General features: G+C 51.9%; 2 protein-coding genes across 21 annotated transcripts in view; both read left to right on the forward strand.

The window, feature by feature from the left end:
• Positions 1-14,255, forward strand: part of Tfrc (transferrin receptor) — a 33,468-nt gene extending 19,213 nt beyond the window's left edge. For both annotated transcript variants that reach the window (NM_001251822.1, XM_005006765.4), the window contains exons 10-19: positions 239-396; positions 1,203-1,322; positions 3,258-3,343; positions 3,932-3,995; positions 5,791-5,858; positions 6,720-6,778; positions 6,944-7,025; positions 8,648-8,869; positions 10,566-10,706; positions 11,378-14,255. In NM_001251822.1, the coding sequence (NP_001238751.1) occupies positions 239-396; positions 1,203-1,322; positions 3,258-3,343; positions 3,932-3,995; positions 5,791-5,858; positions 6,720-6,778; positions 6,944-7,025; positions 8,648-8,869; positions 10,566-10,706; positions 11,378-11,620 (1,243 nt within the window). In that variant the 3' untranslated portion in view covers positions 11,621-14,255. The remainder of the gene's footprint in view (positions 1-238; positions 397-1,202; positions 1,323-3,257; positions 3,344-3,931; positions 3,996-5,790; positions 5,859-6,719; positions 6,779-6,943; positions 7,026-8,647; positions 8,870-10,565; positions 10,707-11,377) is intronic.
• An 8,261-nt stretch (positions 14,256-22,516) lies between these two features.
• Positions 22,517-57,122, forward strand: Tnk2 (tyrosine kinase non receptor 2). 19 transcript variants are annotated; one of them, XM_005006902.4, is made up of 17 exons: positions 22,517-22,888; positions 30,709-30,828; positions 41,093-41,273; positions 42,218-42,288; positions 43,900-44,121; positions 44,877-45,029; positions 45,367-45,644; positions 46,944-47,070; positions 47,423-47,569; positions 47,669-47,763; positions 51,083-51,277; positions 52,365-52,456; positions 52,963-53,007; positions 53,586-54,910; positions 54,991-55,086; positions 55,210-55,337; positions 56,416-57,122. In XM_005006902.4, the coding sequence occupies exons 3-17, from the start codon at positions 41,111-41,113 to the stop codon at positions 56,420-56,422; spliced, it is 3,144 nt and encodes a 1,047-aa protein (XP_005006959.2). In that variant the 5' UTR covers positions 22,517-22,888; positions 30,709-30,828; positions 41,093-41,110; the 3' UTR covers positions 56,423-57,122. The 19 variants fall into 19 exon arrangements, 16 of the variants coding, with proteins under 16 accessions (XP_005006959.2, XP_005006957.2, XP_005006958.2 ...); XM_005006900.4 differs by having other exon boundaries at positions 22,518-22,888; positions 41,009-41,273; XM_005006901.4 differs by lacking the exon at positions 30,709-30,828 and having other exon boundaries at positions 22,518-22,888; positions 41,009-41,273.
• The last annotated feature ends 11,949 nt before the right edge of the window (positions 57,123-69,071 follow it).

The following is a 69,071-nucleotide window of genomic DNA, read 5'->3' on the forward strand; positions in this document are numbered from 1 at the left end:
TGTGGCTAAGTAGAGACTTTTTTGAAACCTTTTTGATTAAACTACAAAGTAATTTAAATTTTCAAATGACTGCCTACAGATTAGTGCAAGGTGCAAGTGGCCACCAGGGAGTGAATTTCCTTTGTTCTCTTTGTGTCCTTTTAACCTGATCCTCACTGGAGCCAGAGAATGGAACTGACTGTGTAACCCTGAGGGAAGTGACTAACTCAGAGCTCTGATGCCTGTTTCCTGCTTGCAGAAATATGGAAGGGGAGTGTCCCGTCAGCTGGAGAACAGACTCTTCATGCAGACTGCAGTCAAAACAGAACGGGAATGTGAAGCTCACTGTGAACAATGAGCTGAAAGAGATAAAAATTCTTAACATCTTTGGAGTAATTAAAGGTGTTGAAGAGCCAGGTAAAACCTTTGTTTTGTGTTTTTTTTTTTCTCCTTTAAAAAAAATTCTGGCTTAGTTCTGTCAAGTGCTAACTTTTGGCTGTTCTAAAATAAGCTATTTAGGTATCAGCTTTACTGGGACATAACAAGGTCCTAAGAAGTTGACTTGTTATGAATTACTAGAGAATCTATGTTTAGTTATTGACAAGATCAAAGATAAGAACATTTTTCTTAAGGGGCAGATGAACATTTTGTGGGGTGTACACATAACACAAAACTGGCATAACCACTGTGTAATGCATGAGCTCACATTCTAGTTTGCTGATGCCTGGAACTATTTAAATGCAATCAAATAGTGACCTCATTTAGAAAGGAGAGGCCTTGGCATTAATTAAAATTAACTAAAACAATTAGTGAGCCCATATACATAATCACTGAATAAATACAACTGGTAAAATAGAGAAAGTAGCAATATAATAAGGGGGAAAATAGTATTGTCATGTAAATTTTTAAAATCTCTGACATCCTAAGTCAGTCTGAAGTGAGCCTTTTTCATCTGTAATACCTACATGATACTTTTCTGTTTTTGGTGTTTTGAGTCAGAGTCTTGCTATGTAGTCCAGGCTGGCTTGGATTCACGATGTAGCCCACACTGGCCTCAAACTCATGGCTGTCCTTCTGCTTCAGCCTCTGGACTGTTAGGATTACAGGCGTGCGCTACCATACCCAATGATACTTTATATTGTCACGCTCATTTTATCTAGACCTCGATGTTATAAGATAGTTTAAAAGTTGATTCATAAAGTTTGTTTTGTTTTCTTTTTAAGATCGCTACGTTGTGGTGGGAGCCCAGAGGGATTCCTGGGGTCCTGGAGCTGCAAAGGCCAGTGTGGGAACTGCTCTGCTCTTGGAACTTGCCCGGACATTCTCAGATATGGTCTTAAATGGTAGAGTATAAACCTCCAAACCTTTGAGGATTATATGCTGCATACCAAAGTTGTAGATGCTATATACCATGCTGAAGTTGGCCTGATTTCTCAAGATTCTCTTATGTTAGACCTTCAGTTCTTTTTTTAAAGGCCACACTTTTCTTTTTTATTTATTTATTTTAAATATTAAATCTTGTTTATTAATACATGATTGCAGTATATAATGATAACCTTCATTATAGGGAGTTGGTACATGTACACATCTTAATTGTTTTTACTTTTCCCTTCCCTCCATCTCTTGGATTACACCCTTTTTTTGGTACCAGGATTGAACTCATGACCTTGTGCTTGTAAAGCAGGTGCTTATGCCACTGAACTAAATCCCTGGCCCACTGTTTGGTTTTTTTGAGAGAAGGTCTCACTGTGTAGTTCAGGCTAGCTTTGAATTCACTGTGTAGCCCAGGTTAACTTCAAACTCAAAGTGACCCTCCTGAGTGCTGCGATTATGGGGGCGCACCCATCCCTTGCTCACACTTTTTTTTTTAAATTAAGTTTATTGGTTTTAAGTATGCATAATGATTATATTCATCATAAGGTATGTCTTTCTTTTCTTTCTTCCCTTCTTCCCCTCCCTTCAACCTCTTCCCTTCTTTTTTTTGTCTTTGAGACAGGATCTCACCATGCACTTCAGGCAGGCACAGAGCTCACTTTGTAGCCCAAGCTAGTCTCGATTTGCAATGACCCTCCTGCCTCAGCCTCCCAAGTGCTGGGATTACAGGCATGGTCACCACATCTGCTTGCCTTATTTACAAAATTTTGTTTCCATTATTTTCTTTCATTTTGCATTTTCTCATTGCCTTTTGCCCTCTCTAGTTCCCCTTCCCATTTGAACATTTTCTTCCTATTTCACAATTATCTCTTACACATTTTTAGATCCTTAGTTCTTAAACACAAGGCAGATTGTGTTTTGGAACTGCCTTTTGACTTTGTGTGTGTGTGTGTGTGTGTGTGTGTGTGTATGTGTGTTTCTTGTTTTGTTTTTGTGCTGGGATGAAACTCATGACCACTGTACTACTTATCAGGCAGGCACTTATGCCACTGAGTTAAATTTCTGGCCCTGCTCTTTGACTTTGAAATGATTCTCTTTGAAGTATTTTCATGGCAATGGGAATCATGAGTTTTTCAGACACTTGGTAGTATTCTCTTGAGACCTGATTCTGAGTTTGGCACCTCAAGAAAGAAATGACAGATCTAATATGCATCTACCTGGCCATGTGCCTGTTCCATGTGACAAAACCTAACCACTGTTAGAATTTTGTTCTTTCAGCCCTTTCACTCAGGGGACTGGCAGCTCTTCCACACCCTCCTGCCACGTGCACATCTTTATCACATTCTTGATGGTTTGGGCAGTAGGGTAATCTGCAGTGTTTAACCTTTGTGGAAAATAAACTTAATACAGAAGAATACACACCCAGCCACAAGGTAGTGCCAACAGGTACTATTGCAAAAGTTACTGGAAGTGTCCTGTTACTTGTGTTACTTGAATTTGTGAATTTTTATTTTATTGGGTAAAAGTATTCTTACTTTCTAAGTGACTTGTTTCCCAGCCAAGTGTTCTCGAGTAAAACACACATTACACTCATACTGTAACTTCGAGGATCTCTTGGTCTGGAGGTTAAGGCTCCTAAAGAATAGAGTGTAGTAGAGAAGAGCATCTCCCAGTGAGCCAGTACTTTACATGCAGATGATCTCTGAGCCTCTTTGTAGATTACTTTAAAATTCGAATCCTCTTCCTTTAGTGTCCTTTTATCTGATGTCTCAAAAGGAAAAGATCTACTTTTGAAATCTATTCTCTTGAATCAAAAGCTTCTGGTTCAGTTTCCAGTCAGTTACCTGCCTGGAACCTTTCTGAGGGTAAAGCTGATTTTTTTTGTTTGTTTGTTTTCATTTCAGGTGGATTTAAACCCTGTAGAAGCATCATCTTTGTCAGCTGGAGTGCTGGAGACTTTGGAGCTGTTGGTGCCACTGAATGGCTAGAGGTATTTGTATTATCTATCCATGCTGAGGGGTCCCTGAAACTCTACTGGCTTACGCTGACCTCCAGAAACTGCTCTGTCAGAGCTCATTATATTACTGATTTCTGTGTAGGAAGTCTCAATAGAATCCAGATTTCAAAATGAATCCCTAATAGCAGCTGTCATATGTGATTAATACCTATGAATAAATGCATATTACCAGTATCTTATTCTTACATACAGTACTAGGGATTGAAGCCAGGGCTTTTGTAGTAAGATGCCTCTTCAGCCCTCCTGCTCACTTAAAAAAGGTTCATTTTGTTTTGTTTTTTGAGACAAAAGTCTCACTGTGTAGTCTAGGCTAGCCTTAAACTCACGTGGTACTCCTGTCTCAGCTTCTTGCGTGTTGGGTTTATAGATATGTGCCACCAGCCTGGCCTCTTTTTTACCTTTTGAGAAAGGGTCTTGCTAAGTTGTCCAGTCTTGCTTCAGATTTGTGATTTCCTACCTAGCATCCCATAGTGTTGGGATCACATTTGCCACCATGCCCAGCTTAGAGCATAGTGTTAATATGCATTATATTGATATGCAAATTAATGTCTTCTCTTCTAGGGATACATTACTTCTTTACATTTAAAGGTTGTCACTTACATTAATTTGGATAAAGCTGTTCTTGGTAAGTATGTCTTTCACTAGCTGTTTATGAATGCAGGTAAACTAGGGAGCAGCAGAAGAAAACTTACTAAAGAGAACCTTGTCATTTTGACAGTTCACAAAGTCTATAACTAGAGGTAAAAACCTTCTAGGTCCAAGGCAGGCACAGATTGTGTGTTGAGCAGTGGTCTCAATGTTTTCGGTTCAGTAGTGTCAGTGCCATTAGGAGCAAAAATCCAAGGTCTCAGCCTGCATTTTCTGAATCAGAAACTGGAGTATGGTCCCAACACACTGTTAAATGATAGAACCTGCACTCTGGAGGGAAGCGCAGAGCATGGTCCTCGGGGGACAACTCTTGCTGGTTCATGCCACACTGATGGAAATACTGAGTGACAAACTTTGAAATGAATTTGAATGGCATTTAAATCTGAAGATTAACTGAGAATAGTGAGATGTCAGCACTAGGAAGAAAGAGGAAGGAGTTACAGTTAAACTGAATCTTTCTGAGACCAGTCATATTCACTGTTTGATATTTGGAGAGGACTTTATTGGGTGTGGTAGGCTTCCTATACTAGAACATGAGTGAGGTTAAATGGTTAAAAAAAAGAGTTTTGGTAACAGGGCACATGTAGGAGAGGTAAATCACTGAACCTTTCAATTTTTCTTTTTTTTTTTTTTTGTCTTTTTGAAGCAAAGTTTTGCTATGCATTTCAGGCTGGCCTTGAACTCTTATATTGTAGCTCAGGCTGGCCTCGAAATCACAGCAATGCTCCTGCCTCAGCTTCCTGAATGACAGGATTACCAGAGTGTGCCACCACACCCAGCTTAATTTTGCTTTAAATCTAAAACTACTCCAAAAATAAATAAACTCTAAAAAAAATCATACCAAAATATTCAAATTTAAGAACTAAGAGCCTCTGCTGGGCATGGTGGCACACACTTGTAATCCCAACACTTGGAAGGTTGAGGTAAAAAGGTCACTGTAAGTTCTAGGCCAACCTAATTATGCAGTGAGACCCTGTCTCAAAAAACAAAATCCTCACCAAAAAATAAAAGGAGTAAGAGCCTGGAGTCAAGTTAGAATTCCATAGTTGATATCACTGGCAAATTAAAACAACACTGAGATCCACCTCACCCCAGAAAGAATGGCTACTGTAAAGAAATCAAGCAGTAACAAATGCTGGTGATGCTGTAGGGAAAAAGGAACCCTTTTCCCCTGTTACTGAGAATGCAGCAGACTGGTACAACCACTATGGAAATCAGTGTGGAGGTTCCTCAAAAAACTAGGACTAGATTCTAGGTTTCATTTGACCTGGCTAGTCCCCTTCTGGGTATCTTCCCAGAAGTATTAAAAACATCATACCACCGTGATACATGTGCACCCATGTTTATAGCAGCATAATTTGTAATAGCTAGATCTTGGTAACAACCTAAATGCCCATCAACTAAGGAATGGATACAAAAGATGTGGCATTTTATACAATGGAGCACTACTCAGTCAAAAAGAAGGATAAACTGGAGACTTTGTAGGTAAATGGATGCACCTTGCATCGTATTGTCTCATTAGTTTGAGAAGCTGAACCAACGTGTGTGTGTGTGTGTGTGTGTGTGTGTGTGTGTGTGTGTGTGTGTGAGAGAGAGAATGTAAAAAAACATAGTTAAGATAGTTACACTAATGATTTCTCTGAGTTCACTGAAGAGAAAGATTTGTGCCAGTGTTGTTTGGGCAGTTGTAAGCACATGTCTTGTGCTCTAAGTGAATGATTTGGGGATGACAGTGCACAGTGTATGTAACCATTGTTGCACCCTGATTGCAGGTACTACAAACTTTAAGGTTACTGGCAGCCCAATGTTGTTTAAACTTATTGAAAAAACGATGCAAGAGGTGAGTTGTATATACACCTAACTACAGAAATGTAACTTACTGCTCCTGGAAAATTTACATAGAACAAAAACCATTAAACTATGGCCTATTTAGAATAAATTTTGCAGCAGCATTGTTTAAATAATACTCTTGGGTTATTGATCCGTAGCCCGTGGAACTGTTGTCAGATGAGGGGTGGTAGATGCAAGGCCCAGTACCACAGGAGGTGCGTCCTTAGGAATAGTAACAATACGGGAGGTGCCCATGCGTGTCAGGAAGGGTTAAGTGGGCTTGAATAAGACAGATGAAATCATTGCATTGTGATAAACACATGAAGGACAAGGGGAAAATATGTGAAAAATAGTATTTGCCCCAACCAGGGGCTGTTAGAATGGAACAGAGGGCTGGGAATCTGATACAGCTCAGCCGACACAGTGCCTGCCTGGCCAGTGCACGGTGGTGAGTCCAACCCCCAGTACCAAAACACATGGAAGCAGAAACCAAAGGTCAGGTACTAGACTTGGGCCTGAATCTCCTGGCAATCTAGAGAGCCCTACTAGGCCCCAGCCAAGGTGTTGGGTAGATCGGCAGTGCCAGATACGTTCCATTGGAGAGATTAGAAAAAGAGAGGCTTACTGTGGAGGCTAGCGAGGGCTTTTAAGATTATGGTTCAACTTTAAAATGTCAGTAAACAAGAGTGATATTTTGTCTTAAGTGTTGACAGTACAAACCTAGTAGGAAAAACCTAAGAAATTTGAGATTGTTTTCACAGTTGTGAGTGCTTTAAAAAAAAAATAAGGTATAATGTAATATTTTATGAATATTTAGAGATGTTGGTGCCTAGCCTGAATAAGTTCAGAAAAGTTATTTTTTATTTTACAGGTGAAGCATCCACTTACTGGAATGTCTCTATATAAGGACAGCAACTGGGTCAACAAAGTGTAAGTTGAGGAAAGTGAGCAAGCTACTAGCAAAGCAGGATCGCCCACATCGAGCTGTCTCCTTGCAGTGAGCTCAGCTGAGGACCGCACTGGGGAAGGGAGGGTGTGTGGGAGCACAGTCTGCTGAGAAAGCAGGCTGAAGACATATTCTTGCTTTCCTTGCAGTGAGAAACTTTCTTTTGACAATGCTGCTTTCCCTTTCCTTGCATATTCTGGAATTCCGGCAGTGTCTTTCTGTTTTTGTGAGGTAAGTCTGAGGGACTCTGCAGTGTTACACATTCAATCTTCTTACTTTGAGACCAGGTTGCCTGCAGTGCTTCAGTGGCTTGAGGGCGTTACATACGCGTAATTGTTGGATGTTCCCTTATGATCAGTCTTAATGTGGCAGCCAGCATCTGGGAACAGTGCTGAAAGCCCTCTCAGAAAACCAGCCCTGCAGCAGAGCTCCTGAAGATGAGAGTTGGGTGTAGCTCACTGTGAAGGCCCTGGGCCCAGTCTTCAGTGCTTCCAACAGGAAAAAAGAACTGGGTATCTGGTCCTCTGTTGAAGGAATTTATGCTTGATTTCATCTTTACTTTTTGATTGTTTGTTTTATTTATTTTTGGTACTGGGAATAATCTCAGGACCTTGTACCCGGCAGGCAGGTGCTACACAGCTGCAGTAAATCCCTGGCTGCAAGGTTTTTTGTTGCTGTTTGTTTTTGGGTCCCAGGAATCAAACTTAGGATCTTGTGCTTGCCAGGGAGGCACTGGGTCACTGAGTTGTATCCTTGGCCCTCACATGTTTTTTTTTTTTTGTTTTGTTTTGTTTTTAAGAACATCAAATGTAATCTGAGATGTAAAAGCCTTCCAGCACTGGTTAAGAGGTGGAGTCATAGAAAATGTATGGTGTGAATCAGGTTGAACTAGAGGATTATTAGTGACATTGTCACCAAGGACAATATTCTGCGAAAGAATTAATGATTAAGAAGTAAATACTAACACGGCTAAGGTGCCATGTGTCATGGTGCACACCTGTAATCCAAGCACTTATAGGCAGGAAGAGTGCCACAAGTTTGAAGCCAGCCTGGGCTACATAGAGTTCTAGGCCAGTCTGAGCTTCAGAGTGAGACCCTGTCTCAAAAAGCAAAAAAAAAAAAAAAAAAAATTAAAAAATGCCTAAATCTGTACCTAATGAAGCACTGAATATTTTGTTACAAATGTAAAGTATACAAGGGGACTAAGTGCCACATGATTAGGAAGAAGGCAGTTTTTAGTCTGAAGAGTGATACTTGGGCTGGGTACAGTGGTGCATACCTTTAATTCCTGTGCTACAAAATGAGATTGTGTCTTTTTTTTTTTTTTTTTTCCCCCACCCCCGAGATTGTGTCTTAAAAAAAAGTCAATGACTTTGTTTTGTTTTTGAGATGAAGTCTTGCTGTGTAATTGAGGCCAGCCTTGAACTGACTATATAGCTCAGGCTGGCCTAGAATTCACAGCGATCTTCCTGCCTCAGCCTCCTGAGTGGTAGGACTACAAGTGTGTGGCACCACACCCAGCAAGATAATACCTTATATTGAAATTACTTTTCACATGTGTTCTTCTCTGTCTCCATTAATATGAGCCAGATAGCCTAGAGAGAAAAGAAGGGAGTTTGGCCAGAAATGTGTTCAGGGAATAAGGGATGCTAGAACATGGTTCCAGGACTAGATAAGATTCAGAGGCAGTAGCAAGGGTGGGACCTTAAAGCAACAACAGACAGGAGCTGCAAGTAGGTGAGAATACATCAGAAACAGGAGAGAAGTGCAGTAACTATTGATTTTGATGAAGCCAGAATGCGTGGTTCTTACTTTTCAGATACACCGACAACAGTAACTTCCTTTATTTCTAGGACACAGACTACCCTTATTTGAGTACCACTCTGGATACCTATGACACACTGATGAGGGAGATTCCTCAGCTGAACAAGCTGATGTATGGAGCCGCAGAGGTGGCTGGGCAGTTCCTGATTAAACTGACCCATGACTTTGAGCTGAACCTTGACTATGAGATGTACAACAACAAGATGCTTTCTTTTTTGAAAGAGCTGATGCAATACAAGGGAGACGTAAAGGTGAGCCCTAATTGCAATTAGATTTTTTAAAAATTAATTTAAAATTTTATGGGCGTGGCGGCACATTCCTGTAGTCCCAACACTTAGAAAACTGAACTACATGGTGAGACTTCTACTGAGGGGAAGGGGGGGAGGAAATATATATATATATAAAACTTTAAAGTTGCACAGATTTATGCATATGATGTTTTGATGCATGTGTATACTCTATAATTAAATCAGGGCAAACACACCTCAGCTATTTCCTTGTGAAAATATCAAAGTCTAGCTTTTAAAAAATTTTTTCTTCTGGCTTTTTGAAATATAGTGTGTCAGCCAGTTGTGGTGATGCATGCCTGTAATCCCAGCACTTGGGAGGCTGGGGCAGAGGATCACTGAGTTCAAGGCTAGCCTAGGCTACATAGTGATACCCTGTCTCAAAAAGAAAGAAAGAAATGTAGTGCATCATCTTTATAGTCAGTAGCAGACCAGGGCTTACACATTCTATCTGTGAGTGAGATCACACAGTACTTGTTTTCCTCTGCCAGGCCTATTTTATTTAACGTAATGACTTCTAATTCTGTCCACATTGTCATAATGACAGGATTTCATCCTTTTGTATTCCATTGTTACATATACCAACCACAGTGTTCTTCATCCTTCTGTCATCTGATTTGATGAATACCTAGCTTGTTTCTATTTTGAGATGCTGGGAGTAGTACTGCAATAAACACAGGAGTGTAGGTGTGGTATGCCGATTTTGTTTCATCTGGATATATACCCAGAGTGGGATTTATGGATCAAATAGTAATTTTATTTTTTAATTTTTTTGAGGAACCTCCACTCCATTCTCCATAATGGCTTTACTAATTCATATTGCCATGAAATTAGGTTCTTATTTCTGGTATATTGAGTGGTTTGAAGTATATTTCTGGGGAGGGATATGATTAGTAACAAACATACATTATAAAGTAAACCAGGTATAACTTTGCTTAGAATTCATAACTTGTAAAATAAGTCAAGAGTCTGTGATTCTGGGTCTAGGGCAGACTGCAGCAGGTTATTTCAGGATGGAGAGCTGTCTTGTCAACCTATATGTAAGTATGACCTGAGTGGTCCAAAGAGCTCCAGTGTAAGTTTACACTGTGTACCTATATAACTTTACTTGATAGTGTTTATCCATGTGTGTAGTATTCAAACACTGAGTCAAATGAAGTTTAGTGAGTTGTCTTTAGCTTATTTTATGACACTAGTGGTTGATTTAACAGGCTCTTAACTGAGGTAAATCACTAATAAACAGATCTTAACTATTATACCTTTCTTGAAACTCTTTAACTGTTGAAAAGGTGGAAACAGTTTGAAGATGACTGACCAGAATGTTCGTTTAAAGTTTTTCCCCATAGGGAAATTGAGCTGAAAACAATGTAGTATATAGGATGATACACTTCTCTTAAGTTATGTTGGATTTCTTAGTTAAAATGGTTTTCTAATGATGCTAAGAATGGATAATTGTACTGCCTGCTGGGTAAGGATAAAGATGTAATCATGGTTTATGGAACCTTTGTTCCACGTTTCTGAAACTTAGCTTTCTGAGTTTTATCTGTGAATCACTTTTATTGGAATCTTCTCAATTGCCACCTTTAAGGTAGGAAGATGGAGAAATAACACCGCTAGGAAGGTCCCCTGTCACACTGAACGCAATGTCTTTCTATTCTAGGAGATGGGGCTGAGCCTTCAGTGGCTGTATTCTGCTCGTGGAGACTTCTTCCGTGCTACTTCCAGGCTGATGACAGATTTCCACAATGCTGAGAGAACAAATAGATTCATCATGAAGGAGCTAAATGATCGTATTATGAAAGTAAGTAAAGTACTGGGCGGGGGCAGAGGGTGGCTGCAGTATGTACATTTTTAATTGGTTAATCTTGCATTTCTAAAAATGGTAAATAGAAGCCTAGATTCCCTTGTCACTATAGAATTGAGCACAGATTTTAATACTTGGCAAGATCTAAAGTGTATCTAGTCTGGAAGAGACATTTGATGGTATCTTTTGGGAGGGTTAAAAACAATTTTTAGGAGATATGTTTGCTTTTGGTACTGGGAATTAAAGTCATGACCTCACGCTTGCCAGGCAGGCACTGTGCCACTGAACTACATCCCTGGCCCTTGTTAGGGGATGTGGATGTAGCTCTGGTAGAATGAGCCCTTGGCACAGAGCTGTGGATTCAGTTCACAGCACAGAAAGAGGGAGGGAGGGAGGGAAAAAAAGAGAAGAAACAAGCATTTTGAGTGTGGGTAATAAAGCTTCTATATATCTTCTCAAGCCAAAAAAAGAAATCTCAGTATGATTAACATTCAGTTTGAGAAGGTATCAACAGGTTGCTTTCAGATCTTACCCTGAGAAAATTAGTAACTCAGTTCCCAACACTCTCAAATTCAGAAGTTTTAACATTTGAAGTAGGAGGGTTAGGGTCCCTTACTCACAAGAGCCAGAGCCCTGAGCATGCCGTCTTGTCCATCTTGTTTGTACAGATGGAGTACCACTTCCTGTCACCCTATGTGTCCCCGAAGGAGTTCCCTTTCCGGCACATCTTCTGGGGCTCCGGCCCTCACACTCTGCAAGCTTTATTGGAGAACTTGAAGCTGCGTAAGGAGAATAAGGCTGCTTTTAACGAAACACTATTTAGGAACCAGTTGGCTCTGGCTACTTGGACAATTCAAGGTGTTGCAAATGCTCTGTCTGGTGACATTTGGGATATTGACAATGAGTTTTAAATGCCATAAGCATAACTAATTTAAGAACAACAGGGTATTCTGATTTCTAGATTTGTACTGGTCATGCTAAATTTTCCATAAGACTATGAAACCTAATGTTATAGTTCTATCTTGTCATCTTGATAATACTAGATGTCTTTAGGCAGAGCTTTTAATACCAGGTAGGTCCCTGTACTTCCAGTTAAAGTGAATAACCACTTTAAAGATTTTCCTCGATTAGCTGTAGAATTTAAGTGCTTTTTAATGTAACTGCCTCTTTGCATCCTTTGCTGAAAATGTGAGAACCAGTTACACGAACTATTGCTGTAAATCCCAAGGACATAGGCTGATGTCTTTAGAGATGGGGGAGTAGGTGTTTTGTCCTGGAGGTCAGAGTGTTGCTCAGTGTGATCCTTCATCACATTTGATGTTGGCAGGAGCTTCCAGGTTGCAAACCTCGTTCTCTAGGTGAAACACCCCCACCCCCCACCCCCTCCTGTAAGGACTCAGCTGGTCTCCGCATCCCTGAGTGAAACAGTTAGGTTCAGAGAGATAGGTCTTATTTTCTTGCCAACAAGGCCTGAAATACAGAGGTCCTTCCACTGGGTCAAATGAGGTTCAATTGTTTATTGCAAGATAAAGGCCTTAAAGTGTGAACTTCGATATTATTAAAAGTGGAGACCAGACACCAAAGACTTTTAGTATATTTTCTTTTCCTCTTACCTTCTTCATAGCCTTTGTTTAGTTCTTTATTGTTTTTTCCCCTTCAAAGTTCTGAAAGAGAACCAGTCTTAGGCATTTAATTTTAGACTCAGTTTGTCAGATTTTAAAGAACATATTGCCAAATTTTGGCCAAAGTGTCAATCTTTTGGGAAAGCTTTCTATCATTTTGGCACTGAAATATTTATTGTTTATTTATCAGTGACAGAGTTCACTATAAATGTTTTTTTTATAGAAGATAATTATCGGAAGCAGTGCCTTCCATAATTATGACAGTTATACTGTCGTTTTTTTTTAAATAAAAGCAGCATCTGCTAATAAAACCCAACAGATACTGGAAGTTTTGCACTTATGGTCAAACTGGAGGGTCCTAGAAAACAGCCGCAAACCATACAAAATTGTAACAGTAAGTAATTGGAAAAAATAAATTTAATTAGGATTGCTAATTAAGATGAAATTCCATTTAGCTGGCCAGATAAAATTGATAGCTCTCCTAAATGCAACGAATTCTGACCATGTTATTGGTGAATGTCACTTAAAGGCTGTGGTAATACTCATATATACAGAATTTTACAGCTCAATTTGTCTATGGTATAACTTAAATTCCAATTTTGCAAAATTTCCAGTACCTTTGTCACAAACCTAACTGACATTATCAGGAGCAGTGTCTTCCATAATGTATAAAGAACAAGGTAGTTTTTGCCTACCACAGTGTCTATATCGGAGACAGTGCTCTCCATATGTTACACTAAGGGTGTACGTAATTATCGGGAACAGTGTTTCCCATAATTTTCTTCACGCAGTGACATCTTCAAAGCTGAAGATCGTTAGTATCTAACGTCGTTAGATACTAAGATCGTTAGTATCTATCCCCGACTCCCTGTAACTCCTTTTACTTTTAGTCGCAGAAACATTTTGTGGTCATTAAGCTCTTGGTGGGTAATTCAATTGCTATAAAACTGCTACTTCCTTCTATATACTTTTTTTTAAAAAAGCTTAATATGGGTGTTTTGTTACCTTTGTGGTTTCTCCATATCTTCTGTGTAGTGGAATAGTAGCATACATTGGTTATGTTTGCTGTTGGTAAATGAATTTAACTGTCTCCTCATTTGTATGTTACCTGTAAACTTAGTTCAGGTGTTTGAATCTAGGGTTGAACTTTTATCTTCAAGCAGGGGAAGTTGTATAGGTTTGGGAGGTAGGGGTGCAGGCTGGGGAGGTGAAGCTTGCAGGAGGATCTTTGATCATGCCTATCTCCCCGTTCTCGCAGGTAGCGATTTGGTAGATAAGCACAAGTATGAGGCTACATGAGTAAAGGCTTTATTTTCTACTCCTCCACCATGGTAAGCCTGATAATCAACTGTTTGTCTAGGGCAGTTGTAAATTACCACCGCACCGAAAAGTCAGTACATCCTTCAATTTGTGTCACTTACCTAAGTTACAGTAGACCTTGATTACTTTGCAGCCCCACTGAATTATGCCGATGTTTAGTGTTACTAAATGAAAAAAAGCTCCGTGACTTCCAAGGGACAATGTGAGTCAAGGGCATGCACTGTCCTGTAGTGGGTCTCTGGGAAGCCAGCCCTTCTCTATGTTAGGGCTTACTGCGAGTCAACAAGCTAGTCAATTGTAAGAGGCTTCATGTTCCTAAAGGGAATTTTGTCTGACTCGTGACAGCCTGCCAGTCTTCAGAGAATGTTTCCTGGCTAAGACACCTGTGGTTGGGAAGTGAGGGATGGATTGTGACCTGTGTTGTGACTCTGATTGACTGTGCGAGTGCTCGCGTGGCCTCGCTGTGTAAATGCTCTATAAATGCTGGACATTGTAGATTCACCACCCTCCTGTAAATGAGTGCTGTGCCCTGGTTAATGTCCACAACCTGTATGTGTGGCAACATGGAGGTTCCTCATCTGACAATAAAATGCTTGAATACTCAGTTGTTGTTACTCTTTTATTATTATTTTGTTTGGTGCTGGGGATTGAGCTCACAACCTCATGTTTGCCAGGCAGGGGCTTATGTCACTGAGCTGTTGTTGCTGTTTTAAAGAACAGTGCATCTGTCACGGTTATGACCCAAGTCCACTCAGCTGAACTGGTCTTAGATCTGTCATAATAACAAAACTCCAGTCTCCTTGCCAAGGAATTCTGGTTCCTTTGTCAGTCCTCACGCTGTTTGTATTCCCTTAATTTCCTGCCTCTGACTCCATCAGCTTCAGAACAGAGCAAAAGGGCAAAAGCCTTTGGGGGAACAGTACTGTGGATTGAATCCAGGGGTGTTCTACCTACTGTCCCAGCTTCCCTTTTTTATTTTATTTATTTATTTTGGTGCCAGGAATTGAATTTACGATCTTGCACTTGGCAGGCAGGTGCTATACCTGACCTATACCTTTGGCTCCTATTTTTTGTTTTGAGACATCTCAATGAGTTGCTCAGGCTGGCTTCAACATGGTGATCCACCTGCCTCATCCTCCCAAAGTAGCTGGAATTCAGGCATGTGCTGCTATGTCTGGCTGGCAAGAAGCTTTTTACTGGTACAGTTGTGGCTGTGTTGGGTCCCTCTACATGAGGTAGATATCCCCTTGCCAGTGGTCTTTCCTGGGGGCATGTGCACATTCCTCAGAGCTCCACCCGGTCGCCAGCTTCCAGCTGTACCTCCTTATCTGTCCTCAGTGTAGTTTTCTACCACCTCCTGCTTGTAGAGTTCTTTCACAAGGTGCCACCCGACAACACAAGACCCCCTTGGTAGAGTCCCCAAGGTCATTTTCTTGGCTTTCCATTCTCTGTTAGGTGTCCCTGCATCCCCAAACCTACACTTTCATGAGGGGATCAAGAAATGAGTCCTAAAACGGAAGTGTGTTTTAAGGAGTCAAATAGTACTTCTAGCACTTGGGAGGCTGAGGGCAGGAGGTTCACTGAGTTCGAGGCCTGCCTCAGCAACATAGTAGTTCAAGGTCAGCCTGAACTGCATAGTGAGATCTTGTATGGAGTAAAAAAATAAATAGAAAAACAGTTGGGGCTATAACTCAGAGCAGCTGGCCTGTGCCAAGCCTTAGGTTTGATTTCTACACTGTTAACAAGAAGCTACACACGCACAAACCCTAACCTTCCCTAGTCTTTATAGGGAAGAGGGTTTTTTTAGTAGTTTCTTTGGGATTTACTCCTTTATTTCCTTATTTTTTTTAAGACGGGGTCTTCCTATGCAGTTCAGGGTGGTCTTGAGCTCCTGCTTCAGCCTCCCAAATGCTGGGATTATAGGTGCGCTGCACTATGCCAGGCAAGAATTTTCTTTTCATTAGGGACATGCCCACTGCAGAAGTTATAACTGCATCCTTGCTGATAACACCCAGCCTGCTGTCATAGCCGCTTCCCTGAACTCCTGGCACTGACTGCCCTGTCTTCTGGAGACAGGATTCCCTTGTGCTAAGCCGCAGACCCATCTTGACCTCTGCTTGTGGGTCCTCCTGGACTCTGACCAATCAACCCCTTGGAGCTGATAGAATTTGCACAACACTTGGGGGTCCAAGGGAGGAATGCTAAGTTCTTGGTAAGGGAAAAGAGGTGATGAAATGGATATTAGAGGGAGCTTAATGGGGAATTAATGCGTAGGCAGAGACTGAAGTCAGCAAGGTCATCTAGAGAACACTTGCAGTAATAACACCGTGCAAGAGTGTAAATGTTTTATCTTGTCTAATCCTTCAAACCTCCCAGCATGGGAATCTTACCTAAGAAACAGGCCTGCTGGAAGGGGACCAAAAGATAGAGGAAAGGAGACAGAAGAAGGGGATGAGAAAAGAGTTAAGATCTGTGTGTGTACCAACTCCACAGCAAGAGTGAGATTGTGTCCTGCAAGCATGAACTGAGAAAAACAAAAATTAATAAGAAGTCAGCCTGCTGATGAAAGGGTTTGTTCCGCCTGACCTGGAGATAAATGCATCGTTGGCTTCTGGCATATTGAACGTGCTTTATCAGAATTTTGAATGAGAAACCCAAGCCAGGGCTTGGAGAGGTACCTTTAAGTAGACTAAAGAGGTGCTGAGAAGAAGCAAGGCAGGAAGATGAGGGTCTGTAGAGTGCAGAGGGAGATGGATCAAAGAGGCTACTGAGAACCTGAGCCTGTGGGTGTGGTTGGTGAGCCTGGAATCCCAGCACTGGAGAGGCTAAGGCAGGAGGATCACAAGTTTGAGGCTAACCTGGGCTACATAATGAGACCCTGTCTCAACCAAATGAAACTGAGTCAAGTTTCTGGGCAAGTGAAAGAGCCAGAGGAGTAGGGGGAGAGGGGACTAGACTTGAGATTGGGTTCTGTTGTCACCTACTGGGATCAGTGTGAGCGAGGGGAAATGTCTGGTGGTCAGCCGGACATTGGCACCCAGTCAGCCCTGGGGCAGGGAGCTGTGCACGTAAAGCCTGATGGGGGTGGGGAGCATGGGAGGGAGCTGTCAGTCCCAGTGGAGGAAGATGTGGCCAGCATGGGATGAGGCGTGGGCTTGCCTGTGCAGGAGCCTGTGACGTACAGTGTGTACACTCCAGGTGAAGATTTGAGCGAAAGACAGAAGAGCTACAGAAAAAGGGAAACAACACAGCTGACTGAAGGTAAGCCCTGACTGCTACGCATTTCTGTACTTGGAACAGGGAGTACCAGGTAAAGCTGGGTTGCAGGCAGCTAAAGTAAAGGATAAAGGGTCCTGTTCTTTATTTTTATTTTACCTGTTTGTTTGTTTGTCGAGGCAGTCTCAATAAATTACCCAGGCTAGACTCAAAACTTTGGATCCTGCCTCAGCGTCCCAGCGTGCTGGAATTGCAGGTATGTGGCACCATGCCCAGCTGTCAGTCTTCTATGATGAGTCCTGAGGCCACTCGAAGCCCTTGATGAATAGATTGAGCCACGTTTACATGACTGCTCTCATACTGCCTGAACACACCACAAATCCTTAGTCCACACACATCCTTTGACTGGTTCCCAGCCCTAACTCTAGGTGTCCACCAGTGGGCAGCAGAATCCAGAGCTTGCCTGTTTCCTTTGGGAATAAATAGCCTACACTGACCCCAGGATTTCGTCATCCCTGACTCATCTGGCTCTGACTCTAGCTTGAGAGGGGGCAGGTGTGTGGGTGCAGCTGGCAGCCGCGGTGCCTCCCGATGCCCTAGTAAGGTTTTGAAACCTGAACTGCTTGGGGGCAGAGCACTTTGGCCTGGGTGGTAAGGGAGAGGACACAGTCAATTCTTGATCCTGGGGAACGTAGCCTGAGTTAGCAGATCTCCCCACACCTCAAGATTCTTTCAGAATCTTCCCTCCATCTTCACTAAGAGGCTGATGGCCTCCTCTGGACTCTGAAACCCTTAGCCTTTGTTCAGTCAGATTGTCAGCCCAGGCATCAGCCTTTGTCCCACTCCTTGGGCTCTCCTGGGCCTCAGTTTAGGAATCCAGAGGCCCCTGGGAGAACAAAGACCAAAATATGTGGCCTCTCCCCTGCCTGCCCAAGTTTGCATTGTAGCCCAGGCTGCCCACTTCCGATTGCCCCTTGGTATCCATTGAAGTGAGCCATGGATACAGCCCCACTCCAGTGACTCCAGTTTAATGGTTCTAGGTGGGGCGCAGTGGTTTTTAAAGCTTTCCTTGTGATTATGTGTAGCAGCACTGACTTATGTGTCCAAGGCCTTGTTACCCAAAGGTGATTGGGGGGCAGCACCTGAGAGTGTGGTAGAGGAGCTGGGGCTTGGTATCCCCTTACCACCTGCAGAACTGGAAGATGCATTTCAGCCCGGTCCCCGAGATGGGGAGCCGTGCTGGTGCTGGTCAGCAAGCTGCTCTTCCTGCTTACTCCCTGGTCTGGTCACCACAGGTACTTACTTGGGTGGTTTTAAGCTGGAGTGAGTGGTGACTTTCTGAATGTATATACTGTGACCGATGGACAGTAGACACTACATAAAGACAGTATCCACAAGCACACGGAATGAAACCAAAATGCCACAAACAATACCTTCACTGCCTGTGATGTATCCATTCATTCCACAGGTGTTTTTTGTTTTTTTATTCCCTTGAGACATCATCTTGCTATGTAGCCCAAGCTGACCTCAAACTCACAGAAAGCCTCCTGCCTCAATCTCCCAAGTGCTGGGGTTTCAAGCTTGTGTTATAGATCCTGCTTCATTGGTACTTTTGGCTACTTCTTTGTGCTAAGCAATTTCCAGTTGCTTGTGTTTAGAAAAAATCCAAGTTAAAAAAAATCCATGTAGTCGTAGAGTTTACTTGTGTTGGGTGTGCGTGTGTCAGAAAGCTCAAACCATGGATATGAAAGGCGTGGTAGAAGTTTAATACAAACTTTCTTTTAAAGATTACATTTTTCTTTTTTTTTTTTTTTTTTTTTGTCTTTTTCATTTTTATCGGTACCAGGGATCGAACTCACGACTGCCTGCTTGCAATGCAGGTGCTTATGCCACTGAGCTAAATCCCCAGCCCCAAGATTACATTTTTCTGAGTGTGGTGGCACACTACCATAATCCCAGCACTCAGGAGCCTGAGGCAGGAGCGTCACTACAAGTTTGAAGCCAGCCAGGGATACATAGTGAGACTCTGTCTCAACAAACAAATAATAAAATTTGTATTTTGAGGCAGGACTTCTGAGGTATTGGTAATGGTCTGGATCTTGTAAACATACATTTTCCCCCCTCTGGATATGTATTTTATGTCAATTAAATCTAAAAAATTACATTTTAGGAGGCTGGGGATATAGCTCAGTGGTACAGAGCCTTGCTGGCAAGCAGGAGGTCATGCATTCAACTCCTGGTACCCCCTGCCCCCATTTACATTTTAATGTTTTCTATTCTTGTCATTAAAATAAGAAAAGCCAGAGTCGGGAGTGGTGGCACATGCCTGTAATCTCAGCACTTGGGAGACTGAGGCAGGAGGAATCAAAGTGAGCTCAAGGCTAGCCTGAACTGCACAGCAAGACCCTGTCTCAAAAAGACAAAAAAAAAAAAAAAAAAAAAAAAAAAAAAAGCCAGAGCCTGTTAATTGCAGCACTGGGGAGACTGAAGCAGGAAGTATCCCTAATTTGAGCTCAGTGACTTAGTGAGACCCTCTCTCAAAATACATGAAAAGGTCGGGGTATATAGCTCAGTGCAAAATCCCTGAATTTGATTCCCAATACTACCAAAAAAAAAACAAAACAAAATATCAACAACAAATGAAACAAAACAACCTACAGAAATTTCCCTATTTCTGTACCCCCTTTACCCTATACTCCCACCAGCATAAGGAATAAATCGACTAAGATTTATAAGGTTAAATCGATTTTTGTATTGAGAATCAAACTCAGGGCCTTGTGCTTTCTATACAGGCATTGTACATTGTGAGCCCCTAAGGTTCTCTTTTGTCTTGAGTCTGTAACCTTTTCTACAGGAGAGCATGTCAATCATCATAGTCCAAATCTGTGTTCTTGGGCCATGGTTGCTCATACTTGACAAGGGTATTATTTCTCTGAAAGCAGACTTTTTATTTTATGTTAATCAGGGAGGCTTGCTCCAAATGGGCTGTTTGCATCCACTGGCCACTAAAATCTAGCCGGCCATGATGCTGACACAGCTGGCTCCTGGGCTGGTATTGCTTGATGCACAGTAGCAGGTCCGGGAACAGAGGACAGGCTCAGAGAACTGGATTTGACTTCTGGCTGTGTGGCTGAACAGTCCCATAGCCCTGGACAGCCTCAGTCTGTCACCTGTAAATTGGAGATAATGTGCGCCTCTCTGGGCTGCTGCAGGTTGGGGAAGGAAAGCAGGCACAGGGTTCTGCTCTTGAGCTTTCTAACCCTCAGCAAGGGGGCTGTTTGCTTCTCCTCAGATGTTAGAACTCCATCTCTCTTTCTCATTGTGCAGACAACTCCAGAGCCCCATAATTTAAAGGTGGAATGGTTTATTTTGGTTCCAAGGCAGAGACAGCATGGCCCAGATCCTGGTAGAGGAAAAGCTGCTCCTGTCTTGCCAGCCAGGAAGCAGAGAAAGAAAGGGAGGACAGGATAAACCCTTCAGAACTGCTTCCCAATACTGCCCCCTAATAGCACACTGACTATCAGCCCCCATAATACAATCACCTTCCAAAACCCCATCTCAGCCCATGAGGCCTTGGGGGGACATCTAGATTCAAACCCTACCAGAGGAAGTCCCTGGCTGAGGTAGGGCAACGGTCTGCACCTCCTGTGCTTTCTCACAGAGCAAGGACCACACCCAAAGCCATCCAGATAGGCCTTGTGCAAGGGTCTGGAACACATCCTCTTTCGTTGGCCATGCTGTCCGCTGGCTGCGGCCTTGGGATACAAGGCCACCAACAGGAAAGAAGGAACTCAAGACCATCTGCCTGCCTTTCAAAAGCCAATATTAGGATACCAGAACTGATTGGAAAGAAGGGCTGACATCCAGAGGATACGGTAGTGACCAGATGAGGCAAGCTACGTCCCTCAAATAAAAGAACATTTTGGGGAACTGGGGTCTGCAGAACGGCTCATGGGGCAGGGCAGTAGGACAGTGGGCTGGAAAGCTGCATGCTGAGTGAGTCTTCCTCATCCAGGGTTGGGTCTCTTCTCTGCCCTGGCTGAAACATTTGATTGACCTTGATCTCCTCCGGCCAGTTCCTGTAATTTCTGAGACAATGTTAAACCTCACAACAGTTGATATGTTTTGTGTTCATCGAGGAAGGACTAGAATAAAAAGGGGCTTGGCATACTCAGATGTTATTTTAGGGCCATTAGTTGGTTTGGGTTTTGGCAATCTAAAAGTTTTAGCAGTTAACATTTTAGAGTGCAGAATGCCAGGCAAAGGGAAGGAGGTCAAAGGACAGCTTATAAAAGCCAGGCACAGGAGTCTACCCAGTTCCCTGCTGATTGGTCCTTCATTCCAGCATTGTTTTATCATCAGAGTCACTTTAAAGATACGGTGGACTCAGTGTCCCTGAGCCTGTGGGCGCTCAGCCATGAGCACGCTGCAGGCAGCACTGGGAGGAGAAGGCCCCCTTTGGTTTGGGCTGTTTCTAAGACCCCAGTGGGAAGTATCATATACTTGAGACAAACACCTTGTTTAGGAGTCTTCCCCTAGCCACTTAGAACTGCAATCTCAGCCCAGTGCTCCTCCAGGGGGACTCCCAACTTTCTGCTGTACTTTTCCCCCCACTTGGGTCCTCAAGAAGATGCCAGCCAGGCCGTGGTGGGGGTACAACAGAAGCGGAGGGTGGCGAGGGTAAGTTAACGCTGCTCAGCAGCAGGCCTGGCCCTTTAGGGGGTGGACCCAAACTCCCAGGCCCCGCCCCCAGGGCGGCGCAGGCGCGCGCGGGGCCGGCCGGGCGGGAGGCGGGCGCTCGCGGCTGGCGCCCGGCGCGCGGGGCCGCAGCACCGGCGGGGGCCGGCGGCGCCGGGCGGCCTAGGTCGACGCCGCGAGGCGCGGGCGGGTGGGGAGGCGGCGGCGGCGGCGGCGGCGGTGGCGGTGGCGTCCGCGGAGGAGGAGGAGGCGGGGCGTGGACCCTAGCAGCCCCCTCCCGGCGGGGGCGGTGTGAGCCGGCGCGGGGGGCAGCACCATCTGGAGGGGCGGGAGCGCGCGGCCTGTGGGGGGCGGGCGTGCGCGCGGGGTTGTGGGGGCCGCGGGCCGGCGGCGCGGGGCGCAGGAGGAGCGCGGCGGGCTGAGCCCTTCGCTGCCTGAGCAATATCCGGCGCGCATCGGGGCGCTCAGCTGGGGCCCGCAGCTGCTCCGTGGGTTGAAGCTAGGCGTGGAGGAGCAGGGAGGCGTGGGGCCGGCGGTGCAGGAGGAGGGCGGCGTGGGCGCAGGCGTGCAGGAGCGTGGCGGCCGCGGCCGCGAGCCCAGCCCGGGAGTGGTGTGGGGACCGCCGGCCGGCGTGAGTGGGGGGCGCGCGGTGCGGTGGACGGGCGTGGCTGGCCGGCCCGTGGCGCAAGAGGAGGGGCTGGGGCCGAGGCGGCAGCACCAGGAGAAGGGGGGCGGGGGCCCCGTGGTGCAAGAGCGGGGCGAGGCGCGCACCGGGGTGCAGGAACGGGGGGAGGGGAGCCCGCGCCGGGTACTGCGGCCGCCGGAGCCCGCGGAGGGTCCCGAGAGTCCCGGCGAGCCTGGGGAGGGGACGTGGGGTCGCTGCACACATCTGGGGCACGAGGCGGTGGTCTTTGGGGAGCCCCGGGCGCGGCGCCCCGAAGTCGTGGGCAGGGCCCGGTTGGTGGGGCCTTGGGGGCTTGACGGAGAGGGGCGTCCAGGAGTGCAGGAAGCAAACTGGTTGCCGGGGGTGCAGGAGGGACAGGTGGTTCACGCCGTACAGGAGACGTTGTTGGACGGCAAGGGCTCCCAGCAGGGAGCGGAGCCTCCAGAGGGCCCCAGGACTCGAAGACGCAGGCGGAGGAGGAGGTGGTAGCCAGGATTCTCCCACCCGCACCTCTGGGAGCTCAGCATGTAGGTCCGCGGGGCGTGGGCAGCTGCGAACTTGAACGGTGCTGTAAGCTGCAGCCAAAGGACAGGCAGTGGCTTGCGGGGATCTTCTGTTACCTCGGCCTGGGCTTCACCGAAAGCAGCTGAAAGCAGCAGGTAAGGACGCCTATTCTGATCCTTGCTGGAGGTGATGGTGTGTTTGGCGGTGCAGAACAGCAGGACTCCTCCTCCAGTCCTGTACCCCTGGCCCTGAGATGTGATCACCCATCTTCCAGTCTAGACTGGACATGCATTGACGTGGGTGACTGCCAGGTCGGGGCACAGGGAAGGGAGGGTAGCTCAGGGCTGAAGTTGCAGGCACACAGCCACTTGTTTCCCTGCCATTCTGCTGGTGAAACGGGCTGCCCTAGAGTGGTGCAGTCAATGCAGCTCCCTCTGGTCCTGCAGAGAAGGAGGAGGATGGGAGGGCTTACCATGTGGGTCACATGGGCCCAGTGGGAGTGTGATAGCCAATGACTTGGGCACGAGCTTGATTTGCCCTGCCACTCGGTCTCACCACAGTTGATTGGTACTGAGGGCCTAGAGCGAGGGATGGATGGTGGGCAAGAGAGTGGGAACAATTGGTGAGTCCTAGCTCTGAGTGGGACCCTGAGTGCCAGCTTGAAAGAGCTGTCAGAGGCACACTGTTCTGCTGGTCTGTGAACATACAGAGTGTACCAAGTGGGTAGCTGAGATACGAGAGTTTCAGTACCCACCAGGGCCTGCTTCAGCTCATTGGCTGGGGCACAGGGCTAGGTTTGGCTTCCGGGTGCCCTTGTCTGGCTTCCTCTTGCTGTTCTCTTTCCCAGAGCTGTCGGGGTTCTTGCTTCACTGCCCCTCTGGTGTGGAAGGATGCACAGTCCCTGTCAACTTCGAAGTCTTGGCTGGGACCCATCCCTGGCCTTGTGCATGGTTGACTCTGAGATCCGCAGACCCTGTCCTGTGCCCCGTTGCTGGGAGATTACACTGTCTGAGGGAGTGGCCATCCTGTGGTGGCTGAGAGTTCAGAGGAGCCGGTTTGCCTGCTCCTGGCAAAGCCAAACTTGTCTGTCAGCTTCATCCCGTGCCTGTCACCTACCTCCCAAACACTCTTGCACCGGAAGTGCAGATTGGTGTCCTCATGCCTGGCTGGTTCTGGAATGACCGGGGTGATTCTGGTGCTTTGACTTCAGGGCAGAAAATTGTCAGTTCTCATCGCATTCCTGCAAGCAGACATCTCCCTCTGCTGATTTGAGAATGTGTCTTGGACTTGAGGTAGATGCAGAGGAGAGAGGCATTGGCATCGTTGGGTAGGTCTGTTGTGATCTGATAGCACTCACTATAATGCCCTGGGCTTCGGTTTGCTGTCTGCAGCTGCCTAGGCTTTCCCTGCAGCCAGGTCCTGAGTGTCGGGAGCCCAGGCCAGCAGATGTTGGGGAGGTGGCCTCAGTGCTCCAGGACCTCAGTGACCTTGATTACCTAAGCCCAAGATTATCCTTCCTCTGTGCTTATCCTAGAAGACCAAGTGGTTTTGTTTTTTTTACTAAGCTTTGCTGATGTGTGATGACATAGTAAGCTGCACATACTTAAAAGCTACAGCGTAATAGGTTTTAAAACACACGTACCTGCGAGCGAGTGAACCTATTCCACGTTCCCAAGCAGCAGTTTTCTTCTGTCCCTTCAGCATCAGCATCCTCCCACTCTGTTTTGCTGTGCCCCTTCCCTCTAACAGATGGGTTTGCTTTCTCTCTCTCAGACCATGTTTGCAGTCCCCAGCCATTTGTAAATGGGAACCACATAATGCTTGGTTTCTTTCAGTGAGCCTAATTATTTTTAATTCACCAGTGTTGTTGCATATCTCAGTATTCCTTCCCTTGTATCGCTGAGTGGTCTGTTGCCACACCCACTTTATCCATTTACCTGGCAATGAGTTGGTTCTAGTTTTTGGCATCACAGTAAGGCTGTGTTAGCCTCTGTATGGATGTATACTTTCATTTTTCTCAGGTAAGTCCCTAGGCCTGGCTGGTCCTGTGGTAGGTGAACATTCAGCTTTTTAGGAACCCCAGACCCATCATGTCACCACATTAATATATATCATTTTTAGGGTTTTGTTCTGTTTTGTTTTGTTTTATTGGTACTGGGAATTGAATGCAGGCCCTCACACTTGCTAGGCAGGTGCTATGTTGCTGAGCTACCTCCCCAAACCTCATTTTTTATGTTTTAATGAGCCAGTAAAGTAAACTTTAAAAAAAAAGAAAGTAATTAATCTAAAAAAATAGCTAGACAGTCTTATGTGCCCACAGCCCATGTAACGCAAGGCAGAGGCAGGAGGTTGTCTTGGACCCAGAAGCTTGAAGCCTGCCTCAGCAACAGAGCAAGAACCCAGGCCAAGAAAAAGAAAGCTGGGTATAACGGTAGCATATGGAATCACTTGGAGACTGAGGCAAGAGGATTGCCGCAAGTTCAACACCAGCTTGGGCCACAGTTAGTTCATGGCCAGTTTGGACTATATATCAAGACCTTGTCTCAAAAAAGCAAAAAACCCCTATCAGACAGTTTTCTAAAGTGGCTCAACAATTTCATATACTTGCACTTGTATGGTTAGTCTCTAAGTTTAGACGGCAAGGTGTGTCTGGTGATATCTGACTGTGGTTTTAGTTTGTGTTGCCTCAGTGACTAATGCAGACCATTTTCTCCGACACCTGTTTGCCATGTGTGTGGCTCTGGTGCTGGCTCTGTTCAGAGTGCTTGCCCATTTTTAACTGGGTTTATTTTTTTCATATTGAATTTTGAAAAATTCTTTCTGTATTCTAGATAAGTCCTTTATTAGATACGTGATTTTGCAAACCTTTTCTTCTCATCTGGTGGCTTCATTGGTATCTTTTTAAAGAGAACTTAAACTTTTACTTTGTCTCGCTATGTAGCTTTATTGGCTGGCTTTGGATTCACTATGTAGCTCAGGCTGACCTTGAACATGGGGTGATCGTTGTGCCTCAGCCTCCTGTAACAGCGTGCAGGGTTTCTCCAGTTTTGTCAGACAGGTCCTTAAATACTAAGCTATTTTGATGTTGATGTCAATAGTATTGTTTTTTACAGCATTGTTTTTCTATCTTTAACAACTGTTTTTGGTTAATTTCTTTTCAGTGGTAGGGGTTGAACCTAGGGCCTCCTGCATAAGTAGGCGCGCACTTTCACTGAGCTACATCCCCAGCCCTAAAACTATTCTAATAGTGAAAAAATGCACATAAAATATACCGTTTCAGCCTGCATGGATTTTAAAGTTCAGTGGTATCAATACATTTGTAATACTGAATCTTATGCTCTGTCATCCCTAGAACTCTGCTGACGTCCCACTCACTTCACCCCTCACCCCTGTACTGAGCTACATCCTCAGACTTTTTAATTGTTTTATTGACAGTATTTTGAAACAAGGTCCTTCTAAGTTGCCATCACTGAGTCTTGGTGTTGGGGTCTTCCTGCCTCAGTCTTCTAAGTAGCTGAGGTTATAGACATTGCCACTACATTTAGCTCAGTGTTCGTTTATAAAATCTCACCCATATTTTTACTGTAGAAGCTGATTTGACTGTTTCAGAAACACCTCTGTCATTGTGAAGGTATGGACTATAGTTCTAGTAACTGTTCCAGTCCAACCCAGGGCCTGGCAATCGAGGAGGCCCTGTGCTTGTGACTACGCTGCCAGCCCACAGCTGCCCCTTTTAGCATCCTGTCCCGTCTTGCTTGGGGTTCATCACTCTACTTCCTCCTTTATGAGTCACCGTCTGTGGTTTTTTTTTTTTTTTTTTTTAAGCTAAACTTGGTAATTTGTGATTAGATGCCAGATAACATGAATTTTTACCTTGTTGATTGCTGGATAGTTTTGAATCCCTGTAAATATTCTTGAACTTTGTTCTGGAATACATTTAAGTGGCTTGGAGGCAGATCTGTCAGGTGGGACCCGAGCTGTGCTCAGTTGGGCTAATAGTTCACCATGGGGGGAGGGAGACACTCTATGTGCCCTGCCTGTGAGCAGCCAGGCTTTCCGTGATCCGTGGGGTTCTTCTCCCTGGCCTGGGGGCTCCCATGTTCTGGGACATGTTCTGAGATGGCCTGCATCTCTTAACTTTAGCCCTATCTGCTCAGCGTGGCGAGCTTCCTGGGCTCGGCTGTACTCTCTACCCTGGGCCGTAGCCTGGACCACTGTGTTATTTTCTGGTGTCTGGTGGTGGTGTGGAAACAGTTTTATATCTCTTGTCCATTTTTGTTTGGGTTTCGCTCAGGAGGATAAATGTAATCCCTGTTAGATTTCCTTGACCAGTGAGATGCCACCTCAGCATGGTTTCCATCTTTCATCTGCCCTCTCCAGATGTGTCCGTTTTTTGTTGTTTTTTTTTTTTTTGTCTTTTTCCTTTTTATCGGTACGGGGGATCAAATTCACGACTGCCTGCTTCCAACGCAGGCACTTATGCCGCTGAGCTAAATCCCCAGTCCCTGATGGGTCCGTTTTTAACCTTCACTCTGCTGCCTGTGCTTACTTTACCATAAGTAGTAAACCACGGTGACTTTTCCTGTCTTATGTAACTTTTTATTTTCCCTGAAATTGCTTTCTTTCCATTTATTTGTTTGCTTTTGGAGACAAGTCTCACAATGTAGTACAGGCTGGCCTTAAACTTGCTATATAGCCCAGGCTGGTCTCTAATTCTCCTGCCTCGGCCTCCTGAGTGCTGGGATTACAGGCATAATGTAATTGTTATGCCTTGCCCTTTTTTTTTGACCTTTTGGGATCAAATTCAGGGCCTGGTGTGCACTGGGCCAGCACTGGGCCACGGAACTATTTACCTCCAGCCCAGCTTGCTGTTAGTATACGCTCTTCAGTGGCTATCTGCTTTTCAAGGTGGCCATTCTGGTGGCTGGTCTGTGTCTTACTGAAGATGCTGCCGTTAGCCTACAGCAGCATGGACCACTGTTGCCAAGCCACCTCCTCAGGCATCCTGGACCTTCCTTCTCTCATTTCTGCCTCTCCAGGACTGCACTGTGGCTCGGGAACACCCATCCTCTGTGGTTTCCTGTTTTGGGGGGTATCAGGAATCGAACTCAGGACCTTGCACTTGCAGGCAGGAGTTTGTGCTGCTGAGCTACATGCCTGGCCCTCTGGAGTTTCCTCAGAGGAGTTTGTTTGGGTGGGAGGTTTTGGGGCCACTCCAGCCTGACACTTAATCCCTCAGTTGATGACCAGATAGACACAGAAATTGTTTTCCCTCACTACCTCACGGATCATACTGTATTGCTTCTTACGTCCTGGAGTTCAGGCTGCAGTCCAAAAACATCCACAGACTTTGTGTGGCATCCATAAGCTGCTCCGATTCAGATTCTTTTTTACTGAAGTGCAGCTCATTAAAAAAATCCTCCAAAGAAGGCTTGACTTGCTAATGTTTAGAGGTCTGCATTTATTTATTTATTTATTGTTTATTTAAGACAGGATCTCTCAATGTATTCCAGGCTGGTCTTGAAATCACTATGTAGTCCAGAATAACCTCAAACTGGTAGTGATCTTCCTGCTTCAGCCTCCTTTCCACATGGTAAGATTATAGGTGTGTGCTACCATGCCTGTTTAGAAGAAGCCTTTTTTTGGTCATTTTGAGATAGGGTCTTGATGGTCTCGAACTTGCAGTAATCCTCCTGCCTTAGCCTCCTGAGTGCTGGGATTACAGGTGCGCACCCCATAGAAGTCTACATTTTAAAGAAAAGGAAAAAAGAAAAAGATGAAGCTAAGTGAAAACATAATAAAGAAAAAAATCCTCAGAACCATTTTCTTGGGATATTGGAATACATGATTTCTCTAATGAGCCTTAGCAATGAGGATTGTCACCTTTGTAGAAAGTAGATGCATATAAGCGCCTGCCTTGCAAGCAGGCAGTCGTGAGTTCGATCCCCGGTACTGATAAAAAGGAAAAAGACAAAAAAGAAAGTAGATGCATAAACTGTTGTCCAGGGTCATAATTTGAAGATGATATTAAAACAGTGGTTCATGTCCGCAGTGGAGATAACGTATGAATGGAGCACTGCCCCCGGGACCCATGACTGGCACAGAGAAAGGCTTTCTCCAGAGCAGTGGGCCTCTCTGAGTGGGCTCAAGGTATGGTACCTGGTATCTCAGGGACCCAGCTGATGAAGTGCTCAGGCTGGGGCTCAAGCATGACCATTTCCAGGTTCTTAGAGACTTTAGAGCTTGACAAGGCAAAGACCATGCAGTGCAGCACTTAATGAAGACCCTCGCTCTGCCGGTTGTGTATTCGGATCCATGGCCACGGCAGCACTGGGGAGCTTGTTAGAAGCAGGCTGGATCTGTGAGGTCAAGATCTGCACTGTCATTGGTACATGCATTAAAGTTGGCAACCAGATGAGTGGTGCATGCCTGAGATCCCAGTGCTATGGGAGGCTAAGGCAGGAGAATTGAAGTTTGAGTCTCGCCTGGGCAACTTGGTGACTTGGCAAGATTGCCTTCAAAAACAAGAAAGCGAGAAAGACAGAGAGAGACAGAGATGAGGACGAGGCTCAGTGCAAAAGCCTTGAGTTCAGATTCCAGTAAGGGGGGGGGTCTGACTATTTATCTCTGAAGCAAATTCTTCCCTAGGCCAGGCTGTTCCAGGAGTTGGGGTGGGTGTGTGAGGTTTTTATTTGCTGTCTTGTTTGTAATTCTTCATTCCTGGTCTCACTTGGTGGATACAAGGTTTTGTCACCCTGAGGACCTTCGCTGACAGTTCTGGAGCATGACCTGGTAGGCCCGTGTGTGGGAGCCTCCAGGGTGGCATGGTTGTATCATTCTTGGCTTGGCCGGGGTCTCCGTAGAAAATGCTGCTGTCTCCTGCTGGGGGTGGGGGCTGTGTGCCCTGGGAACAGGTCAGGAGGGGAGCTGGGCTCTTGCTGTCCCTGTGTGAGCAGCTCTTGCTGGGACCAGGCCACTGCACAGAGGCCTTGAACTAATCTGTGGAGGGCTGTCTCCCCACCCCAGCAAGATGGTGGAGGGGCAGCTGCCTAGTTGCTGAGTCCAGCAGGGGAACAGAGATCTTACTCTTCCTCAGCTGCTTGTAACTACTGCATTTCGGGGTTTCCCTCTTGGCATCCCCTTTCTTGAAGAGGCATTGGGGCTGCCTGTTTGAGGTCTTTGGAGGGTTTGTGGGGTCAGTGGTCCCTCTTCACCTTGGACCTTGTGACCACGTGTGTTGTCCTTGTCACTCGCCCATCTGCTTTTCAGTTTCTAGAGTTTCCTTGTGGCTGCTTCCTCTGTCTTCTACCATTCTCCCCAGCCGTAGGGAATTATGCCTTTAAAACAAAAACCTCTTTTTAAAAAATTGTCATTTGTGGGCTGGGGATATAGCTCGAGGCATAAGTACCTGCCTGGCAAGCATAAGGTCCTGAGTTTGATTTCCAGTACCAAAACAAAGAAATAAAAATGGTCATTTTGGACTGAATTTCAGGCAGAAGTGAAGTTATCTGCATGCCTGCAGACCTCTGTCTTTTCCTGGAACTCCCCCACTGCACCCCTTTTTGAGACAGGGTTTCTATGTGCAGTTCAGGTTGACCTTGAGCTCACTATGTAGCCCCAGGCTGGTCTCAAGCCTACGGTGATCCTTCTGCTTCAGCCTCCTGAGTGCTGGGATTAGAGGTGTGCCCTATCATGCCCGGCTTCTGTCTCCCCTTTACACTGCCTCATAGAACCCCGCATTCCCTCAGTGTCCGTACAGGGAGCAGTGTGTGTTGGACGCTGTGTTGGTGGATGTAAGACTTCTACTCTGCCCTCCGTAGGTCTGCATCTTTGGCCAAGCAGTTTCATGTGTGTGGACCAGATGCTGGCTTTGCCTTTTACTCTCTGGGTGACCCTGCTCATTTAGCATCTCGGTTTCTCATCTGAAATTGAGGGAGAATGCAGGGTAAGGAGTGTTTTTAATCCATCAATGCAGATGAAGCTTTCACTAAAGAGCTGGTACACAGAGATTCATCCTGAGGATACAGACTGAGACTTACGTTCCTTCAGAGTCCCCTGGAGCTGCTTCACAGGGTGGCCACCTAGTAGGTGCCTGGTGAGTAACAGAAGGGGGAGGAGCCAGAGGTTTTGCCTGTCCTCCCTTGCGCAGTTGTACCTTCTAGGAGTCCCAGGTGGGTGTGGCCACATTGGCTACTTCCTGTTTTTTTGTGCCACCAAATGAAGGGAGGCCCCTGCCCAGGCCTCTTGACCTTGGCAACACCCTGGGCCTTTGCTGGGCCCAGGTCCTCGGCTTCCGTTCCATACAGCAGCGGCAGCCCCTCCCCTTCGTGGTTTCCTATGGTCACTAGTCAAATGGGCGGGGGATGTAGTGAGGCACAGGTCAAGTCCTGACGTTGCTCTCACTGCAGGTCTCCTGGTCTTCCAGGCTGCAGGCTTCACTTGTGCCCAGCCCCTGGAGTTTGGGACAGATGTGTCTGGCGTGGTGAGCTGTGCTCCTGTGGAGTGACTGTCCCACAGCGCACAGCCTGGCATCTTCATGCTGCTCCTCCCCACCCCACTCTAGGCCCAACAACGGGCCCCTTCAGCTCTGGACTTGGCCAAGGCGGGGGTGGTGAAGCCTGCACCAGCAGTGGGCAGGGTGACTGCCGAGTAGTCTCTGCCAGCCCTGGCTGCTGGGAGCCACATGGCATCCTTTCTCCCAGCCATCATCCTCCCTCCTCAGAGTCGCCGCTAGGGCCTGGTATCTGATGGCTCCTGGGCAGGACAAGAGAGGCAGAGCTGTGCAGCTGGGTAGTGGGAGGCCTGGGCAGTGGGAGGCATGCATGGGCACAAGCCTAGGCAGCTCCAGGAATCTGTCCTCTGTCCCGTCCGGCTGATGTCCATGTGTGTGGGAGGGTGTCCAGGAGCACGTTAGTACTCCGAGCTCCGGTCTCTGGGTGGGGGGTTGGCAGGCTGCCTTCAGCTGATGGCATGGAAACAGCTTGGTGCAGATGGGGAGTTTGGCACGGTGTCCCTGTGTGGGGCGGTGGGCTCCTTGTCTTAGTGGTTACACCATCTCTGTAGGCGTTAGAGATAGTGATATTGGAGCCCCTGGCGTATGGGGGATGGGTTCTCCTCCTCTTCCATACCAGGTCCCCCCTGCAGTGTGAAGAGGATGCAACCTCTGTAGGTAGATGTCAGATGTCATGGGTTCAAGATGCTCTCTGCCTGAGGGGTGGAGCTGACCTTGGGTCTGAGTGGTCTTCAGGGCCTGGGCCAGGAGAGACTGTTTGCTGAGACCCAACAGTGGTCCTCCCTAGGAAGGCGCAGGCTCCTCTGGACTAGAGGTAAGGGCGTGGGCACCCAGCTTGTTCCTGGTGTCTGCCGGGTGTTCAGGTGGCAGCAGCACACAGGACAAGCGGCCGGCCACCTTGCTGCATGGTCTGTCACTAAGGCTGATGTCCTTGTCATCCAACAACCAGGTCCCTTGCCAAGCTAGGTTGCATGAACATGTGCAAACCACAGTAGAATGCACAGGACTTCCTCAGTAAAATCATGTCCCAGTGCAGAGTGTTCCAGGAATACTGACCATTTACAGGTTCGAGCTCTTATGTTTAAGTTCTTGTGGTGGTTTCCCACGTACTGCCCTTGTTTATAAGAATTTCTTTCTTTTCTTTCTTTCTTTCTTTCTTTCTTTCTTTCTTTCTTTCTTTCTTTCTTTCTTGTGTGTGCCTTTGTCTTTTTTAGATAGGGTCTTGCTATGCAGTTCAGGCTGGCCTCTAACTTGCAGTGATCCTCCTGCCTCAGCCTCCTGAGTGCTAGGATCACAGGTGTGCATGTAAGAATTTTTTTAAAAAAGCAGTTTGAGGACCTGGTGCCATACAAGCAATCATTTTGGGACAGGAAATGGGAATATACTGAAAAGATAGCATTTGATTCAGGTTTTGAAGGGTGTATAGGGGTTCATCTTATAGATAAAGAGAAATGCTACAAAGAGTAGCCCAGGGACATTTAAATGAAGAGCAGGTGTGTCAAGGAAAGGGCAGGCTCTTGCCAAGGCTGTGGAGACAAGCAAGGCATGCACCCTGCCAGGCCTGTGCGCTCGTGGGGTTACTCCTAAACACAGGAGCAGAGCAAAAACCTCAGTTCTGCATTCAGGTGACACTAACAGCAGGCACCAGGTCCCGAGTGCTGCGCTGTGTGCTCCTCATTCTCTCACTGACTTAAACATTTTCCTGGTGCGTGTTTGCAGTACCCAATGATCACTGACGCCTGGGGAGGAGCAAGTGAACACATTGTCATTCTTTTACCTTCCTTCTCTCCCCAGGAGGGAGATTCTTTTTATCCCACTTTCCAGATGGGGAGATTGAGGCTTAGAGGTGAAGTGATTCACTCAGATATTGCCCTCCAGCCCAGTTCTCTCTGATCCTGGCTGGCAACAGGACCCATTGATCTGTCCTTGGGAGGGTGCAGAGTGCCGAACTGGAGGGGAGTGTGGGTGCGGCGGTGTGAGTGGGGTGTTCTGGCCTGGCGGTCTTGATGGAATAGAGGAGCAGGAGGCGGGCCGCAGGGGTGGTGACGTGGGTGGGGGATGGGGCACCTATGACAGGTCCCTTGAAGTTTGTGTGAGCCTCCTGGTGGTGCTGCCCTGCAAGTGTCTGGAGCCACCGTGTGGGGGAGAGGAGGTAACAGGGCTGTGAGGAGGAGGAAGGGTGAGGTCACCGTGTCAGGAAACACTACACAGTCCAGGAGGGCAGGGAAGCTGTCCCCAGGACGTGGGCTGCCAGGTCTCTGGGAAGGAGGGGTGTGTGTGCGTCTGAGTCACCCTTCTCTTCCTGTGCCCTGGCCGGCCACCTCCTCAGATCAGGCTGACCTGAAGGTGTGGGGTTGCCAGGTCCACTTCCCTCAGAAATGTGGTCCAAGAGGAACCAGCCTGGCCTTGGTACAGATGCTTGGGCCCTGGGCTTGGAGGTGGGTTGAGGCTGCCGACTGGGTGGTGAGGCACCAAAGGCAGGGTTGTAGTGGCTCCCAGTGTGCCGTCCTGACTGAGCCGGAGAAGAGGGAGGCCGAGGTGGGAGGGAGCTAGCTTAGTAGGGTCGGCTTCTCTTCCCAACAGCACGCCAGGGTATTTTGTGACCTTCCTGTTGGCGGAAATTGTAAGTCTGTTCTGCTTCTTTATGTGGACCCATGGACTCCTCACTTGTTAATCCTGATGGAGAGGCTGGGGTCGGGAGTGTACGTGGGAGGCCACTGTCCCCAGCTGCTTCCAGCTCCCCTTAGCTGGGTGGTGTAAAGGGATAGACAGCAAGTGTATTGGGCAGATTCCAGTCCAGGTCTCTCTGATCCTGGGTGGCGGTTGTGGCGTCCCAGGGGCCGTTGGAGTCCTGTGGATGGCACAGCTGGATGGTGTTGAGAAAGGGGATTTCCAAGAGGAGGAAGCAGGAGAAAGCAAGAGGAGGAATGGTCCAGGGCAGGACGGGGTGGGCTGATGTTCTCAGCCTTGGCTTCCTGACAGCTGCTGGTCAGGGTCGCAAGACTCCCGCTGCTTACCAGCATCTAGGTCGACATGTCCTGGGCATCCCCTGACTCCTCCCCACGTGGCTCTCCGGGCAGGCCTGGCAGCAGAGGGCAGAGGAAGGAATGCAGAGGCCAAGGGGAGGGGCTGGGAGAGAATGGCCGGGCCCTGGGTGGGTGCTGGGGTCTTCGCTTAACCTTGTGGCTAATGGGTGTCTTCAGCATCTCTACCCTCGTCTTGCCCCAGGGAGGTGGAGGGGCCTGAGCTCAGCCCTACATCCACCAAGGAGTCTGTGGCTGCTTGTCCTGCCATCCACTTGAGATGTGCCCAGCACCTTGGGTTCCGATTGGAGGAGGGGCGGAGCCTCCGCAGCAGTACTTCCTGCCGTCCTCGCCCCAGGGCTGGGCAGGCACTGCTGTGTGGGCAAGCGCGGGAGTGGGCATGTGCGGGAGTCACAGGTCTGAAGTCACCAAGGCCAGCCCCCGTGTCCTGGCTTACACTCCCATGCGTACAGACACACTGTCCCAGGGAGGTCGAGACCAGGAGGTGAGGGGCGGGTCGGGGCGGGGCTGCGGGCAGAGCTGGGCAGGAGGAGCCAGGGGCCTGCAGGTGGAGCCTGGCTCCGTCCTTGGTCCTTGGCTGGGGTGGGTGGAGACAGAGCAGACTTCTCGGTCTGCTCCAGCTGTGGGTGTGGGCAGTGAGGGCGGGATCTCTCCACGGGAGGTGGCTCCCCAAGGCGCTTTGGGTCAGGTTATAATCAGCTGCCTGTTTTAGAGAGTCTCCACTATTTGGAGGGTGCACCAGAGGCTGTGGAGGTGGGGCGGGCCTGGAGCCTCCCCCTCAGGATGCTGCACGAGCCACCCCCTTCCCACGCAGAACAGTGACGCGGCAGAACTACTGGAGGGGCGGGTGGCGTTACTGTGCCTCCCTGGCAGATCCAGGACTCCGTTCCAGGGGAGAGCTGCTTACCCTCGCCTGGTGGGGGGCGAAGAGGGCTGACAGGTAGGGGACAGCCGATACCAGGAAGCCAGGCTCCATCATCTGCTTTCCCTAGCAGCTGCCAGGAGTACAAGGTGCTCCTGGTCCCAGGGCAGATCTTGGGTGCCTTTGTATACGTTCTGGTGGTGGCGAAATAAGGGTGCCGGCATCGGCCCCAGCATGCATGGCCCACTGGGATTTAAGCTGCCCTTTGGGCCTTGGGCAGCACCCCCGAGGATCCTGGAAAGCACTGCTCAGACCTGGGCTCAGTCTTACAGGGGAACTGAGTAGTGGATATTCCCTGGACACTCCCGTTTGCTGGCCTGCTGAGTCTGTATCAAGCTAGATAGCTGTGTTCTTTGGAAAACAAGTGTTTAGGCTACCTCCCTTCCCCTTGGATGTCATGCAGTTCTTTTTCTGGACGGCAGAGGGCGGTAACTGACAGGAGAAAGGGCTTTGCCTGCAGAAAGGTCAGCCTGTTTTCCAGGGCTGGGAGGAGGGGTTCAGGAACTGACTTGGTGCCTTGGTACAAGTTGCTTTTCTTCACAGCTTCCCACGGTTGGAGCTTTGGGCAAGCTGCTAGGGCTCATGCTCGTTAGACATCCAAAGGGTCAGCCAGGCATGAAGTTCTGGTGGACTTGGGATGCTGATGGTTCTGGTGTGCCTAGACTTTATTTATTTATGTATTTTGTCTATTTGTTTATTTATTGTACTGGGGACTGAACTCACGATCTTGCGCTTGCCAGGCAGGTACTTAGGCAGCTGAGCTAAACCACTGGCCTGTGCCGAGGCTTTTAAATCTGGCCATCATGATGTAAAAACCCATTTTGCAGTAGGTGGAATAACTGTGCTTGAGTTGCCCCTAATCCTGGGTCCCTAGGTCTGCTTGGGGCCAATGCCTGATGGAAGGCTGGTCATAGGGTGTGGTCTGCAACCTAGGAGAATTCAGCACCTGGCATCCCTGTGTCCTGTGGGACTGTCTTGTCCTTCAGCGCTGACCTCTGCCTCAGACTGAGGGGAGGCTACACCTGGCTCCTTCCATGAGCTCCGTGTCCTGTGTGAGAGAGTGCTGGGGGAGGACTGACCTCTGGGTCTCCCCCTCCCCAGGTCAGAGAAGGAACCAGCTGCCCCTCAGACACTCTCAAGGAGGCCAGTACTGGAATGAGATGCCAATTCCCCAAAACTTCACTCCACCTGCCTATCCTGCAGGCCAGCTGGGAGTCCCTGAGCTGGTGGCCCAGCTGGGTAGGGACAAGAGGACAGTGTTCAAGAAACAGGGACTTCTTAGGCAGGGCTGGGGGTTGAGCCCGGAAGGACTTCCTGCAGCTGTCAGGTGTGTCGGGGGCCCGAAGTGAGGGGGTCTAGGAGCAGCTGGTGCCCTCTGAGGAGGGGCAGGGGACCATTTGTCAACTCTCAGGGTGTAGGGGCCTGTGACACTTCACAGGGTATCTCCAGTCCCTTCAGCTGAGGCTGTTGTCTGTATTGGGGTGCTCTGCTAGACATAACCTGCAGCCTGGGGTCCTACAGCTTTGGGGGAGTATGCTCCAGAGGTCTCGAGGCATGTGGCTTTGGAAGAGTTTGGGTCTGGGCCAGCTGGCCTGCGGCAGTGGTACCCTGATGTGTGCAGCAGACAAGGCAGCCCCAGGGGAGGGGGTGGAGACCTCACCCCACCCACCCGAGCTCTCAGCTGGGCTGCTCCACACTGGCAGGCTGCCGGCCTCTTATTTCCGTCAGGCACCAGGGAAACAGGGCCACATTAGGGTTTGAGCCAGGAGATGCCCAGCCAAAGTTTAGACTTTGTAGTAGTGGTGGGGAATCTTCAAAGATCTATTTGCGGTATCCAAGAAAGACTGGGGTCCAGCTCCCCACTCCAGGTTGTGTTCTCACCGCATAGCCCATGACAAGCCCCTGGAGGCCTGCAGCTCTTCTTCTCTGTGCTCTGGGAATCACGGGGCCCCCTGGGGGTGCCTGCAACTGCAAGGCTGCAGTGGAGTCAGAGACAGGGGGCCTTGTATGTGGGGAGGCGTGGAGGGGCGGGGGACTGGGAGGAAGAGTTCCCTCCCCCCAACCCCTGCTGTCCTCTTGGCAGGAATTCAGAAAGGTCCTTTTTCAGCCAGTGTCAGAGCCGCTCAGCTGGGGAGGGAGGGTGGAGGAGGAGGAAGGCGGTACAGTCGGGTGGGGGAGCCAGGGAGTCCGGCTGGAGCTGTGACCACTGCCCAGAGGAGACAGGACAGGACAGAGGACCTGGGCTGCCCAGTCAGACCTGCAGCAGTGCGAAGAGGCCAGTCCCCCTGGCATTTGGGGGACTCCTGGGACAGACTTTGGCCAGCCTCCCTCTGGAATCCACATAAAGCTCAGAAGTGGAGGCCCTTGCCCGGCCACTTTCTGGGCTGTGGCCCAGTGACCTCTCAGGGCGATCAGCTCTGCGGAGATGCCGGCAGCCCGTCGCTTCCCCAGCCTGGAGCTGTCCTTCCCTCTCCTGGCCAGGCTGCGGAGGCAGCTATACACAGTGAGTGGGGCTGGCACTGGTCACCGTGGGGCAAAAGGACCACTGGGGTGGCTGAGGGACACCTCCCATGGTGGTGGGGATTGACCAGCTACAGGGCAGAGTGGCCTTTCTGTTCCGGCTGGCCCTTGGTTCTCATTGGTTTGTGTTAGCAAGTGTGTGCACTTCAATGTGTTGGACTCAGGTGTGCAGACGCTGTGTACGACCCCAGGAGGCTGCAGCGAGTTTATGTAGCAGGGGAGTTTGGAGAGGGGAACCGTGTCCCATCTTTACCCCTGTACAGCAGCCCTGTTCTGGGTGGGGAAGTGGGGAAGGGCCTTTGGAAGCCCCCACTCCTGGCCTCCCGGGCATGGCCCTGAGCTGCTTGCAGCCACCAAGAGCAGGATACCATTGAGAGCTTGGGCCTGGCACAAGAGGGAGGCAGGAGCTATCCTGCACTCTGCTTGCCCTGGTGGGGATTAGAGGCCCCTGTCTTAGCTAAACCCCATAGCCAGCAGGGTTCCCTTCCCACAGGACAGGGCAGTGGAAGTGGAAGTGCTGGCTGGGTCCATCTGCCCAGCGACAGCCGTGGTGGTGCACCTCTGAGCGTTACTCTGGGAAGCACAGGGCGCTGTGCGCTTTAGCTCTGCGCTGCTGCTGCTGCTGCTGCTGCTTGTTTGTAAACAGATGGTTTTGTTGAGAATAAATGAGAGTGCTGGCTGTTTCGAACTGGTATATAGTAATGAGTATAGCTTTGAAATATAAGCTGTTTTTATTGTTACCCTTAAATAAAATTAAGATCGCCTGTAACTGTGTGTAGGGTCAATCAGCGTCACGCTACTGTGGTACGTGGGAGAAGGGCAAGGAAATCAGCGTGCAGCACAGCATGCATCTGCGCACCTGTGCCTCAGGCGCTGGCAGGAGCGGCGCGACCCCAGGTCTCAGGCAGGACCGTACGGGGCCGTGTGTGCAAGGCCGATGCAGAGCGGTGTCTGGTGCTTTTCTTAAGGGTGGACTTGGGCTGAGTTTGCGGTAACCCGAAGCCCAGTTTTCCCTCTGTTTACCAAGTGCCATTCCAGGGAAAGTCAGTGCACATTAAACCACGTAAGTAAGAAAGTACTTACTTACTTGTAAATCAGAGCTTCACTCCGGTGTGGATAATGTACACAGGTTTTCCCCTGAGTGAATTGTATCGCATGGGATTTCGGGTAGTGTTTGAGACTGTCCCAGGCCTCACAGGATAATTCATATATTAGCCCCAACCCCTCACTAAGAATGCTGAGTCCTCCTGCTGCCAACCATGATGACCACCAGAAATGTCCCCTAGAGGGGTGCAAGACTCTCCCAGAGAACCATCCAAGTGAAAGGTTACAGCCTAAAGCTTGGGATCCCCAGCTGGCCCAGCTTCCTGGCCCAGTCACCTTGGTGGAAGAGCCAGGGTTTAAACGGGGTGCTTCTCGTGGCCCTTTATCACTTTGTGTGCTGCCCTTTCTGTGCTGCTGGGAAGTGCCAGGCTTTGGGGACGGTGTTTGCAGGACCCCAGGAGCTGTGGCAGGAGGCTTCTGCTGGGCCTGGGTTGCCAGTGCCCACTTCTCCCGGTGCATTCAGTTATGATGAGAATCAGGCTGAGGCCCCCTTGCCGTGGGGAGCTCTGTCCCCCAGGTGGGTGGCTGCTCCTCCCTCTGCATCTTGCTGGCAGTGGAGCAGGGATTGGCCTGGCCAATCCTCAGCTCTGAGCTGGGACAAGGGTGTGTTGGTGGCTGGTGGGTCAGGCTGCTTAGGTTGGAAGGTGCCACTGGTGTCTTTCTCTGGACCAAAGGGAGGGTAGGACAGAGATTGCTCTCTGGTACCCACTGGCTAAAGATTGCAACCAATAGATGGGTTGATATTGTTTGTGGAGAAGGGCTCAAACTTGAACTAGTTAATGCCATTTGAAGTTAGGAGAAAGATGTGAAGTTAACTGAAAGCAAGACACAATGTTTGGCAAGGGTAATGTGAATATTTATGTAGGGGATAAGCAACATCTCAAAGGGCACATAAAAGACTTTATTGGAACCGGGCATCATGATGCACACCTGTAATCCCAGCACTTGGGAGGCTGAGGCTGTGACTGAAGTCAGCCTGGGCTGCGTAGTGAATTCAAAGCTAGCCTGAACTGTACAGCGAGATCCTGTCTCAAAAAAACCTGAAAAAATAATTATTGGAGTCAGGAGTAGAAGTGTACACCTGTAATCTCAGAACTAAGGGAGGCTAACTCCACCTAGGAAAGTTTAAGGCTGGCCTGAACTCTAAGGTAATATTTTGTCTAGAAAACCAGAAAACAACAACAATAACAATAACAGCAGCAGCAGAAAGCCCCAGTATGGGCAGTGGCTGTGTAGCAGAGTAAGGAATCAGACTCTTTGTACCTTTTAAATATTTTACTATATGCTGCTTTTATTTTTTTATGTATATATATTTGGGGGTTTCACTGTGCAGTTCAGGGTGGCCTTGTGTTCACTATGGAGTAGCCCAAGCTGCTTTCGAACTCTCAGCAATCTTCCTGCCTCAGCCTCCTGAGTGCTGGGATTATAGGTGTGTACCACCACATCTGACCTGTACTGCTTCTTAAAAGCAAGGTTTCACATATGAATGCAGATGTCTATTACTGAAAAAAGTGGGCATCATAATAACACAGGGCCACAATCCTTTGTGACAGCCATTGGCAGGACCTGAGCTTCCCATTCCCTCAGATCTCTGAAAGCCCACTTTGGTCCCCATCATTTGTCTCAGCCTTTGTGGCCTTGTGGGCCCCTGCAGGTGGCCTGTGCAAGGGTCTTTGGATTGGATGTCATGCACTGGAGGGCCTTCTGATCTGAGGAGTCCATGGGTGGGTTTTAGGGGTCACTGCAACCCCTCAATCAATCTTTCAATCTCTCTTTTTGTCTGTCTGTCTTTTCTTTCTTTGTTACTGGAACTCAAACTCAGGACCTCGTGCCTTCTAGGCAGGTGTTATCCCGCTCAGCTACATCCCCGCCTTGCTAACATTTCTAATTAGAATTTTAGGAGTAAAAATCTGGCCGTCTTATAGAGAGGTGATAAGTTTTTTGTGAGGTTATCAAAGCATTGGTGATGCTGGAGGCTGTAAGGGCAGGCAGAGAGCCTGCAAGAGCGGTGACCGCAGGAGTAAAGCCTCGGATGCTGGAGGTCAGCCTGCATCTCATCTCGGCCGCCCTCTGTCTACCCTGTGGCTAACAGGATGGGGGGGAAGTGTGGTCAGCCGTTGTGGGGAGCAGGAAGGTAAATTGCACCCTCCCAAGCAGCCTCCCTGTGTTGCAGGGTGTTGGGAGCTGGACCCTGGTAGCAGCCCCTGCTAGCCTTGGGCCTTGGCCTGCACCTTTCTCCCATCCCGCCCGTCTGCAGAGGCTGGGGAGCGGCAGCATGCAGCCTGAGGAAGGCACGGGCTGGCTGTTGGAGCTGCTCTCCGAGGTGCAGCTCCAGCAGTACTTCCTGCGGCTCCGAGATGACCTCAACGTGACTCGCCTGTCCCACTTTGAGTATGTCAAGAACGAGGACCTGGAGAAGATCGGCATGGGCCGGCCTGGTAGGTGGGACCTTGGCTTGACTGTCTGTCCCTTTGGACCACTTACCTCCTCGGCTCCTGGGTGGCCAGGCCCACGGGAGAATCCTGCCCTGTCATCCACAGGGGCGGGGGGTCCCCTGTCTGGCTCAGAGTCCCGGGAAGGGGGCGGAGGACAGCTGTGGATGCTGCCAGGGAGTGTGCTGGGAACCTGTGCAGCTCTGAAGGTGAATCGGAGTCTGGGGGACTTGGGATCTTACGACTTAGCTCCCCAGCCTCGCCTACACCCCATCTGAGATGTTTCTGTGACCCCACCCCACCCCCGCCCTGCCCCGCAAGTGGAGCCCTGAGCCTGCTCTGTTCTTTCTGAACATTGGTGGGGTCAATATCCAGAGAGTGGTGGAGGAAGAAGAGAAAAGCTTCCGGCTTCTTCTCCCTCCCTGCCTCCCTCCTGTCCCCTCTTCTAAGCGGAACTTCTTCTCTGTGTATGCAGGGCAGTGGTTGTAGCACCTCGAAGTCTCGTCTGTTCTTGTAGAAATTTTCCAGGCCATTCACCTTCCATGGCACCCATGGTGTTCACTACACTGGCATCAGTGGGTGCTGCTCTTGGCCTGGATCCCTGGGATCTGGTGACGGTAGCATGAGAAAATTCACAGGGAAACAACTCAAAATTGAGAATATTCTATCCATTATCCTGATCTTCCTGGCAGGTTGGAGAGGACCAGCACTATTTAATTTTGGTGATGAGGCTCCCCCATCTAGTTTGAGGACCACTGTAGGAAGTGGGGTGTTGTGACTGTCTGCCAAACAGCAGTGCCCACTGAGTTGGGAGTGGTTTGGTTGGCATTATTGTGCTGGACAGTGTCTTGTGTGGGCACACCCACGGGACCCCAGAAGCTGTAGGATGGGCAGGCAGCAGCCTGGGGGCACTGTGAGGCACCAACAGTGCTGTCCCTTCCTCCCTGCAGGCCAGCGGCGGCTGTGGGAGGCTGTGAAGAGAAGGAAGGCCCTGTGCAAGCGCAAGTCATGGATGAGCAAGGTGGGTGGTAGCCCGGGGTATCCTGTGGCAGTGCCAGGTGCCTGGCCCTCCCTGGACAGCTGTAGTCTCGCTGTGCCCCTGTACAATGTCCAGGCCACCCTCCTCCAGGTCTTATCAGGCAGTGCACTTGTGTGGCAGTGGTCGCTTACGTGTCTTGCCAGGGGCAGCCCTGTGAGCAGCCTGGGTGCCTTCCCCAGGGCTTGCTCTGCACACTGTGGCCAGGGTCCAGCAGGGGGGCGGGGCAGGCTGGACATCTGTCTTGGCTCCCAGCCCAGCTCCTTGGTCTTTGGGCTGCTCTGGTCACTGGCCCTGCTTCCCCCACTACCTCGTGCTCATTTGAGTCTGGGCTATGGCAGTCCCTGGTCTGACTCAGTGGAACTTTGCCATTGTCTGGAAGACAATGAGGGAGGAAGTGAGCCAGCCAGGCCTGCCTCCCTCCCTCGTTGGCCCCCGCCTGGGCCTTCAGAACAGAACAGCTGGCAGGGATTGGGCAGGAGAGCTTTCCTGGCCCAGCCAGCAGAGGGGCTGTCTCTTGGGATCCTGTGGCCTTTTCTGGGGACACAGTCTTGGTTCCTTGCCCAGGCTTCAGGGGAGGATGAGAGTGTTGGGCCTGGCAAAAGCCACAATAGCAGCATGGGTGTTAGTTCTGATCTATGCTGGCTTGCTGGGGGCCTTTAAGTGGCCAGCACCCCTCCCTGGCCCGAGTCACTGCTTCCATAGAGTGGCAGAGATGAGACTGGAAAGGGCCTTGGAAGCTGGGCCTTGCCTGCAAGCACAAGGAGAATTCCATTACTGGGGGGAAGGACAGAGCAGAGGCCCAAGGAGGCTCCCAGATTTGAGCCGCCCTCGCACTCACAGAGGAGACGCTGGGCCCCTAGGGGGAAGGAAAGGGTGCCAGCCAGGGAGATGGCCAGCTCGCTGCCCTCAGCCTCTTCTCTCCTGTCCCTCGACCTTCAGCCCCACCCTGTCCATGCCTCGGCGCCTCCTCCAGTCCTCCTCTTCTCAGCCCTCAGTGCTCGGCGGCCCTCCAGGCTGCAGCTGTCTTCCCAGGCCCAGCTAGGATGTGTGCGCGTGTGCGCGTGCGCACAACACACACACACACACACACACACACACACACACAGAGCTCAGCCTCAGACTAAATTTATCCTCTCCCCTGGGTGGATGAAGGGCAGCCGACTCCCTGGGGAGGGGAGACAGACAGCACCAAGTGATCACCCCAGGGAAGGGGCCAGGGCTAAAAATGGACAGGGAGGTGTTTGTGGAGAGCCTTGGCCCCTGCCCCATCCTTGAGGCTCTAGACCAGTGTCTGTGCCCTGAGGGGCTCAGAGGAATGGTGGATCAGGAAGCTCAGACCTGAGAGCAAGGCTGCAGGGTCCTGGGATGGCCCTGTCCCCACAGCTGGGAGGGGGCCTCTGCTATTGTCTTTCACCCTTCCTCAGAGGTCGTGGGCTCCCCTGGCTGTGTGCTGGAAGGAGTAGGGCCTCCAGCAGCCGGGCCAGGGCGGGCTTGTCCCACACAGAGCCCAGGAACCCTGGGAGGACCCAGTGGGGCAAGGCTGGGGCTGAGCGGCGGCCGGGATCCACCTGGCCCCTGGTTGCCTCCAAACAGGTGTTCAGTGGAAAGCGACTGGAGGCTGAGTTTCCCCCTCACCACTCCCAGAGCACCTTCCGGAAGCCCTCGCCCACCCCAGGGGCCCCCGCCAGTGAGGGGCCCCTCCAGAGCCTCACCTGCCTCATCGGGGAGAAGGACTTGCGCCTCCTGGAAAAGCTGGGGGATGGCTCCTTCGGTGTGGTGCGCAGGGGCGAGTGGGATGCGCCCTCAGGCAAGACGGTGAGCTCTGCTCCCACCTGCAGCAGCCAGGGGGAGCCCTAAGACGACAGAGCCCCCTTCCCACCCTGCCGGGCCTGAATGTGAAAACCTGGTGGTCCCGGAGCCCACGCTGGGATTTGGAGGAAGCAGTTAGCATTCCCACCTTTCCCCACGCAGGCACTTGGTTGGGTCCAGTTAAGGTGCACGCTTTGGATGTAGCTCTTCCGATCTCAGCCTTGTTTCCCCTTTGGGCTAACGGGCATCTCTAGGCATGCAGTCAAGCAGCTTTACACATATGCAGTGCCCACCTGCTCTGAAGGGCAAAGGATAGATAGATAGCACGGGAACCCGGAGACAGTGGAGCGAGACTGTGACCTCACACCCTAGGGAGGCTGAGGCAGGAGGAAAGCATTGCCAGCACCCTGGAGAGCTGCCTGAGGCCCCTCCCTGCCTTCAGCGTTCCCTTCTTCCCAGGGAGGCCACTGTGCCCATTGGTAACACCGTGGAGCGCTTGGCATTAGATTTATCACAGCGTCAGTGTCCTGTTGTCCTATCCGATGTCTCTTAGCTCATGGTTGCTGCTTAACGTGGGCTTAGGGGAGGCCCAGCTAACAAGCAGCTGCCTCCGCACTGGACCCCCAGCCCTGGTGCTGTCCCTGCCCCCATGCTGAGCAGAGCAGAGGGGAGATGTGTCTCTGGGCTGTGTTGGGGAGGAGCGACTTGGACCCAAGAACCAGCACCCGGGGAGACCTCACCCTGCATGTCCTGCCCGGCAGGTGAGCGTGGCCGTGAAGTGCCTGAAGCCTGATGTGCTGAGCCAGCCTGAGGCCATGGATGACTTTATCCGGGAGGTCAATGCCATGCATTCGCTTGACCACCGAAACCTCATCCGCCTCTATGGCGTGGTGCTCACGCCGCCCATGAAGATGGTGAGTGCCAGAGGCCTGGGGGACTGGGGCTGGGGCAGACAGAGGGGCTCACCGGCCCAGGCCAGTGCTGTCACCTGCATTTTGCAGAACCGCACCTTGGAGCACTGGCCTTCCAGTTTATGTTTGGAATTTGTAGCCTGAGTCTCCCAGGGCAGCTTCTGCTGGGCCCATTTCCCACATGGCTTGGAGGGAGCAGCCTGGGAAGCAGCAGGGCTCCTGCTGTCCCCGAGGTCAGGTCAAGGAGGAGCACTGAGTGTGGCTGGACAGCCTTCTGGGAGTGGCACGGAGCCCACGCTGGCTGCTTAGCCGCACTCCTCCTGCTGCACTGTGGTCCCAGGTGACAGAGCTGGCGCCCCTGGGATCCCTGTTGGACCGGCTTCGGAAACACCAGGGTCATTTCCTCCTGGGAACGCTGAGCCGCTACGCCGTACAGGTGGCCGAGGGCATGGGCTACCTGGAGTCCAAGCGTTTTATTCACCGTGACCTAGCCGCCCGAAATCTGCTGCTGGCTACCCGTGACCTGGTCAAGATCGGGGACTTCGGACTGATGCGAGCCCTGCCCCAGAATGATGACCACTATGTGATGCAGGAACATCGCAAGGTGCCCTTTGCCTGGTGAGGGGCAGGTGCTGCTGGCCCCTACCCTGGGCCTCAAGTTTCTGGGGCCTCTGGTTACACATCTTTGATTCTTCTGGTCCTGGGGTGCCCTTCTCACCCACCCATCTGTTCCCCATCTGCCCAGGAGTGCTGGAGGGACACCCAAAGGCCTAAGGATGAAAGCTGTGGGCCAGAAGGCTGTGCTATTCAGTGGGGAATTGGAAGGCTTACTACAGGACTTGATACTGAGCTCCTCGGGAGTCAGGACTGTGTCTAGCACGCCTGCTGGGGGCGCATTCTGGGTGGAGCTGGCAGTAGGTCTCATAGACCTTGGCAACCGAGGTGTCGCCCAGCTCTTCCTGTGCCCTCTGGGGCTCATCCTGTGCTGAGATCATTGTGGTCCCCTGGCACCCTAGCGGTGCCCAGAGGATTGTGGTCTTTAAGGTGGCAGGAACCAGTGCATCACTGCCTGCTGTGTAATCAGACTGCTCACGCACCCTAATTAATAAGTCACTCTGCTGCTGCGGGTGGTGTGTCCTGAGTTACGCCCATTGTCCTGGAGTACTTAACAGTGCCCACTTTTGTATTCAAGTATGCTGGTTGGACTGATAAGTTAAAAAGATCACTTAAAAAAGCCCTGTGGAGTATTCAGGTTATTGTTCCATTTCATAGATGGGAAAATGAAGCCTAGGATCTTGAGCAAGTGTCCTCAAGTCCTGTCCCCTTGAGACTCACAGTGACGTCACAGGAAGGCCTGGGTTTTGTTTTGTTTTTTGTTTTCCTTCTTCTGTTTTTGGTTGTTTGAGACAGTGTCTTAGTATTAGTTGAGGCTGGTCTTGAACTCACTACCACAGGGGATCTTACGAACCTATGCAGAGTGCATGTTTCTCTCCCAGTACCTTTGCCCACTCCGGGCACCCCGTCCTAAGCTCTCCCAGGAGGGGCCCCAGAGTGAGTTTGGGTAAAAGCAGTTTAATATTCCAAACGTTCGGGTCCTCCCCTTGCCCTGCGTTTCCTGCCCACATCTTCCTGCCTAAGTGACCCAGATGCCAGGATCTGCCCCAGATCTGGAGGTTGTCATCCTCCTACCAGACCTCAGCTCCCACCCCCTGACCTAGAGCCTTCTGGGCTCTCTCAGCTTCCTGTCTAGGAGCTCCACAGACAGCCCAGCTGCGTGTGGCAGGAGCCCTAGGGGGACAGGGAGTATGCCCTTCATCAGGGTGCCCTTCCCCTCCTACCGTTCCACACCTGGGCAGCAGGGAAGGCTTGTCCAGTGACAGTGCCATGTCCATGCGAGCTGACTCCTGCCTCTGCCAGGTGTGCCCCCGAGAGCCTGAAGACCCGCACCTTCTCCCACGCGAGTGACACCTGGATGTTTGGGGTCACACTGTGGGAGATGTTCACCTACGGCCAGGAGCCCTGGATTGGCCTCAATGGCAGCCAGGTGAGGGGTCTTGCCTCCCATGGGGTGGGCGGGGTGATTCTGTCCTTGGTTGCCAGCCTGGCTGTTATCTGAGTGACCCCTCACTGCCCACACTGTGTGTCTGCAGCCTCCAGAGGCCTGAGCAGAGAAGTCCACCCAGTGGGTCAGGGGAGAGGAGATTGAAGCCACTCGCTCCCTGCCTTAGGCAGGCCCATCTGTGCTGATAACCTGGGGCCTGGGCACCCAGTCTGAGGCTGCGGGGTGGGGCAGGTCCCCTTTGGAGGATAGGTGGCAGCCAGCAGGGACCCACGTGGGCGGGTTGGAGAATGTGTGGGAGGCGGGGAGCCAGCTGAGCGTGCTGCTGTCCCCCCAGATCCTGCACAAGATTGACAAGGAGGGGGAGCGCCTGCCGAGGCCCGAGGACTGCCCACAGGACATCTACAACGTCATGGCGCAGTGCTGGGCCCACAAGCCCGAGGACAGACCCACGTTTGTGGCCTTGCGGGACTTCCTGCTAGAGGTGAGGGGCACACCTGCCTACAGACGCTGGCACAGGGTGTCCTGGCTGGGTGCCACCCGAGGTTAGTCCCAGGCAGGCGGTAACCAGTGTGTGTCACAGGCCCAGCCCACTGACATGCGGGCCCTGCAGGACTTCGAGGAGCCGGACAAACTGCACATCCAGATGAACGATGTCATTACCATCATCGAGGGAAGGTAGGATAGTGCCCACTGCGGAGATGCATGGCGGACACAGGCTGCCACCACCTCCTAGGGGTGATGGCAGCACTCAGGCTGCTGGTGATTGGCAGGGCTGAAGCAAGCTGGCTCCGGCAGGGCATAGGCCCCAGATTACCCTCTCTTCTCCACTGGCTCCGGCTGCTGTGTGGGTCAAAGCTGCCTCGTTGTGCTGGGCAGTGGCCCAGCTGAGCAGTGTCCCGCAAGAGCCCCTGCTTTTATCCTCCCCTCTGCCTTCTCCTTGTCTCTCCTGGCAGAGGACTCTGACTGCCCCTTTGGGCCCTGTAGCACCCAAAGCAAGCCCAGGCCACCTCTCTTGCTTCCATCCTTTCTCCACCCTCTTGCCAGACCTCTCTGGCCCCTCGGCCAGGGCTTCTTCATCTCCCCTGGCAGGGCCTGTCTGTCCCTGAGTCCGCAGTTCCGGGAGGACCTGCCCTCTGTCATCTGAACCCCCGGGAGGCTGAGGAGTGGGGCTGGGTGGCTGGAGATGCCCTGGGGCAGGGAGCCTGTGGAAGAAGAGCCGACGTCGGCCTGCTCTGTGGCTGGGGGCCTGCGGAGTATTAGGTAAATCCAACGTCAGCCTGGGAACTGGGTGAGCAGATACAGGACTTGCACCCATGGTAACCCTGTCCCTTGGTCCCAGGACACCAGGATCGAGAATGGCATTCCAACAGGTGGCAGGGCTGGGTATGGTTCCAGAGTTCCTGGTGTGCTAGAAACAGAAAGCCACTTGGGGACATTGTGCAGGTTTGGGGGTAGGGGGCGTGGCCCCCTGAGAGCAGCCTGGAAATAGGAAGAGGAAGGTGCCTAGCACAGCCTGCCCCACCTCGGGGAGCCAGGGAACTGCCCTGAGCTGCTGTCTCCTCCCACCAGGGCAGGTTCCCTGGGTGGCTCCGGGTTTCTGTGTCTCTGGACACTGAGTGCAAGGCTGGCTATGGGAGGGGCTGCAGAGTGGCTCCCGCAAGCTGTCACAGCCCGCCTTGTCCTGCCTTCTGTCCCTGGCACTGGTTGGCTTGGCTGCTGGTTCTGACTCCGGCTGCCACTGCCATGGTTTAGCTCATAGCTTCTTCCTTCAAGGCTGTCAGCCTTCCCTGGGTCTCCGGAGCTGCTCAGCAGGTAGGCAGTGATGAGGGTAGAGTGGGCCCATGTGTCGGCAGCAGCAGGGCTTTGACTGCCCCCTTCGGACTTCAGTCCTGCTGTCTGTTGGTCAAGCTGTCTCTATGCATGTGGTGTGTGCTGGCTCTGTGCTTCTCCAGCTCCTGGTTGGTCCCTCCTGCTCTCAAGGTGTCTCCTTATCTCCAGCCTGGGTGTCCATCATAGACTTCTCTGGGGGCTCCATGCTTCTTGGTGTACTGGGGGGCAGGCGGAGCTCAGCCAGGAGGCTGTGTCTAGATGCAGGGTTCCCAGGATGCCCAGTTTCTCGGAGGTGTTTTTTGGAAGGGGAGGTATCTGGTAGCTGCTCTTCGATCTGTTTTTATGGAATTGGTGAAGGGGCCAGAGGATTTGACGTCCATTGCAGGGTCTTGGCCTTGGCCTGGCCTGCAGTCTCTGCTTCCTATGTAGGTGTGGACACCAAGGGGCTGTGGAAGGGACTGGGGAAGGATGAGACAGCCCGAGCCGAGGAGTGCACAAGGTCCAGGCTGGAGGTACTGGGGCCTTGCTTGATCCCCCAGGGCCTTCTGCCTCTGCTTCATAACTGAGCCTGAGTGTTGTTTGGAGACCCCACTATGCAGAGTAGGAAGAGAGGCTGGTGACTGGGCTGCTGCGTCTTATCCTGCTGAGCCCTATGGCCAGCGAGCTGCAGCTGTCTGCCCTTCCTGGGGAAAGGGTCTTTCTGTGGGTGCCTGGGTGTCCCCCACGGGCTCTCTTCTGTGTGAGCGCCCAAGGCCCTGGGCTGTGCCTGTGAAAGGGCGAGGGGATGGTGGTGCTGTCACTCTCTGAAGTGGCCCAGGAAGAGGCATCAGGGAGGAGCTAGGCTGTGCTGGTCACAGGAGCTGTAGGGGTGCGTGCAAGGCCCCCCACAGCTTGGATGCCCCCACCTCAGGTGCCTTTCAGGGGGTGTGGAGAGCTGGTGCAGTGGGTCTTGGGGAGCAGCCGGTGGTCTGGGCTGGCTGGGGTGGCTCCCCACGGCACTCATGGTGCTCCTGTGTGCGGTGGTGGCCAGGAGCCCTGCTCCGCCTAGGAACAGCCCTGCTATTTTCGGATGGGTCTTGGCCCTTCCCGGGTGTTGCCCTCCACTGTCCTGGCTCTTCCTTCCTTCCCTTCCCTCCCTACCCTGGAGGCAGGGTGCTGTGTCTGCAGGAGGCTGGGCACCTCCTCCCCCACCACCGCCTGCCATCTCCAGAAGGATGCTGGGTCCCCAGTCTTGGGGATGGGCAGCTGCAGGGGTCTTGTGCCCCAGGCAGGGCCCCAGGTGCCCAGATCCCCCTTTCCTCCGTCTTCCTTGCCCTTGCTGGTCGCATTGCATCACCTCGGAGTCTTCTGCACGCCTCTGGCTTTAGGGTGGGTAAAGTGAGAGACAAGGGCTGATAGAGCAGGTGGCTTGGGAACACGTTCATCCCAGCAGCCTGACACTGTCACCACTGTGCCTGGGCCCAGACTCTGCCCACGCTGCTGACAAGTGAGCGGTTCTAGCGGTGGGGGTGGAAGTCTCAGCTTACGTATGGGGCTGTCTGCGAGGTGGGGGAGACTTGGGCTTCCGCCCCACGTGCCTCCGGCTGCAGTGCCTGAGCTTGGTCTGTGGCCAGTGCTCAGGCTGAGGGCCCACGGTACAGCCTCAGCAGGAGCCCAGCGTCACCTCATGGGCCCCCGTGAGGGGCTCGGCCTGAGGTGGTGGGGAGCGGGAAGGAAGAAGGCGTGGTTGTCCACCCTGAGGCTCTGTGGGGCCTGCTGTCTGCCGAGAACCGTGGAATCCGATGGAGAGTGTACATGAGGTTGGAAGGGTCAGGTTGGGCCTTGCTCGGGAGGAAAAGGGAGAGTGGGGCTGTGAGAAGACACAGCTGCTTTGCAGACTTAGTGACAGGATTGGAACCCAGGCTCTGTGTGTGCTGGTGAGGCAGGCGAATTCTGTCTCCTATAAACCAAGAGGGGCTGCCTGAGCCCACCGAGGGGGAATGGGGGGGCTTCAGGCACACAGCTGCATCCCACGTGGACAGCGGCAGGTGGGCTGGCCAGCTGCGTGGTAGGGGCCTGGCTTTCTCCCTGTCACTCTTTCAGGGAAGCCAGGTTGGCTGGCAGAGAGATCTTGGTGGGAGCAGGGTCTCCAGCCTGGCGCTCACCAGGCCTTCTCTGCGGGCAGGGCTGAGAACTACTGGTGGCGAGGGCAGAACACGCGGACGCTGTGTGTGGGACCCTTCCCCCGCAACGTGGTGACCTCCGTGGCCGGCCTGTCGGCGCAGGACATCAGCCACCCCCTGCAGAACAGCTTCATCCACACAGGGCACGGGGACAGTGACCCCCGCCACTGCTGGGGCTTCCCTGACCGCATCGATGAGTGAGTGTCTGGCACGGGCCCTGCTCCCCGCTCCCCGTTCCCCATTCCCCGCTGGGCCTGCGTCCCCAGGCTGATGTTGCTCTGCTGGCGGTGGGAGCAAGGCTCGTGTCTCCTGTTAAACACACACCTCCAGCAGAGGGGCTTGGGACCCCCATGAGGCTGGGCGAGTGCTGCTCAGAGCGGGCTCACGAGGGACACCTCCAAGGGCACTGTTCCCCTTTTCCCAAGGCTCTGCTTTTCCATGGCGGGAACATCAGAAGCCCCCGAGTCCAGTTCTGCCACAGTGATAGAGCCAGGCACGAGGACCTCTGCTGCCAGCTGTGGCAGGGACCCGAGAGCAGCCTCCTTTGTTGTCTGGGGATGACGTTGCTGCCATCCCTCCATGTTCACACAGGCTCTGTGTCCTGACCCGGCCAACATGGGCCATCCCCCCAACCCCAGCTCACACACGTGCCTGGCCCTGGGGTCAGGCTGCTGTCCCCTCCTTCCTGCTGGCTGCAAGCTGCAGTGCGTGTGTGGGCACAGCAGGGCTTGGTGCATGGTCAGCGAGGGCTGAGGGCCCACAGAGCAGCTGCACTGGGAGCTCTGCACTCCCTTGGAGGCTGCTCTAGGAGACCAGAGCGTGTCCTCAGGAGATGGTGGGGGACCAGGGCTGCCTGTGTGTAAGCTGTGCGCTTTCTCCCCGCGCCCTCTTCGGAGGCTCGTGTGGGGCTTCTCACCTCAAACGTCCTGCACTGTCACTGTCCCTGTGGTGCGAGGGTGGCTCCAGGCCCAGAGAACTGCCACCGGGCGCCCCCATCTCGGCCCGTGCTCCTCCGAGCCGTGCTCATTTTCACTGTTGGCCTCACTTTCCCAGGAGCCTTGTGTGGGGCAGGACTTGGAGGCGGGGCGGGGTGGGGTGCCCCTAGCTGTCCCTTTGACTTAGGTCTGTGGACAGATCGGGCGGGCAGGATGGGGATCAGGAGCCCAGAGCCCTGGCCTGGCTCTAAGATGCAGTGCAGTGTCCCCTGGACACGCTGGGGCACATTCTGCCTGACCTGTGTGGGGGGTGCCCAGCCTGTCCTCAGAGACCTGGCTCTGTCTGCAGACTGTACCTGGGGAACCCCATGGACCCCCCTGACCTGCTGAACATGGAGCTGAGCACCTCCGGGTCCACCCAGCACCTGGGGAGGGTGAAAAGTAAGTGCTGCTCCTTGGTGTCCCCAGGCCGCCCTGTCTGCTCTGGGACAGCTGTGTCCCTGGCTCCTAGGCGTGGGGCGGCCGAGGAGAGGCAGCTGTATCCGCCGAGGTGGGCCTCCTTGCCGCTCCTGCATCGGCCCTGCTTCCTTTCCCTCCCTTCCCTAATCCCACTCTCCTCCCCGGAGCCAAAGCCCCTGAGGTTGTGCCTCAGCCAGGGCCTCCTCCGTCTCCTGTGCCTGCGCCTGTCACTCGGGAGGGACGTGGCTGCCCTGTCCTGCTGCCCCGTTGCCTCCCCTTCCCGTTGGGGTTGTACATTTGCTCGCTTCTACTCACGGTGCTCTCTTCCCTCCCAACTCTGCCTCTGTCTGGCTCTGTCTCATCCTGTCCTCTGTCCCCGTCCCGCTCTGTCGCCCTCCCTGTCCTCTGTCCCCGTCCCGCTCTGTCGCCCTCCCTGTCCGGTCCAACTCGCTCTTTCTGCGTCCCTGTCCGCATGGCCTTTCTTGCAGGGGAGCCTCCACCTCGCCCTCCTCAGCCTGCCATCTTCACTTCGAGTAAGTGGGGCCACTCAAAATGCCCCTGCCCCTTTTCTCCTTTCTCCTCTCCCCTCGTCCTGGAAGGTACATGAGCTGGGGAGGCAGCTTCTGCTCTGAGCTTTTGCTGTTGACCCAACCTTCCCACCTCCCCTCGGGCCCTCCAAGCCTGAGCTTGGGGGCCCCCCTTGGCTCACTGTGCCATGGCGCCTCTTACCTGCTCTCTCCCTCTGGATGTGGGGGATTTTCTTAGAAGTACCGACTCCCAGGGGGTCCTGCTGCCCGAGCCTGCATTGATGGGGTGCTGTGTGGAGGTGTGGAGGGGGTCTCTCATCCTGCAGGGCCATCAGAGGTGGCAGGGTGGGGCTGCCTGCACTGCTGTAGAGGAGGCCAGGGGAGTACGGGCCGAGGTGGACGTGGGCACCTCGGTCCAGTCTGTCTGAATGGTGTGGGGTGTACTGGACGCTTAGCAGCCAAGGGGTGGCTGATTTGGGGAACTGGCTGTGGACCCTGTGGGGTACTCGGCTTCCTTCCTGTGCCCTGCCTTCATTTGTCCTCTGCCCTGCCTGAGCCTCTGTCGGGGTCTCCCTCCCATCCAGAGCCCACATACGACCCTGTGAGTGAGGACCCAGACCCCCTGACCAGTGACTTTAAGAAGCTGGGTCTGCGGAAGTCAGGCCTGCCCAGGGGGCTGTGGCTGGCGAAGCCTTCAGCCCGGGTCCCAGGCACCAAGGCTAGCCGTGGAGGCAGCGAGGTCACCCTCATCGACTTCGGAGAGGACCCTGTGGTGCCAGTTCCTCGGCCTTGTGCACCTTCCCTGGCGCAGCTGGCCATGGATGCCTGCTCCTTGCTGGACAAGACTCCTCCCCAGAGCCCTACGCGGGCCCTGCCACGCCCCCTGCACCCCACGCCTGTGGTGGACTGGGACGCACGCCCACTGCCCCCACCCCCTGCCTATGACGATGTGGCGCAGGACGAGGATGACTTTGAGGTCTGCTCCATCAACAGTACACTGGTGGACACTGAGCTGGCCCCTGGGCCCTGCCAGGGTGAGACCAACTACGCCTTTGTGCCAGAGCCCTCGATGCACCCCCCAGCGCTGGAGGACAACCTGTTCCTGCCCGCCCAGGGCGGGGGCCCGCCACCCAGCTCGGCGCAGACAGCTCGGATCTTCCAAGCACTGCAGCAGGAGTGCATGCGGCAGCTGCAGGTCCCCACGGGCTCGCTGACCCTCTCGCCTAGCCCCAGGGGTGACGACAGGCCCCAGGTGCCACCCCGTGTGCCCATCCCCCCTCGGCCCACACGCCCAAGGGTGGAGCTGTCTCCAGCCCCCTCAGGAGAGGAGGAACTGGGCCGGTGGCCTGGACCTGCATCCCCTCCTCGGATACCTCCCCGGGAGCCCCTGTCCCCACAAGGTTCGAGAACCCCCAGCCCCCTGGTGCCACCTGGCAGCTCCCCGCTGCCACAGCGGCTCTCCAGCTCCCCTGGGAAGACCATGCCTACCACTCAGAGCTTTGCCTCCGACCCCAAGTATGCCACCCCTCAGGTGATCCAGGCTCCTGGCGCCCGGGCAGGGCCTTGCATCCTGCCCATCGTGCGTGATGGCCGGAAGGTCAGCAGCACCCACTATTACCTGCTGCCCGAGCGCCCTCCCTACCTGGAGCGCTACCAGCGCTTCCTCCAGGAGGCGCCAAGTCCCGAGGAGCCGGCCCCACAGCCTGCACCCCTCCTGCTGCCACCACCCAGCACCCCAGCCCCTGCAGCCCCAACTGCCACTGTGCGACCCATGCCCCAGGCTGCCCCCAACCCCAAAGCCAACTTCTCTACCAACAACAGCAACCCTGGTGTCCGGCCGCCTGCCCTGCAGAGGGGCTGCCTGGGGGATGGGTTGGAGACTGCGCGGCCAGCAGACAAGGTCCAGATGGTGAGTGGGACTGGCTGCATGGGTGGGCAGGCCGAGGGACCCAGAGAGCTGGGCGTGGTGCTCACAGGCACTGTGCCCAGCTGCAGGCCATGGTGCATGGGGTGACCACAGAGGAGTGCCAGGCTGCCCTGCAGAGCCATGCCTGGAGCGTGCAGAAGGCTGCCCAGTATCTGAAGGTATCTGCTCCAGTGCCAGGGCCCGAGACTGCTGCTGTCCCCAGCTCTGCTCTGGCTTTCCACCCCGCCTAGCACGGTACCCCCTCAGCCCTGGACCCCACAGTGCTGCCCTCTGCCCCCCAGGTGGAGCAGCTCTTTGGGCTGGGGCTGCGACCAAGGCTAGAGTGTCACAAAGTGCTGGAGATGTTTGACTGGAACTTGGAGCAGGCTGGCTGCCACCTCCTGGGCTCCTGTGGCCCTGCCCACCACAAGTGAGTGCCCACCCCTGCTCTTGGATGGGGCAAGCTGCCATGGGCTGGGAACGGTCGTCCCAGGCTGCAGAGTCAGGGACTGGGTGAGGGGCTGGCTTCCTCCGCCTCCACAGCAGTCCTGGGGTTCAGACCCAGGATTTGGTTTTTTTTTTCCTTCTTTTGGTACCAAGGGTTGGACTCACGATCTTATGCTTGCCAGGCAGGTGCTTAAGCCTCTGAGCTAAATCCCTGGCTCCTGGGCTCAGGAGTTTAAGCGAACACTTCTTACCTCTTTTTAGGTTTCTATTTAAAGTCACATTAAAAATGTTAATGCCTTGGCATTCACCTGTTTTCCCAGGAGTCTGGAGGCTAAAGCAGGATTGCGTAAGCCCAATATTTTGAGACCAGTCTGGGTAACAAATCGAGACCCTGTTTCAAAATGTTTTCATATATACATATGTACTTACACATAGTTCATGGCTTTTTAAAATTCATTTATTTTTGTCTTTTTAAGACAGGGTTTCGCTATGCAGTTCAGCCTGACCTTCAGCTCATTTTGTAGCCCAGGCTGGCCTCAAACTCACAGTGATCCTCCTGCCCCAGTGTCCCAAGTGCTGGGGTTTATATAAGTAACGCTGAATGGTATATAAATACACGGTGTCCGACTGAGAGTGTTGACATGCAGGCTCACAGGCGATACCCGTTCTGTCCCAGAAGCCAGTGCTATGGGCTGAGGGCCTGACTGGTGGGTGGGCTTAGGGCTGAAGGCTGGGTGAGCAGCCCATGCCCTGCCCATTGCCCAGCTGGCTCCCTCCTCTGTCTGTCCAGCCGGAAGTGGGGGGAGAGCTGGGTGAGGGACAGCACTGTCACCCACACAGGTCAGTGTGGGTTGTTGTCTCCTGATTTCTGCCTCATTTACATCCAGAGAGGCTGAGGCTTATTGTCCTTGCATCCTTGGGTGCTGACAGCAGCACTGTTCTGTCACCTCAGAACACTGTCCCAGGGTAATAAGCTGTGGCATCGCTGCCCACGCTGCTAGTGCACAGCCCCTCCTGGCACCAGCTAGCCTGTGCTGACGGGCAGGGTACTTTCCCTGCAGGCGCTGAGTGGCATCTGAGACCGAGGGTCTGCCCTGACAGAGTGACGCGAGCTGCCCATGTGCCAGGGTGGAGAGGCTGCCCACCCAGGCCGGAAGACCTGCTGTCGCCGTTGTTCTATGCCACAGTGAGGTCGGCGCCCACCTCCCTCAGCTGGCGCTGGCCCTGCTCACTTGGGTTCAGCCCTCAGTGCCCCTGCCAGGGTAGGAAGGGCCCTGTGAACCAGCCAGGACATCCAAGGCTAGGCCGGGTCCTGTCCAGGGGACCAGCCTGAGAGGGAGCCATTGTGACCCGGCGGGAGGTGTGCGCCCATGCAGAGAGGCCATGGTCTCTGGTGGTTGGGGCCAGGGCTCCAGGAGCCCTGCTGGCACTGGGGGGCAGGCAGGAATCGACTGTGGCCTCGTGGACTGTAGATGTGCTACGGGGCTTTGCCCACCTTAGGCTCTTGTGCCTGGAAATAGCCAGGGTGGCTTGGGAAGCAGAGAGGAGGTGCCAGACCGTTTTCTGGCAGGGACCAGGGTCCAAGGCCCCAGGGTTGGGAGGAGACCAAGGGCCAGCTGCCCTAGAGGGACACCAGTGCTTCCTGTATGCACCCAACTCTTCCTCTGTGCCGTTCTGTTTCCCACCAGCCTCTGTCGCCAAAGCTGCTGCCCCAGCTATCAATATCTGCTTCTTTCAGAGAAATAAAGTTAGTTTCTATTTTATGTTACTCTCTCGTGCCTGCCTGTTTTCTTTGTCCGTCGGCCAGCAGACAGCACCACCTGTCGGCAGAGGGAGGAAGTGCGGCTGGAAGCCGGGTCACACTGCCTGGTGGATATACAGGATAGATCCCACGTACCCCACAAGTACTGCAAATTGGTCTGCTGGTGCTCAGCCAGAAAGTTTGGTGACAAGAAAGTGCACAGTAGTAGGTGTAGCTTGGTGCAGTGATGTATGCCTGTAATCACAGCGTTCTGGGATGCTGAGGAAGGAAGAGTACAGGTTTCAGGCCTGGCCTGGAAAACCTGGTGACTTACTGAGATGCTGTCTCCAAAAATAAAAAGGGGACCTCAGTGCAAAGGCTGTGGGCTCGATCCCCAGTATGACCCCCCCCCTCCGCACCAGTATTCTCATTTTGTTTTTCTGAACAACATTGACATTTAAAATCACCATGCAGTGCCCCCCATCCCACACCAGAGGCTGCCTTCCTCGTCTGCTTCCTGTGTTTTTTTTTTTGGTCATAGTTATTTTTTGTTATTTTGTTATTTTATTTTTTGTCGATGTCGCTCCCGGCCTGCAGGAAGAACACGCGACAGATTCTGATAGTGTGCAACCTTGCCTTTATTTATCTCCGCGTGGGCCCCGCGAGGCCTCCACTCTGCCACCAGCCCTTTCTCGCCGGTGGACTTTTTCTATCTCTCTCTGTGCTTCCTCTGTGCTTCTCTGTCTCGTGGCGGGAGAGGCATTCACTTTTATAGGGTGACAGTGGCCAATCAGTTCAAAGCGCGCGATGCGGGCTAATTGGCTAACATCAGTTGTTGCTAGGCAGACTATCTTACAGAGCGGGTTGTTTAAGTCGCCAGCGCAATCAGGGGGCAGGAAGCAGGCGCCAACTTGACTCACTCGATGGGAGGGGCAATCTAGCTCAGGCCCCGCTCCCACCCACAGGCCCTACGTCCGCCAAGTAAGGCGACCGGTGTCGGCGGCTCCCAACATCTTTTGTTGTTCTCACTATGTAGTTCAGGCTGGCTTTACATACCCTCCTGCCTCAGCCTCCTGAGAGATGTGTGCCACCACGTCCCGCCCATTTTTTATTTTAGTAAGTTGCCAGTATTTTGAAGAGCTCCACAGCGACGGAAAGGGTTTTCTGTTCCTGTTGAGGGGCACACGTATGTCTGGGTCCCTGCAGGCTGTTTAACCGGGCTGTGGAAGGGTGTTTACTCATCGCCAGCCCCTGCAGTGAGAGCCGTGGCAGTGACACGCAGCTCCCAGGCTGTGTCAGTAGAGCACGCACAGTGCAGGTGCTGCGGCCGACTTGCTTGTGGTGGAGGGACCATTCCATCTGTCACTCCAGCCGTGTTTGAGAGCTGCCACGCGTCTGCAGCTCTCTGCTCTCGGAAGGGGGTGAGGATGGAGTCCTCGGGTCTCAGCACCCACTGCTTTGCTTTATGAAGGGACTTTTCAGTCCATCCCCGTGTGTTTTCTATGAGTTGCCTGGCAATTCCCTTGGCCCGTTTTTGAGGATATGAATCCATTTCTTACTGGTTTTTAGGAAATTGCTGGATAAAGGAAATTAGCCATTTGAGCTTCACAAATTATCATATGAGCTTTAAGAAAAGGAAATAGAAATAAGCTGGTGGCTAGGATTTACTAAACAGAACGGGCTTGAGATGTGCTCAGTAGTACAGCAGTTGCCATGGACACGGACACACTTGTGCATGCACACACGGGCCATCCTGAGTGGCCCGGGCCCACTGTGTCTGGAGCTCTGGGCTGTTTTGTGCAGTAGGTTTTGAAGCCCACATGAACCTCACTTGCTAAGGAATTTTTTTTTTTTGTACCGGGGATCAAACTCATGACCTCATGCTTGCCAGGCAGGTGCTTATGCTGCTGAGCTAAATCCCCAGCCCTTGCTAAGGAATTTTAAATTATTTTTAAGTGTAATTAACAATAGGGAAAGCACACACCTGTGACCACAGCACTCTGGAGGCTGAAGCAGGAAGATTGCAAAAATGGGCCAATCTAGGCTATGAAGTGAGACCCTCTCACAAAACCAAACCTGAGAGTCTGGAAAAATGGGGCGGTAAGCGGAAGAGCCAACAGCCTCTCTGAGAGTCGGTGCAACGCATCGTGCAAAAGAGAAGAAAGGAAAGTGGGTGCCCTGGACCTAGGGAGAATCTGAAGAGCTAATTGAAGCCCAGAGACAGTGAAGAGAAAGACTTCAAGGAGGGATCTGGCAGAGCCTCCCCCCAAGACTGGCCTCACTGCGAGGAGGAGCTGTGCGATCCTGGGGACGCACAGTCACGGCCGGCGGAGGGCAGCAGCAGACTGAAGCACCGCACTGACCCGCACTGAGTGCGGAGGCCCGCGCTTAGGAGTTGGCCTGCAGAGGGGCAGCCTGAGCTCGAACTCAGGACGGCGGCTGGCTCCCTCTAGTGGCTGCAGCGGGGCTGAGCTCGGAGGAAGGAGCCGGTGAGCCACACGTGACTCACCATCACATGGGACTGGTGTCCACCCGAAGCTGCGGGCTGTCCACCCTTCTGCTCGCTGGGAATGAGTGACCCGGATCTGGACTCTGTCTGCACGGGTCGTCTGCGGTGAGACACAGACAAACCTGGAAGCAGACTTTTTCCTGCCTTTTCCCGCCTCTCACGTTTGTCTCTGATTTTTACTTCTTGCTTCCTTTTTTTTCTTTTTCCTTCCTTGTTGGATCTTATTTTTCCAGAAGTGCAAGCCGGCTTCTGGCCTCCCCCGGCTCTGTTCCGTTCTCTCCATCCCTTCCTTTGCTCTTCCCCTCCAGTCGTCTACACCAGTTTCCCAGAGTTAACTCGGGCCCCCTTGGTCCTCCAGCCTTCTAGTCCTTTCCTCTTTTTCCAGTTCTCTGTTTTCTCCTTAAACTGTATTAAACTTTAACCCCAAGAGCAAAATTGACATATCATTGTATACTGCATACAATGTTCTAGTTTGTTTTAGATTTTGTTATATAACCACTAATCTAGTTCATGTGGTTAAAAGGGGCAAATTAAGGGTTTGCTCACTCTGTCATTTTCTAGGCTGTGTTTGATGCTATTGGTACCACTATAGCCAAAATTGACATAATTGTTCTAAACAGCTGTTGGCCCTGGTATTCCATGACCTCGATTGACTAAGGGTCACAGAAAATACTGTGGCACGGTGCCAGAGAACCAGGGACTGGGCCAAACGACTTCCCATCTCCAGCAAACTGAATTGGTGAGGTCTTCCATAGACTCAAAACCCGACAACTGGTTATACCTGAAAGATACCTCAGAGGAAGCAATCATCACCTAAGGGTCCTAAATACTAGCACTAAAGCAACCCGCCATAGGCAACTTAAAGGCATCACCCCAGGAATTAAATTTAAGAAAGAGCATAAGTGCCTGCCTGTCAAGCACGTGAGTTTGATCCCCAGTAAAAAAGAAAAAAATAAAAACCTATTAGAGGGTTAATATGTGAACAAATTAATGATTTTAGGGGCTGTGGGTTTAGCTCAATGGTGTAAGCGCCTGCTTGGCATGCTTGAGATTGTGAGTTTGATCCTCAGTACCAAAAAAAGAAAGAAAAGGAAAAGACATTTAAACAAAATGTAACCCCTGACATTGGATTTGCTAAAGCCACACCCGAGGGAGCAATGAGGTGGTACAATCAGCCCCTCATCAGGACTCTCTGAAGCAGTAACAACAAAACAATTGAGTGGGGCTCTGGATAAAATGAAATCAGGAATGGTCTCTCAGATAGCTACAGAGATGATGTCAAAAATAAAGACCATGCTGAGTGATGCTAAGGCAGATACAGGGGGAAAAAAAGCTTAAGACAAGCTTAAGACAATTACAGAAGCTCAGCATAGGAAATAATTTTAATCCATCAAGCAGATTCAAGCAGATACCCCTGAGAATAAAAACTCCACTGAAGTAGATTAGGCCATTAAAGACTAGCTTGCAGTTAGCGACCAGGAGAAGAAAGATTTCTCAAAAATAGCAAGGGGCCATGAAAAGTCAGTCCAGCAGCTGCTGGATGAGACAAAAAAGAATATCTTAAAGTTGACTGGAGTCAGTGAAAAAACTAAAAAGATCTTGAGGACGTTGAAAAAGCTGGCGCAGGCTGGCCAGCATGGGAGTGAAATCAGTGAAGATGCTGACCAGCCAGCCCACGCCCCACTCGAGCTCAGCCTTTCAGGAGCTGGGACATCATCGCAGCAAGACCGTGAGCTCCGAGCAGTGTGTCCCTGAGAAGGTGGCTTCTGACTTGGCAAAGAAAGGCAGATGTCACGCAAGCGAATGCTGAAATTGCCTCCCTCCTGCCTCAGTCCCCAAGTGCTGGGATCACAGATCGGTCGTGGTACTGTCAGATGGTATCTGTTCCACGGATGCTGTGTTCACACACAGCATAGCATTACTGGAGGAGCCTGAAGCCCGGGAGAAAGCCCCTTTGCGGCGGGCAGCGCCACCTATTGGCAGGACGTGGAATTGCACTCGGGCTCTTTCAGAGGAAGGACTGAGGAAAATCATTGCTCAATCCTTGCAGCCAAGGACTGCAGGCCCAGGGTATTCGCTGGTTAAAGGGACTCAGCCCAGGGGAGCTTGGTGGGGAGGGAACAGCTTTACCTACCTTCTAGAGCCAGATGGGACCCGGATAGGATCTACTGCCAGCAGTGGGGCCTGGCTCGGGGGCTCTGATGGGACCACACCAAACCCGGGGAAGAGGCCAGTGGCCACCACTGATCATCCTAATATTTGTTTGTTTGTTTTGTGTGCTGGGGATTGAACTCACAACCTTGTGCTTGCTAGGCAGGCACTTATGCCACTGAGCTAAATCCCTGGCCCCATTCTAATATTTTCATTACTTTTATTCTATTCATTCTATTATTTTTGTTACTGGATCCTACCATAGTTCTACTCGCAGTTCTTTGAGAAAGCACCGTTCTGCTTTTCACGGTGACTGTGGCAGTTTACATCTCTGCCAACGGGGCTTGGCAGTCTGCTTCACCTCACCCTTTCAGAGTTGGGTCATGTTCTGGTGCTGTGTGGTTTTGATCTGCATTTCTGTGGTGATTAGTGAAGCTGAGCATGTTTTCCTGTGTGTGTGTGTGTGTGTGTGTGTGTGTTCGGTGCTGTGGATTGGACTCAGGTCCTTGGAAGTGCTAGGCGAGCACTCTGCCACTGAGCTATATCCCAGCCCCATTTGCATATTTTGGGGGAAACACCTACTCGAGTTCACTTTTCTTTTTTCCTTTTTTTTTTTTTTTGCGGGGGAGGGACTTAGCACACGGAACAGTGTCACAGGTCAGACGGGCATACCTGAGTGACCCTCAAGTAACACGGCCCTTGGCTAAGCAGTGACCCCGCTGCTGCTGGTAAGAGTTTCCAGGTTAGGACTGGGGATTTAGCTCAATGGCTTAAGTGCCTGCCTTGCAAGCGGGCTGTCATGAGTTCCATCTCTGGTACCGATAAAAAAAAAAAAAAAAAGAGTTTCCAGGTTAGTCAGCTACATCGGTTTGTCTTAAAACTGCCAGAAACTACTTTCTTGCCAGGGGCATGAGGCACACTGCTGTTCCCAGCATTCTGGGAGGCTGAGGCAGGAGGATCACAAATTGTAGCCTAAAGGGGGAACGTAGCGAGACCCCTGTCTCCAAAGCCTGTTTCCCCTGTGGCCACCTGGCAGTGTCAGTTGGGGTCCTAGGGGCCCAGTCTCTGTGTGGGACCTGCCCTCCCGGGCACAGTGGTGACAGAGGCGTCTGGGAGGGACCAGCTGGGCCTGAGGTGCCTCTGCTTCGCTGCCCCTGCTCTGAGCTGGGGGTGGCAGATAGACCCCGAGTGACAGCCCCCAGACAAATGCAGGGAGGCTGGGGACCCCAACCTGGTGCTTGGGCTGTCTCCACGCCCAGGCCCTGGGCCCCGGGGAGGAAGTGCTCGGTGTCCAAGCAGATGCCTGTCAGCGGCCTGTCGCCATCACTTTCTGGATATTCACACCCCACTTTCTCCTGGGAGGGAGGGAAATGGGAAGCATTTAAAACCCTGGATGCCACTTGGGGAGGTAGAGGCAAGAGGACCACCGGTTTCCAGGCCAGCGTGGGCAACTGATCGAGTGACTTAGTGAGATGTTGTCTCGAAAAATAAAAATAAAATTAGTGTCTCCAAATGGCACTAAACAGCCAGGATTTTATCAGCAGGAGTAACTGGGAATGCTGCAGGCCGCTGTGCAAGTCTGAGCCGGTGAGGAGGAGGAGGAAGAGGAGGAAGAGAAGGAGAAGGAGCGGAGGAGAAGGGAGGAGGGAGGAGGGAGAAAGAGGAGGGAGGAGCGGGGAGCGCCCTGGATGTGGGCTGTGCTGTCTACTGAGGATTCCGCCTGCTGTGCTCCAAACCTCCAAACCCTGTTTCCCTGGTAGGGGCAGCCCCGCCCCGCCCTGACACTCAGGCTGAGGCCATGGGGGCTTCTGGGACGGCTAGCAGGTGGCAGAGGACTCGGGATCGCAGGGAGGGGCTGTGGCTCAGAGGGAAGCATCACCACAGGGAATCGAGACCCAGGTGTAGGGAGCCCACCGTGGGGAGGGGAAGGCAGGTAGGGAGACAGGAATCAGCGGAGCCAGCAGGCCCTGGGATGATGGAGGGAGAGGCCCCGTGGGGACAGGGAGGGAAGGTGCAGGAATTTCCTCCTGGAGGAGGAAGTGGAGCACAAGCTACTGCCAGGCCACCTCTGACCACCTCTGTGCCGTCTCCCCTTGCACAACTTTAAAAATCCTTGCACCATGTGGTGGGCATGCCTGATATCCCAGCACGAGGGAGGCTGAGGCAGGAGGATCACTGTGAGTTTGAGGCCAGCCTGGATTGCACAGTACCGAAACCCACCGGCTGTTGAGGTTCCCAGGGTGAGGACCACAAAGGGCCAAGAGAAGGGCAAGAAATAAAGACTGAACACAGAAAGCCTGGATCAGGTGGCGCCCTCTCTCCTGCTGGGAGGAAAGGAGCTGCTCGGCCACTGTGGCAGGTTTGTTCACAGCTCAGGAGGAGGATGTCAATTTCCACCTCGTTGCCTGGCAACTTGTCTTCCTGGCTGGCTTGGGCCCCTTGTCTTCTTGGAGCTGGACCAGCTTGTTTACCTGGCTTGCTTTGGGCTCTCTGTGTTTCCAGGTGGCCCTGCTTTAGCTCCATGTGATCAGTCTCCAGCTCCAAGGCCTCCCTACAGCCTAGCAACATCCTGTCTCAACCCGTGAAATCAATGCTAAGATGAAAGGTGACGCGTGCCTGGGGTGCGGCCCGAGGCTTCGTGACAGAAGGCCTTTCTGGGGAGGTTTAGGTGGGTCAAAGCAGGCTGGCTGAGAGGTGATGGCAGCTGCGCCCTCTGCTTCTGCCTGGGGTTGGGGCGGGCAGAGAAGCCCCACCCAGGGCCAGCCCGTGGGAGTCTTCCAGGGTGGTCCCCGGATGGACTCTGAGCAGAGCAGACCCTGTCCCTGTGGTGCCATGGGGTGGACAGGGGGCAGGGTCAGCAGGTGGGCAGGGAGGACAGAGGAGGGGCATATCCTGAGTACGCAGCAAACTTCAGACTTACACACTGTGACATGCCTAAAAGGGTGGATGAATTTTGTCTCAATGTCTGCAAATTGTAATAATCAAGAAGCATATTTTGACTTTTCTGATAGTTATAGGATAAATTTCTTTCTTTCTTTTTCTTTTCTTTTTTTTTTTGTCTTTTTCATTTTTTTATCGGTACCAGGGATTGAACTCACTACTGCCTGCTTGCAAGGCAGGCACTTATGCCGCTGAGCTAAATCCCCAGCCCCCTCTCTTTTTGATTTTTTAAGACAGGGTCTCACTATAGCAAACTCATGGCGACCTTCCTGCCTCAGCTTCCCAAGTGCTGACATCACAGGCGTATGCTACTGTGCCTGGAACTCAAGAGCTTTATTGATGTTCTCGATAAGTCAGGACGAGTTTCTCTTCTGCACCTCATGCCCATATTTAGGCCCCTCCCCTTTGGGCTGGTGCAACTCAGAGGTAGCGTGTGTGCATAGTGTGTTGGAGGTCCTGGTCCCAACCCCAGTGCTTGGGGAAACTGTGTCCACCGAAAGGGCACGGAGTCCACTCAGTCCAATTAATCCCCTACCATGATCTGAAAGTCCAAAAAATGATTGATCTTTTTACATGACTTTTCATCTTTTTCAATTGAATGTGTAAAAACTCAACAGGTCCTGTCCTCTCCAGAGTCTTAGTTACATTTTGATCCTTTTTTCTGTTTATGTGTTTTGTTTTGTTTGTACCAGGGATTGAACTCATGACCTTGTGCTTGTCAGGCAGGCACCTGTGCTGCTGAGCTAAATCCCCAGCCCCTGAGTTTCATGTTTTTGTTTTGAGACAAGGTCTTGCTCTGTAATCCAGGTTGGCCTTAACTCATGGGATGACTGTGTTCAGTGTGAGAGGGTGGATTTTGAAGGGGATTCATGCAATGGGTCTTTCACTGTAATAAAAATTTTTAACCATTTTTTGGAGACAGGGTCTTGCTATGCACAGTAAATCAGGCTGATCTCAAATCTCCAGTGATTCTCCTGCTCCAGCCTCTCAGGTACTGGGATCACAGGTGTGTGTCACCACATTCAGCTCTTTCACTGTAATAAATTTTTAAATTTTAAGTATTCACCATATATTTGGACTATTTTTTTTTGTGTGTGTCTTTTTCCTTTTTATCGGTACCGGGGATTGAACTCACGACTGCCTGCTTGCAAGGCAGGCACTTACGCCGCTGAGCTAAATCCCCAGCCCTCACCATATATTTGATCACACTGCTTTCTCTCTCTCTCTCTCTTTCTCTCTCTTTTTCTCTCTTCTCTCTCTCGCTCTCTCTCTCTCTTCTCTCTCTCTCTCGCTCACTCACTCTCTCTCTCCAGGGTCTTACCATGATGTACAGATTGGCCTTGAACTCATGGAGATCCTCCTGCCTCAGCCCCCTGAGTGCTGGGCTCACAGGCATGCAGTGCCATGCTCTGGCTCGCAGAGACTATTGAACCAACATATAATGGATAAGATCACACACAGACCCGTGTGTCGATACAAATGTACGACCTAGATGTCACCCAGAGCCATGCTTTCCTGGTGTCTAAAAATAACATTGGACTAAGGCCGATCTTCCTCCCCCAAGACCCTGATGGGGGTGTGACACTGTGCTGCCACCGCCAGCTCCTTGGGCTCCTTGGGCTCCTTACAGCACAGTCTCTCCTGTCCCCTGCCCTGTGTCGGCCCAGGTTTGAGACACAGCCTTTGTCCCCTCCTGCCCTACGGCACTGACCATGGTGCCATATGCTGCCTACCACCGAGCCTTTGGCTTTCCACGTCCCCTGTCCACAGGGCTGACCCAGGGCTCCGTCCCTGCTGCTGCCAGGCTCCCAGACACAGCTGGGCATTTCATCCACCTCCGACCCATAGCTGAGGGTGGCCTGCATCCACCTGGGACGCAGAGCCGCAAAACAGTCTGGTGGCGGTCGGTGTGAAATTCAGACTGAAGCTGGGCATGGTGGCTCACACCTGTAATCCCAGCACTCGGGAGGCTGAGGCAGGAGGATCATTTTGAGTTCGAGACAAGCAGGGGCTACAAAGTGAGTCCAGGGCCAGCCTGAACTGCACAGCGAGATTCTGTCTCAAAAAGACAAAAAAAAAAAAAAAAAAAAAAGAAAGAAAGAAATTCAGACTGAAGTGGACACTTCTCGCTCGACCTGGCTTCTGCTCTCTTTGTAAAGCCTCTCCTCACCCCAGCACCCCATATTCCAGGGATTGTTAGAAGCCAGAGCAATGCTGGTCTCCCCAGACGTTACTCCAAAACTCCAGCATCTACACTGCACATCCAAACCCCTTGGAGATGGCTGCCCTTTGTCAGTTCAAGGCTCCAAAAGTTTAGGTTTCTTTTTTCTTTCTTTTCTTTTTTTTTTTTTGGTACTGAGGATCAAACTCACAACCTCGCACTTGGCGAGCAGGCGCCTGTGCCGCTGAGCTGAATCCCTGGCCAAGTGTATGTGGCTGTTTCCTTTCATTCCTCCAAGCTGTGCTGGACAGTGTCTCCCTCCCTCTGAGGGCATCTCACTCCTGGAAGGGCATCCAAGGTGGCTTCAGGCAGGGTGGACAGGACAGGGACGCAAAGGCTGGGACGCACTGGCTGATCCTTGATCCTTGCTTGGTGCTCGGGGTTCAGGGGAACCAGCGTTGTGGTCAGGGAGATGGGGACACTTCCTGTGTGCCGGTGTTCAGCCTGGAGCAGGCTGGGCAGACCGAGAAGTGAACAGCTGTGGATTCACTAGTGCCAAGCTTGGCCCTGGGTCCCACGCCTGGGCCCCCTCTGCCCACTCCCCAACCTGCTTCCAGCTGCCTGGCTGATTTGTTCTCAGATGGGACAGCGGGCGTGCAGGGGCTGGCCTGCCGCCAGACACAGCGTGCCAGTCCTTTCCTTTCAGAGGGACACTCCTTGTGAAGATGGGGGCTCCTGCGAGAGGAAACCAACAGGTCTAGGCAGGCGTCCAGCCAGGTGGGAGCCTCAGTCTGTGCATTGGGAGGAGGTTGGGGTTCCCTCTTGCAGAGATGAGGCTGCTGACACAAGGGACAGCAGGGACACCCCTGAGACCTCATGCTGTGAGCAGCAGGCTCCCCGATTCCTCCTAACCCGAGCCTGTGAGGAATGGAGCAACGTAAAGCAGTTATCAAAGGGCCAGAGGGGCGCCATGGGGTGGCTGCCTCAGCAATGGGAGAACACCAGAGGTTCAAGGGTAGGGAGAAAAGATGCCAGGAGGAGGCTGAGTCAGGGAGGTGCAGACGCACACAGAACAGGTGGACGGAACCCTGCTGCAGGGCATGGGACAAGGAGGTGGGGGGGTGTTGTCAGGCAGGCACCCAGGAGCTAGCAGGACAGGCACATCCCCACCCCTGAGGCCCAGAGATGGCGGTGGCCCTGTCCAGGGGAGGACAGAGAACAAGATTCCATTAGCTGCCACCCTGGAAAAGGCCGGTGCTGAGCAAGGTTCAGCGAGTGGCTGTGCCTCTTTGGGATGCCATCTGGCCTTGCCCCTGGGGCTGTGGGGGCAGTTGAGACTCCTCCTTGTCTCTGCCTGTGACACCGGTTTCCATCCTCTTGGTGGCCAGTGCCTGAGCGCATGCCTCCTGCTGTCCCTCGGAGAGACAGCAGGGACCTGGGACAGCCCTGTCACCCCTTCCCGCCCTGTCCCCCGCAGCGCCCAGACCAGCCAGCTCGAAGCTGTCTGTGGCTCCCCTCTACTTCCTTGTTCCTCTTGGCAGCCGGGGTCCCCCCCCCAGCCCAGCCCAAAATACCCTGTACAAACCGGAGACCCACCCAGGCGGCAGAGACCTACCCAGGCCGACTCAAAGCCTAACAATGTCACAGTGGGCAGGGCCGGGCCACCCACACTCATTTCACAGAAAAAGAAACTGAAACTCAATGTGGGAAGAGGAGCCAGTGACCCCTGGCCCCACTGTGACCTCCTGACTCCCCCACAGCAGCACCCACTCAGAGAATCCCTGTGACAAAGCCTCCTGCCCTGACGGACGAGGACAATGGGGGGCTGCTGTCCCTGCCCTGCATGGCCCAAGCCCCGTCCTCCTGTTTCATGTCCTCATTTTTTGTTTTAATACCAGAGATGGAACTCACGACCCGGTGCTTGCCAGGCAGGTGCTAAATCCCCGCCCCGCCCTCATTTGTTAAACGGGCTGGAAAATGCCTGCTGCCAAAAGTTCCAATGATTAGAGTTAGTGTAATGAAATCATTGATCTTAAAATTATTTTTAAGAATTTTTATGAGCCCATAGTTGCGGTTCACATTCCTCGCGGGGAGTCAGTGCGTGACACAGCACATGGGAATCCTGATTTCCTCCCCATCTCATCTTCCTGTTTCCTGTCTTGTATTTGGTTCTTTAATTTATTTATGCAGTATTTCGAGTTTCTCACACAAGAGA

Source organism: Cavia porcellus, unplaced genomic scaffold (genome assembly GCF_034190915.1).
Source record: "Cavia porcellus strain 051 isolate PalLab524CR breed Dunkin Hartley unplaced genomic scaffold, mCavPor4.1 scaffold_14, whole genome shotgun sequence".
NCBI lineage: Eukaryota > Metazoa > Chordata > Mammalia > Rodentia > Caviidae > Cavia > Cavia porcellus.

Coding starts and splice junctions, on each gene's coding strand:
- Tnk2 (XM_013160125.3), top strand. CDS start 37,637: ATGCCGGCAGCCCGTCGCTTCCCCAGCCTGGAGCTGTCCTTCCCTCTC. Junction 52,457..52,962: donor GCACCTGGGGAGGGTGAAAA/GTAAGTGCTGCT, acceptor CCTTTCTTGCAG/GGGAGCCTCCACCTCGCCCT. Junction 53,008..53,585: donor GCCTGCCATCTTCACTTCGA/GTAAGTGGGGCC, acceptor CCTCCCATCCAG/AGCCCACATACGACCCTGTG.